Below are 60948 nucleotides of genomic sequence, written 5' to 3' on the forward strand. Positions count from 1 at the left end.
GTATAGTGCTTAGTGATTCATTAGGTGATTAGCGTAGGTGCTTTGCAAAGTGCTTAGGTTGATTAGACTACCGCTTATGCGCTTGCTCTAGATTTAGGCCTAGTGTTTAGTGAGGTTTGCACACCTCTTATCACTTGGTGCTTGCGTGCACTATTGTTGTACATCAGAGGGGCTTGTAGTCTTATGAGATCACACCAACCACGTTTGTGGTGTGACCGCCACCATGTACCGAAGGAAATAAGGCCCGCGATGGTTCGGCCGGAAGCTTGATAGTGAAGACGGTGGGGAGCATCCGGGAGAGCCTTGCCGGAAGGCACGTCGGAGACCCACTTGCGCATGAGAAAGGTCCGAGGCTATCCATGGAGTTACCCGACCAGGAGCTTGGCCCTTGCGAGGGGCTCCAATGAGGACTAGGGGGAAGCTTGTGCGCTTCTCGATACCTCGGTAAAAATTTCTCGTCGACGGGAGTTTGCATATCTCTACCATACTCTTTAGCTTCCGCATTTACATTACAATCTTGGTGTGTGCTTTACTTTCCTAGCTTAGTGATAGGCTAGTTGATAGGTTTGGAACCTAGGTTGCATAACTCCTTTTGCAGTAGAGATAGCAACATACTAGCAAAACTGTAGTTGCACATTTAGATAGTTTATCTTTTGCATAGGTTTTGCTAATGGTAGAAAAAGAGGGCAAAGTTTAGAGTTAGAGTTTTAGGTTGCCTAATTCACCCCCCCTCTTAGGCGTCATGGTCCCTAACAAAACCCACTGGCTATGTATCTCAATATGCAAACTGTTTACCTCAACAACCCACTATCAAACGCAACCCCACTAGCTATGTATCTCAACATGTAAACTGTTCGTCTCTTATAATTTTAAATCACACTAGCTATATATCTCAACATACAAATTGTCCACCTTAGTAATGCACTATCAAACACAACCCACTAGCTATGTATCAACATGCAACTGTCCACCTCAGCAATGCACTATCATACGCAATTAAAATCTACTAGCACATGCAATTGTAATGTGCATATCAGGAAAGACACAAACGTACGTCAACATGCCACACAATCCGCTAGTTCACAATTCCCAAACCGATGTGCGGGATATGCTTCTAGTTTCTTTCGTTTTCTTGCTAGGCCGCTATGGAGGGACACACCTAGCTCGATCCATTCCTCCAAAATAGTAGAGCAACGGTCATCATAAATTCATACCACTGATTTAAATGCAAATCACGCATGACCCGGCCCGTTACTTGTTACTCCTACCGGCAAGAACAATTCAGACCTTTGGATCAGTTTCGGATTCTTAAAAATCAGTTTTGCCTTTAGTTTCTAAAATCTGGATTCTAAGCAAAAACTAGTGAAGGTGTTTGGATCCTTGCTCTATGGGTCACAAGAAATCGGCAAAAGTTGGGTATCAACAACTGACAACAAAAACTGGTCTATTTGGATCCTACCCGATTTCCAAAAGCCAGATTCTTAAAAACCAGAAAAAAACTGAAGGATCCAAACAGAACCTCAATGTAGAATGTAGGTTTGACAAAAAAAAACAAGTGAGGCGGCTTTGGCCCCTGCCCGTCACTACTGGATCCTCCTCGAGCTCGAAGTAGTAAAAGAAAGCTCAGAAGTGACATGGTCACACACACACAAGAATTTTGAAGGAACATGTGTGTCGGTGCGAAAAGTGACCAACTAGTAAATATTTGTCGTTCTGACATACGTTGTGATCGGATGTGGTCTAGCACTCAATGACACATGATTTATATTGGTTCAGGCAACGTGCCCTACGTCTAGTTTGAGTCGGTCGGTGACTTTATTCCTGAGCCTAGGTGCTCGAAGTTTGTTGTGGGGTTACAAACGAGAGGGAGTAAGATGGGGGTATTAGAGGTCCGGTCAGACTCCGGACCGAAGGGCCAAGAGTGACGGGAGCTCCGACGTGCGCTAAGTGTTCGAACATATGCTCTATCTGGCTTTAGAGTTCTAGAGCCAAGCAGAAAGAATCGAAATCAACTGTCTGAATCATCAGTCATCCGAATCGATCGTCCTCCGTTCGGAGAGAGCACCTCCCCTTTTATAGATGAAGGGGACGGCTTTACAAGAGAGTGTGTGAGAGAAAGAGAGTGTGTATGCTACCTAGTCTTGTTGCCCACGCCGTCGGGTACAAGACGGTTTGTCGGCGCCCACAACACTGTTGACGCTCAGCTGCATGTGGTAGGCTCCATCGTCTTCTTCTGGTACGGCAAATATCGGTGCCTACCATACTGTAGGATAAATATCGGCGCCCACAACACTGTTCATGTTCTGACATGTCTGGAAGGTTGCGGTGCATCCTTCTGACATGGCCTGACAATACTGTCACACAGGTGTGTAGGGTACGGTCCTCGGTATCGTGGTTTGACTTGAGAGCCCTGCCTTACTTGCTCCATCTGATTCTTTGGGTCCTTACCGAGCGGGCGTCCCCGTTCGGTTGTTTTCTAGTTGGCTCCGACCGCGTCGGTCGGAGAGGAGCTGTAAGCAGGGGTTTGGTGTACTTCCGGTCGGAGAGGTGGGCCAGAGTCGGAAGCGAGTGTCGTTACTCCTTGACCAGGACTTCCGGTCGGAGAGGCGGGCTGGAGTCGGAAGTGAGCGTCGTTCCTCTTTGGTCAGGCCTTCCGGTCGGAGAGGCGGGCTAGACTGGATCGCCCTTCTGGCCTGTCGTTTAGGTATTTAGGCCGGCCCAGGAGCTACGTGTTGTTCGCAACGTCGTCTGTTGGGCCAAGCTTTTTTTGCTGGAAAGCAAGTCCATTAGGGACCCCGTATTTATGAACCCAACAGTGTATGTTTTCTTTTTCTTTTTCTTTTTTTGAAGTAATGTGTGTGTTTTCAAAATGAATATTGACGCGAATTTTGTGGTGTTAAAAATGGAGTTTTGGCAATGAACTAGTAGGAGTAAAAAAGTACGTACAAAATATGGAACTCGTTCCATCTCTTCCTGCGTCGCACGAGGCTGGCGCGACCGCGCGAGGCCCGAGACGTGCCGGCGTGCTACACTACACAAAGCCTCCAGAGTCTCAACTCCAAGCATAAGAAAAGCTGTACGCCTGCACGACAAGAAGAGCGAAGAGGTTTGACCTTGGACACACACTTGACACTTGGACCATCAAGTAGCACTTACTCCAGCAATCACCAATGATAACGGACACGGCTTACCAGATATTGTGAGCCATAGTTGAGATTCTTCCCACAAAGCCCGAACAAACTAGGACATCATCGGAGGACGAGCTTTTTGGAATTCAGCATTCAGGATATTCGTTTGTTGGTTTTAGTCATGGCTTATCAGTAAACCAATAGTGTTTTTTTTACACAACAAACCAGCACCAGCTGGGCTTATCAGCCCAAAAACCAACCAGCGAACAGATCCATTATGGGAAGTGGGCTTCGCCACAATACTATCCCGTAACTGGGCTTCACCGAATCACCATTATGAAACATGACCAACACGCCAAAATACCATCCGAGGGCTTTGGGACTCTTTTATTCCTCATTTGCCCCTGCCCTTCTTTTTTTTCTTTCACGAGCTGCTCCTCACACTACGGAACGAAGGGAGTGAAATGGATCGAGCGGGCGCCACTCTTCTCCATGCTGCAGCCGAGCCCCATGGCAGCAGCGCCGCCCACCACGTCAGTGCCCCCATAGCAACATCGCTCGCTCGCTCTCGCTGCGCCCCATGGCAGCGCCTCCTGCTCGCCTTCGCCGCCCCCACGATAGCCACGACTGCAGCGCTTCCCCACCCTCCCCCACCCACGACGACCATAGATTATAGCATGACAGCGACGTGCCCAAGACCAGCCATGGTGTACAGCAGCTCCTCAACAGGGCGAAGCCGAAGGATTTCATCCAATGAACTCCCTCTTGTTCATCCATGGAGGCAGGGGCAGGCACGCTAGAGAGGACGACGTGTCGAACGGCGCTTAGAGGAGAGGGAGCGTGCGGGGAGAGGCGGGCCACCGTGAGGGAGCTGGTCGTGGGGACAGGGGCCACCGTGGGGGGAGCTCGCCGTGGGAGAGCTCGCCCGCTCTCGCTCCTCCTCGACAGAGGACAAGGGAAGCATGTGCTCGCTCGATCCATTTGCTCCCTCCGTTTCATCGTTGTGAGGAGCAGAAGGAAAGGGTAGGGGCAAACGAGGAAGAAAAGAGTCCCAAAGTCCTCAGATAACATTTTGACGTATTGGCCATGTTTCATGATGGCAATCCGACGAAGCCCCGTTGTGGGATGCTATTCTGGCAAAGCCCACTTCCCATAAATGGCTGAATTCTAAAAAGCTCCCAGAGGACATGGGCTTACCAGAGGACGACATCCGCCTCCTCCTCCCTCACCTCTGGGCACACGGATCCCTCTCCTCCTCTCTTTCTCCTCCCTCTCCTCCTCGTGGTGGGCTCGCACCTGGTCGGGGGGCTCGCACCGAGGCGCCTCGCGGTGGCAGGCCGCGTGCCCTTGGCCGGTGGCGGCGTGTGCGCCTCCTCACGGTGGGCTTGCACTTGGCCGGGGTGCTCGCACCTGGGCGCCTCGCGGTGGTGGGCCGTGTGCCCCTGGCCAGCGGCAGCGTGTGCGGTGGGGTGGAGGCGGTGGAGGCCCGGCAGCGGCGGCAGCAGCAGCGGGGAGGCGGAGGCGGAGGCGGAGGTCGGCCGGATCTAGGCGAAGGTTGGTCAGATCCAGGTCAAGATCAGCCTGCTATGCCTCCTTCTTTTCTCCCATGGCGGTGGCTCCCTCTCTTGCGGCGTTCTGCACCACGGCGACGGCTCCCTCCCTTCCTCTCCCACGGTGGTTGCGCGGGGACGTGCCCAGATCCGGCCGGCAACACCTAGATCCGACGGGGAGAAGACCGGCCACCCCCCAGATCCGGCGGAGAGGAGGCCGGCCGCGCCTAGATCCGGTGAGGAGGAGACACGCCTAGATCTGGTGGATGCGACGGCAGTGGGCTCGATTGGGCTCACTAGGATTTTTTATTTTCTTTAAATTGATTAACCAAGGTGGGCAAGACAACTGCCTCAAAAAAAAATATTAGATTAATCATGATCTTTGATCGAAGACTATTGCAATGCCCGCATCCACTAATAAAAATTGTCCGTCTCCGTTAAATTTTGTGTCCTAGCGTAAAGGACGTCCTCAACGGTCCGAGCTAGCTGGTAGCTATTTGACGTCCACGTCAGTTAAAAATAGATAGCAATCAAATTTACCCGCAACGAGTTAGCGTTTCTCAAGAATGGTGGGTCCCTTCATCGCAGCAAGAAGCAGGAAGAATTAATGGCCAAAGATTCACGTGATGGGCCAGGCTACCTTGGGATGGACAAATAGGACTAAGGTCTTGTTTAGATCATCTTTAAATTCTAAGTTTTTTTACTTTCTCTTTATTATATCAATTTTTAGCCACTTGTATAGAGTATTAAATATAGGTAAAAAATAACTAATTATATAGTTTAGTTGAAAATCACGAGATGAATTTTTTGAGCCTAGTTGATCTATGATTAGACAATATTTACTAAATAAGATAAAAGTGGTACTATTCATTAGGAACTTTCAATCTAAACAAGCCTAGCGACTCTTTGGTTGCTAGCGATGATGTTTTCTGCCTTCCTCTCTCTTCCACGTCGAACAGAATACAGGTCAGCTAGCTCCGAGCCATCCCGTTGCGGCCACCCTAGGAGCTACTGTAGCTTTGTGCTGACTGTTTCTGCAGTTCTGGAGTAGACTTTCCATCGGAGAGCGTGTCAAGGACCCAAGGATAATATCTGATTTTGTTCCCAAAAATTTTCACCCTAAACTATCACATCGAATTTTGCGGCATATGCATAGAGTATTAAATATAGACGAAAAAAACTAATTGCACAGTTTAGTTGGAAATCGCGAGACGGATGTTTTAAGACTAATTAGTCCATAATTAGTCATAAGTGCTACAATAACTAACATGCGCTAATGATGGATTAATTAGGCTTAATAAATTCGTCTCGCAGTTTTCAGGTGTAATTAGTTTTTTTATTAGTATCCGAAAACCTCTTCCGATATTCCCGAAACATCCGATGTGACATCCAAAAATTTTCATTTTGCGAACTAAAGGTGTGTTTAGTTCGCGAAATGAAAATTTTTGGATGTCACGTCGGATGTTTCGGGGATATCAGAAGAGATTTTTGGATACTAATAAAAAAACTAATTGCATAGCTCGCCTGAAAACTGCGAGACGAATTTATTAAGCCTAATTAATCCATCATTAGCGCATGTTAGTTACTGTAGCACTTATGGCTAATCAGGGACTAATTAGTCTTAAAACATTCGTCTCGCGATTTCTAATCAAACTGTGGAATTAGTTTTTTTTGTCTATATTTAATACTTCATACATGTGCCGTAAGATTCGATGTAATAGTTTAAGATGAAAATTTTTGGGAACTAAACCAGGCCTAAACACACCCAGGTTTTCGCTATGAGTGGCTTCCCAACGGCCCCGAGCACTCACTCTCTCCTCTGGTGGCGCCGCAGCAGGCTCCCGCGGCCAGATCTGTGGAGGACAGGTGTCCTGTTCATTTACTGCTGATTAATTTAATATAAAAAAATATTATTTATTAACTGAAAAAATATAATTTATAGGTTAAGCGAACGGGGAGGAAGTCCTTCCCTTCCATGGTCGGCTCCCCTCCTCTCACGCTGGACAGGCACTTGCCTGTGGGGCGGGGCCCTGAAGTGGACAGATGCATGCACCGCTTGCTTGCTCCCTTCGTCTTGTTTTTTTAATGATCTTATTTAGTTTTAAAATTTGATAGGTGCAATATAGTTCCGTATTAATACCATAATACTTAGTGTTTATTATAGTCTCGTATTACATAATACTTAGTATTTACTATCATAAATGTTAACATTTTATGTGTAAATTTAATTGAATTTGAAATGGAAAAAGTCTACTTAACCCCTACCTTTCATACTTGGTCTATTTCACCCCCAACTATGAAACCGTCTGTTTTACCCTCTGAACTTTCTAAAACCGTCTATTTTACCCCCTGGACAGTTTTCAGCGGCGGTTCGCTACAGTAACAGCGGTCTGCTACAGTAGCGTTGGGTTGCTACAGACCCCCTGTTACTGTAGCACCCTTCGCTGAAAACCGCCCAGGGGGTAAAATAGACGGTTTTAGAAAGTTCAGGGGGTAAAACAGACGGTTTCATAGTTGGGGGTGAAGTAGACCAAGTATGAAAGGTGGGGGGTTAAGTAGACTTTTTCTAATTTAAAATAGTTTGATTCACTACTAGACAAAGCATTTTTAGGGACGGCTGGTAACCCTTTGTAGGAGCGGTTTGACCAGCCGCTCCTATCGAACCGTCTCTACAATTATGCATTTGTAGGAGCGGTTCTCAGGCCGACCCTACAAATCGATTTGTAGGGGCGGTTGGTGATTGAGCCGCCCCTATAAATCGATTTGTAGGGACGGCTGGTATTACGAACCGCCCCTACAAATGGAGGAAGTATCTGTTAGTATATCTATTTAGTTATTATAAATTTAGGATTAGTTGGTTCTTTGAAGAACGAAATGATATGTGATTGTCGTTTGGAAGGAGCGAGCAACGGAGTAGGCGATGCACCTAGGACGTGATCGAGAGATGCGGAGACAGAGCGTGCTCGATCTGGTGGCCGTCGGATCCTACGCTGTCAATGGAGCGCAGCAAACGGTCGCGGGGCGGCCGGGTGATCGTGATCCTACACTAATTTGCGAGACGAATCTTTTAAACCTAATTAGTCCATGATTTGACAATGTTTTGCTACAGTAACATATGCTAATGCTGGATTACTTAAGGCTTAAAAAATTCGTCTCGTGAAGTACTGATGGATTATGTAATTTATTTTTTTATTAGTATCCGAACACTTCATGCAACATCCTCCCGACACACCTTCTAATTTTTAGTAGGCGGGTCCAAACACCGCCTAATATAGCCCGCTGCTGGCTGGAAACTTAGATCCAATCTATCAGCTTACTCGTATAATAATTAGTGGGCTTATAGCTCATTTCTCCGTCTCACAGAACTTCTTGGTTCTAATACATAAGCTGGCTAAGTTTACAACCCGTTTCTCTTCTCTCTCCTCCACATCAGCATACAGCTCACTTACAACCCCTTATTATACTTGCTCTAAGGCTCCAAACAGCCTAGCTAGTTCTCAATTGATTCATTCCTTGATTAGTAGTTGCAGATTATATCTCATTGGACCATATATTACTATTCGTATTTGGGTGTAATTTCTGTGTTCAATTCGTGTAAATTAATTGTTCATAAATGACAATGGTCAGAATTACTCGAACAGTTATCTGATTTTATTTTTTGTTTTTCTTAATTTTCTATGTGTTCTATTTGGTTCCCCTTTGAAATATTCTAATTTGGCTTCTATAGAAATAATCTGCCAAATTTTTGTATTTTTTATTTATTATTTTGTGTTATTTTGATAAATTTTATTTGGTTCATATGATCTAAATCCTCTAGTTATGAGAATCGAGTGTTTCGTAGATCAGAAACACTCGATGCTCCTAAAACACTCAGGTGCTAAGTACACAGACTCATATATAATCCCCTCACCCAAAATTAATAACTTTTACTAGTGTTCAAAATTTGTCCCACAAGAAATAATATTTTATAAAAAACTTAGGACTTGTCTCATGTGCGGAAGCTAATCACCGGTGCATGACTACCAAATTCAGGTTCTCTAAAAAGAAAAGGAGATAAGATATATGCGTTTTATTTACGAAGACGGTCATCAAATAACCGCCTCCGAAAATAGATTTATGGCCCAAAAATAATCTATTTTCGAAGGCGATTGTCTGAAGGCAACCGTCTCGTAAATCCATTTTTGGAGACGGACACATTGTAAGGCCTACCTCAAAAAATGCTGGCCCAACTTCGACCCAGGCAAAGCCCATATCTTTTCTTGTACCAGGCTCATATATAAGCCAAACACTTTGGGTTTCTCAGTCATTTCTCTCCCTCCCTCCCGAGCCCCTTCCCACAGCGGCCGAGGCCCCTTCTACCACCCTCGAGCCCACCCCTCTCCCTCCCAACTCCTTCCCTCTCCCATAGCATGCGCCCCTCTCCCTCCCTCCCAAGTCCGCCTCTCTCCCTCCTACGTCGAGCTCCTCCCCTGGCGGCAGCGGCGCTTGCTCCCCTCCCCCGCTGAGCTACTCCACCGATAGAGGTGCTCCCCCGGCGGCAAGAGCGCCCTCCTCCCCCAACCTGCTCCACCGGTGGTGGCTCTCCCATGGCGGCCGGGGTGCCCTCGGCCCTCATCCCTCATCCGACGACCGTGGTGGCCGGATCCACACCTGTCGTGGCCCGATCCGCCGCTAGTGGCCGGATCCACGACCGCGCTGGCCGAATCCTATGAAGGTGCATTCGGATTGAGCAATGACGGCGGCAGATCGAGCAACCACAGCGGCGGCGCATCCGGATCGAGCTGCCACGGTGGCGACGCGTAGCCCAAATCCAGGTCCAGGCCCGGTTTGGGCTACGAGCTTTTTTGTTTTTTAATTTATTTTTGGAGGCGGGTAAAGCAACCGCCTCCATTAATCTGCATTAACCGTGACTTTTCATTAGAGGCGGTTGCAATGCCCGCCTCCATTAATTAAAAGTGCTCGCCTCCAATAAGCTTACTGTAGAGGTACAAATCCTGGCTACGCCACTAGTTCGAATGCATTCCTAAATCCTACATATTAGTTGTATAATAACTTACCCTCTAAGTTGACACCTTATTGTGGGGGTACGACCTCAGATACCCACGGTAGATCACATGGGCTGCGCCCCTAGGGGCGGGCTAGCCCACAAGACGAAGCCTTGTGGGGCACGACTATGCTCGGCGCCTCCCGTAAGACACCGGGAAGATATCCTAAAGATACTACGAGATCTGTTAGGATATGTATGATCCTAAGATTCCTGTAATCAGTTATTACTTTCCAGTTATCTCTTAGATCTAACCAACTTGTAACCCTGCTCCCCGGACTATATAAGGCGGGCAAGAACCCCCTCCAAACTCACGCAATATCATACGATAGCTAATACAAACCAACATACCATAGGAGTAGGGTATTACGTCATACTGACGGTCTGAACCTATCTAACTCGTGTGTCTCTGTTGCCTTCTTGTTCTTGATCACACGCTTCTTTGTCGATCAATCTACCTTCGTGGGATACCCCTCGGAGGACTACCAACGATATTCTGTCGACAGTTGGCGCGGCAGGTAGGGGATTGTGTGTTGTTTTCTTGTCGAACAAGATGGCTTTTTTCGTAGGCTCTTTGTCCCTCCCGTAGCCCGGCCAGATCTTCACGGTCAGATCAATCTCGTGGATCATCAACACTGACGAAGTCGGAGAGCTCCTCGAGCCGGTGCAGATTGATTCTACACCGATCACCCCCGCACCTGCGATTGCAGATCCAATCTCGAAACCACCTCCAAGGTCGCCTTCATCAACAACTCGCCGTCCGCTTCCTCGCTACTAGAGGAGGCAGATCAACAACGACGATCTGATCGCATCAATCGATCACGTTGGTCAGAAGCTCGCCGATTGCCTCTCCATCGCCGAATCGGCTCTGAACACTTTGGTCCAGCGTCGACCACCCTCCGATCCAGATCTGCCGGAGGCTACTTGGAAAACTCTAGGAGTTGCAGCTCTGCCCTTCGGGCTCACTAACGTCGCCGCCACCTTCCAAGACGCCCTAAGGGGCAAATTTGCTGACCAGGTGGGAGACATCCATCCTCTCATTGACCAGATCATCGACCAGCCTTCGATGGCTGTCAACATGCTCCACATCGGCCGACGCTCCGGAGCGTCCCTCTAGACCATCCCGGAGGAGAATCCGGACTCCGAGTCCCAGGGCTCTACGGAGACCCTCACTGAAACCTTCATCGAGCAACTTCCTCTCCCTCCGTTCCGTGGCGGCACAATCTTCAACGTCAGCGTCGACAGCCCCCCTCGAAACGGTGAAACCGAAGAGGAACGCGCTGCTCGCGAGAACTGGAACGTCAACCGCGCAAAACACCGAGCAAACGAGATTACCCTTGCGATGGCCGAGCAGCAGCTTGACTCGCAAGGAAGGCCACTCCAGCACAGCCTCGACGATGAGTTTCTCCGCGTTGATGGCCGTGACGTCTACAAGACTCCAAGTGCCAACCTGGCCGTGGCGCCAATGAGCTCGCCTGGCTCCCACAGACACCAGAGGTCACCAAGGTCGTCGTAATGCTTAAAGCGGCGCATTACCAGGTCAATGAGATCCGCCAGGATTAGAGACCTTCTTACTCCACAACCTTGATTCGTCGATTAGTCGCCACAAGATCTGATCGCCACCCAAGTTGCTTCACCAACCAGCACCGTGATGACAGGCAACCCCTCCAGGGCGAAGCTAGGGGCAACCGCATTGAACATCACCACCAACCCGACCAGGAGGTCGACCAGGACGTCTGAGTGCACCTCAACAATCTCTGAGATGCACGACAACGTATGGACGAACGCCGCTTTGGTCGCCATGAAGACAAAGTACGCCGTTGCTAGGAGTACGAGCAAGAGTACGGTAACTCGAACTCAGCTCTCGAGCCGCTCGCCAATGGCAACGCTACAGACGACGGTGCCGACAACCCCGAGGGCCCCCCAGCATTCACAAGGGCACTCTAAACACTTCAGTGGTCTCGTGGTTTCAAAATCACTAGGGTCGAGCCTTACGAGGGAAGGATGAACCTGGCATAGTGGCTATAGGTTTACGCCATTGTTGTCCGTGCTACCGGAGGAGACACCAGTGTCATGGCGAATTATCTTCCCATCATGCTCACGCTAGCTGCCATGAGCTGGTTTACAAGCCTTGCCCCGGACTCCATCGGATCCTGGGAAGAGCTAAAAAAAGTCTTCACCGACAATTACATGGCTACGTGTACTCAGGCGGGCACCAAGCATGATCTGAACCGCATCAACCAGAAGCCGTCCGAGCTCCTCCGTAGCTACATCTGATGCTTTTTTGAGATGAGGAATTCTATTCCCAATATCACGGAAGCTGAGGTCATCACCGCCTTCATCCGAGGACTCCACCACCGCGAGCTTCGCTCCAAGTTCAACCGCAAGCCACCTATCGGGATTGGCGAGATGATCACGACCGCCAACCAGTACATCGACGCTGAGGAAGCCGAGGTGTGCTTCAACGAGGATGCGGGTACTCATCGCCCAACACGCTGCTATGACAATAGCCCCGACGACAGACGCCACAACGACCGCCGCTATGACGATCGCAGTTACCATCGTGACAGCGGCCGTGATCGGCCTGAAGGACCCAAGTCTGGCCAAAATCGCCGCCGCCAGCCAGACCACATCATCGCCGTCGTTAATGAACCTCGGGCCAAGCGCAACTACGATGAGCAATACAAGAAGATCCTCGATGGCCCGTGCCCTCTCCACAAGAACGCCAAACATAAGATGAAAAACTGCCTCGGCTTGGCTAAGGAGTTCCAGGACAAAAAGCTGGACGATGACACCAACGATGGAGCCGAAGGCCGCCGACCACCTAGGGCAATAACAATGCCTTCTAGGACCACGACAAGGTGGTCGCCACCATCTTCGGGGGCCTCGCCTCCACCGAGAGCAGAAGAGAACGGAAGCTCGCCGCACGGTGGGTGCTCGCCGTCACTATGGAAGACGTCGCCGCCAACCCCAGCATCGTCCATGGTTCGAGGTCCCCATCACCTTCAGCAGGGCTGACTAGTGGGCGGACATCCCCTACATAGGGCGTTTCCCCCTCGTCCTTGACGCAACCGTCTAGAAGGTGCTTTTCAGAAAAGTGCTCGTTAACGGTGGGAGCGCTCTGAATCTCCTCTTTGTCGGAGCCCTAAAGGAGTTGGGCCTCAGGATGCAAGATCTCACACCCTCAGACTCCTCCTTCTGGGGTGTGGTACCTGGCAGGGCATCCAAACCACTTGGAGAGATCACCCTACCAGTACAGTTCGGCACGACAAGCAACTACCGTGTCGAGCACATCAACTTCTACGTCGCCGACTTCAACACCGCCTACCACGTCATACTTGGCCGGCCAGCTCTGGCCAAGTTCATGGCTGTACCGCACTACGCGTATCTAGTGCTGAAGATGCCTTCGCCTGCAGGAGTCCTAGCCCTGCGGGCCAACCTCTCCATCGTCTACGCCTGTGAGACAGAGAGTCTCGTCCTCGTCGAAGCCACTGACCTCTCCATCCAGATGACCAGTGTGGTCACCGAAGCCAAGACGGTGCCCGCCGACGACATGGAGATCCCAGAGCTGGAGCTTCCTCGCGCCTCCGCCAAGTCCAAGAAAATAAATGAGATCGGCCTCGGCCTCGACAATCCCTCCAAGACCGTGAAGATTGGGGCTCACCTTGACCCCAAATAGCAATGCTTCTTCTAATAATTTGCCCCTCGGGATGGAGCTTGTCTTATTTTTGGGTCGCTACTCGTGCCTTTTTAATAAATGCCCCTCCAATTGTCAGCTAGTCTCCCGGCTCATATAGTGGGTTATATAATAATTTGCTCCTTTAGTTGGCAGCTTATGCAATTCTTGTTCTAATAATTTGCTCCTAGGTTGTAGCTTGTCTTGTTTTACGTCGCTACCCTCATTTTTTAATAAATGCCCCCAGTTGGCAGCAAGTCATGTTTCCTGGATTTTTGTAATTTGTTGTATAATAACTTACCCCCTAATTGACAGCTCATTGAATATTTATTTTAATAATTTGCCCCTCTAGGTTGCAACTTGTCTTATTTTGGTCCGCTACTCTCTTTAGGGGTTAGTACATTTATGTGAATAATATATAACAAATTTATTATATTCTCATGGTAACAATCGGTGTGCATGCCATGTAAAAAAATTTATTATATTTTTAGAGCTGCAAGTTTAATATTACATAGTAGCAACTCCTTTTATAAATCTCCTAGCATATTTTTACACCTAAATTGCTACTGGAATGAAATTCTCTGAAATATAGGTAAGTGGGGTCTAGTTTTGTTCACCGTTGCAGATAGAATTAAAAATGGATGCAACATTCAAAAATTATAACAGTTTAAAGAAAATGTTGTGTTTTTTTGTTGTTTGCGTGAGATGGCGTCATGGTAGATGGGCTTGTCGGCGCGTATACTGGCTGCATGCAGAATTGAGTTGCGTGGGGGGGGGGGGGGGGGGTGGGGGTGGGGGGGGGGGGGGGGTTCTGGCCTGGGGGTCGTGCGCTCCACGATTTGCGTGACCTGTCGTGCTTTAACCCCGTCCAAAATTTATAGGAAAAGTGTGAATTAATACAATCCTTCCTCTTTCCGTTATTTTCCTCTCTGCTTTTCTGCCGTGTTCTTCTTCTCCCCCCCTGCTGTTGCTAACACAAATTCCATTCCAAACTCCACGATCCCCGGCCCTCTGTTGGTATCTTTGCTTCCCCGTGTGCTGGAAGCCAGCAAGGAGGTGCACCTCCTGCCTACAGCGACCACCCCCGCTGGGATGGTCAAAACAGGGCAGGATAAGAATGCATGCTCCTAGTAGAGATCAAGACGGCTGAGCTTTTGCTAGCCGGAGAGCAGCACTGACCACTCTGTGTCTCTAATCACTTATTATGACAGATAACGGTAGGGAGAGGATACTAAGGTAGTCCCAATGAAAAAAACTGATACGGTTTTCATAGCATAAGAAATCATCTATATAAACTATCTTCCACAGTGGAGGTGTCTTTGTGTAATAATTATTTTCTCTTTCTCTCTCCCAACTCTATCTTCTTCCTCTAATGGGAGTGTGGCACGAGCCCCTGGAAACTGGTGGTTTCTCTCCAATGGTGATTTCATGGTTTCTGGGTGCATTGGGTCAAGAGAAGACCTGATTTCTTCATGAGGAAACCATTTCTAGGATTTTTGCTCTCTTTCTTCATTAATTACGTTGCCATGTCAGCATTTTATCTACATAGTAAGTCATTTAATAAGGATAGAAACCATCGTCAACACACCATTGGGACTGCCCTTATAAACCAAAACTTTCAACAAACGCACTGACCATATACTAGCGTAGAACCTCATAATTAATCTCTCTCGACGCGCACGGCCATCTTTGAACGTCGGAATTCTCAATTTTTTTTTTGTGTGGCTTTCATCTATGATGAACAGGCAATTGGCTGCAGCTGCGGCTGTGCAGCCATAAAACAGTTGTGGCACGTACGACATCCAATCAGCAGCTGGCACATCGTGAAACAAGAGGAGCAGTAGCCTGAAAAGCTGCTTGAACACCCAGCGAACAGGCAGGAAGGACAGCGCTGCCCGCCTGCGGCGGTTCCTCTCACATCTTACGGCGTGGGGCGGACCTACTCACGCGAGCACCACTTGGCCTCCCTGCAGCGTGGTCACGGTATCCAGACCAGGGACGTCCGCTCCTTGCCGGCTTCTAGGATGAAAATGGATAGGATACGAATGGATATTATCGATATTATATTTATTTTTATATTTTTGTCTGGATTTGGATTCGAATACGGATAGTGTCAATTATGTCGGATAGGATACGATTGGATATCGACATCATAAATATGCGATTTAAGTATTTGGATACGGATACGGTATCGGATGTTGGATATCCGGACTCGGATACGGACATATCTCAACCCCTCTAAACGGATTCGGTTTCGAATACGGTCGGAAAATATCCGTACCGTTTTCATCGCTACTTCCAGCAAACTAAGATCTGAATCCGAGCAAAGAGGATCAAGGGAGGTGGAGATTGGATTGGCTTTTGCTTTGACGCAGCTCCTGCGGCGAGGACGTCTCTGGAGCACGGCACGGCTGCGGGGCGCGGGGCGCTGAGGATGTTGCCCCCCGCCCCCACCCCCCACCCCCCACCCCCGCCTAATCCTTACTTGACGCGCGTGCATCGGGATGGTTATCAGCGCGCAATGTCTTTCTGTGTCTGAGCTTTTCTGGGAACCCGCGCTTCGGCCTGGTTAGCTGGTGCTGTTTAGCCGGCTTTAATTTATATAAATCAGTTGAGGAATAATATTTTTCTCTCACAACAAATCAGCCGTAGCAGCAATAAATCCCGCCGACCATTTCCATAGCTTTTTCGTACGTTTTCTTTTCTGTCCCGATGTGAGAAATCCACTTTTTCGTGTAACCGCAGATGAAAAGTGCACCCCTTTTTTAAAGTTATTCATCTATTTAAAATGTAATAACTTTTTTTTTATAAAGCATTTACTTTTAATTCCGTTTGTATTGCGTTCATTATGATGAGATCTACAAAAGTAGACCCATATTGCGTATGTTTTGACGTTTAATGTGTGATTATAAAGTTTTGTGTCTAATAATACAAAGTTTGAAATGTGGTAGTACAAAATTCCAAAACATAGAGTGCAAAATTTCGAATGTTTCGTGAGTCGGGGCCGTGCTCGTCGGCGTCGTCACCCTCTCCGTTGGGGTGTGGGTGAGCACGGTGGGACGCGGCCGCCGGGCACGGTGGCTTCATCAACCTGTGCTTCTCCTTCCTCACCCTCGTCGTAGCTGTTGCTCGGGGGGGGGGGGGGGGGGGGTGGGGGGGGCGGCGGGGGGGGGGGGGGGGGGGGGGGTGTTGACTTCGACCCCGATCTCCTCCTGAAGATCTACAACGCTTTAGCCGATTGATTGAGGTACGTCTAGCAAGCTAGGTCCTTCCTCTGCTTTCTCCATTCCTCGCCTCGGTCGCGCAGCTCTAGTCACACCTCTCTCTCATTCACGATTCACCCAGTCGACAAGTGGACAACCCGGGACCGGGAAGATCCACTCTAGCTTCCCCTCCTATCCTTCCTTCTTCTCCGAGACCAAAATGGCAGCTTGTGGCCATTGGTTAACCCCTCTCTGCCCAACAAGGTCCTGGGCTTCAAAACTGGAACGAAACTTAGGAGTCCAGTGATCTTTTCTCTTTTGCTTTTTTTTAGAGAAATTCTGTTTTGCTTTGCAGAAAGATAATTTCGATCCCGACAGATTTAATGCCCAATTCGATTGTTTAGACCATCTTCGGGGTTCAGGGAATATCAGCAAGTTTCAGTACCTAGGTTTGAATATTCTGCTATCTCTGCTGTATATATAATCCGCTGCTGTTTTATTTTACTAATTTGCAGGAGTGGAGGAGGAGGATATATCCATCGACTTGTTTCATCGCGGGGAGAGGGACTTGCTTCTGCTTCTCTGTGTGTCCGGACTCCGGAGCTCGTCATGCATGTGCTCGCTGCATATGTACTCTTCGTACAATACGTATTATTAATTGAGTCGTAGTAGTAAATTTCATTTCTACTACAATACAATGCATATATATAGGCTATATATATAGGCAACAATCGTGGGCTGCAGGCCACCTCTGAGATCCCCGTGCTGTGCACTCCTATCCTATGTCTGTGCTCCTCCAGGTTGTTACAGTACTTGTTAGTTGTGTTCAGAGACGGGCAGAGTTCCATGTTTCGTGAGGCGGCGGCTTTCAGTTTCAGGATGGAGACCGGTGATCTTCCCCTTCCTGCTCTGATTTTTCAGAAAATTCCTTGGGTGCGGACCCGGACGCACGGGTTGGGGCCGGGCTGGGCGCCCCGCGCGCTGCACAGGGACATGGGGCGTGCCGCGCGGTGTGGACGCGCCCGTTGACAGATAGAGTATGGGCGGGCAGCTGGTTTCTAGACAGGGCACCAAAAATGATGGCGACGAAGTTCAATTTTTTTTTTTTTGATGGCGATGGCATGTTATTAAGGGAACAAAAAAAATAAGATTCAGCGGTAACGAAGGGAAGTCATAATTTCCAGTGAGTGATTATAATTTTCAATATGGCGTTTAAGTAATTTGCTCTTGATTTTTCCTCAATCGTAGGCCCCGTTCGCTTGGCTTAAAAATAGCTTGTTCGGCTTTTTTTTCAGCCGGAACAGTGTTTTTCTCTCACAACAATTCAGCCGGAACAGTGTTTTTCAGCCAGTTTCAACCAAGTTTCAGACCAGCGAACGGGGCCGTAGTCTCCTCTTTCCTTCTCGATGTACTAACCGGGAAGTGGGAGCCCGTCAGCCTGATCCTTTGAGGTGTCCTCCGCTGCCCGCGGGCTTAACTTTTTCTTCTTGCTAGGATTCGTTCAAGTTGTTTCCCGTAGACTCTGTTTGCCTATTGAATCACAAAAAAAAAGAGACTTTGTTTGCCTATTTCTGGTGTTGCCATCCATTTCGCCGGTGAAGGTAAGATGGCTACAATATATACAGTATTCTAAATCTACCTCTACCGTTTTTCTCGACCCCTCTTGGCTTCGGGTTAGTAATTTCCTTTAATCTAAAAAAAGATTATTGTAATTTTGTCGCGTCATGCCGTGCTAATTTTGATCTAGATACATATTCTGATTCACCTCCTGCTATCCATGATACCCAGCGAATCTAGTGGTGTCTTGACCGCATATGCGAGGAGTCAAAGATCAGGTGCTGGAATTGGAATTGGAATTGGGTTTGGCAGCGCCTGCATGCACGGAGCCACCTGTGGAGGCGATTAGGCGAAGGGCTAGGCTGGTACGAAACACTTTACAGCACCGCTGCAGCTATATTGCCGCCGACTGCATGTTCTTATCTCCCATCATCTTTTGAGGAAGTTCTTATCTCCCATCATCGATTAATCGGATCTGTGTTCAGCTCCCTATGGTTACCCTTTTCCTTTGTTGCATGGAATGATCCTGCAGACTGATATAGTCCAGAAATATCCGGCTTCACTCTTTTAAAGTTTGCAACATTACATCCGGCTAATAAAACCAGTCCCACGCACTTATTACAACACACGGCCCACACTGCTCAATTGCTCAATCCAGATTTAAAGTTTGCTTACAATACATCTACCCTAGAATGCAAGTCTAAAAATATAAGGCCAGCCGAAATACGCCAAGAACTGCGTTAGTTGCGCATACTAGGAAGATGCGCATTTTCTTTTCCTCGCACCATTGAACCCAATAAATATAGCGTAAACAGTGTGTTCTGTAAAATAAAACCCGCAAAAAAGTTTTAGTTCGATGTTCTCCCCCTTGCTTATGCGGTTATGCCACCCGCCCAAAAAGGTCTAAAGCAACTTTACTAATTGTAGAGAATTAGAGATTCATCTGGAAAGATATTCCGATCATCTGTACTATGTGTTGTAACATGGACTCGAACGCCTTGTTCTTCTAACATGAGACACTTTTTGAACTGCTGTGCGTTTGGGCAGTCAACCATGTACAAGCGTCTCAGTGAGCTTTAATCTCTGCCTGATCTACTTCAGGACAGTCCTGGTCCTGCAGCCTGTTAAGCTTGAAGATGGTTTGTGCTTCAAAAGAAAATGGAGGTCTGGGTGTCTTGAATCTTCAAACTTAGAATGAAAGTCTTCTACTCAAGAATCTGCATAAATTTTTAGCAAAGTTGATTTGTATTGGGTGCATTTGGTCTGGAATTGTCATTATGCCAATGGTAAGCTACCTTTTAATAATAGGAAAGGTTCTTTTTGGTGGAAGGATGTCTGCTAGCTGTTGACAACCTACAAACGGCCTGTTCGCTGGTTAGTTTCTGGACTGGTTTGGGCTGGTTGGTGCTGGTTTATTGTGAGAAGAAAACACTGTTGGCTGGCTGGTTTTGGCTGGCTGAAACCAACAAGCGAACATGGTGAAAGGGATGGCTACTGCTACTGTCAGAGATGGCTCATCCTGTTCGTTTTGGTTTGACACCTGGTTTGACATGCCCCTGTTTCAAAGGTTTCCAGAGCTTTTTTTTCCTGTGTTAGAGAGCAACTTTTGTTAGTTCAAAATGTCTATCAGTCTTTAGACTTCTTTGATCTCTTCCACTTGCCTTTATCTGATGAAGTTTGCTCAGTCCCATGAGCTCTCAGATATTATTGAAGTTATTGATCTTCAAGCTGGAAATGACCTCTGGAGTTTTATTTGGGGTTCCATTCAGTTTGCTTCCAACAGAGCATATTCCCATATGTCAGGTGTAAGGCAAGTGCACCTAGTGTATTCCTGGATATGAAAATAATCTTCGGCTTATTCGCTGGTTGGTTTCTCGGCTGGATTAGGCTGGCTGGTGCTGGTTTGTTGTGAGAGGAAAATACTGTTAGCTGGCTGGTTTGGGCTGGCTGAAACCAACAAGCGAACAGGGTGCTTGTCAGCCTAAGCCTAAGGTGTTTTTTTGGTTGCTCCTGAAGGACAGATTAAATACCAGGGAATTGTTAAAAAGAAAGAATATGGCTTTAGAGGATTATAATTGTGTTCTCTACCATCATGCACCTGTGGAGTCCTTGTGTTCTGGACTGCAGGTTTCTTTTCCTCAAGGAGTTGTCGTTGCTCTCTTTTAGGCTCCGTTTAGTTGTGGACCAACCTGGCCTGGATTCAATCCTGGCATGCCGTTTCTTCAGGCCTCGTTCGGTTAGGCCGGATTGGCTCGGAATCTGGCCTGTTCCACCCGGGATCGAATAGGCCGGTTTCAATTCAGGCCAGACCAAGAATAGTCATTCGGCTAGATTCGGCCCGGAATAAAACTCGGTCAATCTGGACCATTTTGCCCCCTCCTCCACCCGGAACGAAAACGGACCCGAACGAAACCTATTCGACGCGATGAGAGGCGACGGCGCGGCACCACCGAGGGGAGGCGACGGCGCGGCACCACCGAGCGGAGGCGACGGCGCGGCACGAGGCTACGGCGACCGCTACCCATCGAACATCTACGATCTCCGCCACCTTCTCGCCTGTAAGCCCTCTTCTTGCCCTCTTCTCTCCCTGTCCCTGGCGCTAGGGTTCTTGATAGGGTTCTGGCTGATTCGTCCTGTCCGTCGAGGGGCCGGCCGGTCCCAGGTCTCCAGCTTCGGCCTCGTGACCAACTTTCACTTCGGTCATCTGTTGCCTTCGCTGCCCACTGGATCTGAAGTCTGATCCCCTGTTCGCTGAAGGTTTGTGTGCTTGCGGCAAATAATACAGACACTCAATTACACCTCTCTGTTTACTCTGCAGTAGCTAGGCAAACGAGATCATTTTGTGTATTTGTTTGTTTCATGGTAGTGATGAGAGGCGCATCACTTTGTTTTGGATCTTCTGGAATCAGTTCAGCTTTTTGGGCGACCCATGACAGAAATTATTGCTTGTTTGTGCTGGTTAGAGTGCGCCTTGCGCATCTGCAAGGCAAGAGATACACAATGTTGAGTGCCGAGAGTTCTCCTTTTGTATACACGCTGATTTGAACAATTGCTCCTTGTATTGGTTTTGGCGAACTAAAGAGAACTACAGTTCTGACATGCCATATTCTAGGAGATGCATTTATGTACTAATGGATCTCAAATTTACAATCAAAATGGGAAATCGAGTGACTTGATTATCATACAATGCTAATGGTGTTTCTGTAGATTTTGGTTGGGAGTGAATATATGTACTATGTAGTTTTTTTTTTAAAGGTGGTAGTTTTGTATAGCCCATGTCATCTTGATTCTTGACACGCTCTCTAGTCTAAAAAAAATTGTTTCATCTGAAAAATCAATTAGTATAGCTAAGCTCGCTGGACTGCATCAGTTAGCGATAGCACCATGTGTTATAGCATAGCCCTCTTGCCACAAAATGCTTTCTGGAGAAATTCACACTGCAAGTTCAAAGTACTAAATTTTTAATGTTCTCTTGCTTAATATTTTTATTTTCCTTCTATCGGCTAGTATCAATTTATAACTGGAATTGGATGCCATGTCCTCAACTTGAATTAAATGATTATTATGATAAAAAACTTGTTGAATGTTACCAAATCATGGCCATGCTTTGATACTGGTGCTGGAATCTAGCTGAAGATGATGACCTACAGATTTTTTGGAGCAGTAGGCATGCTTTTCCAATTTTTTATGGTTCTTGCAGTGCATGTGAAGTGACACTGAAAATGGAGAGTCAATAATTCGTAAAGTGTCAATGTCTTGATTCGCCAAATAATTATGTATTATTAACTGAAAAAACTGAAACTTGTTGCAATTTAGTGTTGTAGTTGATTGTTGCAGCATGTAGTGATTAGCTTATATGTTAACTGTAGGGGCTCAATTTTCACTGCACTATTAGTTTAGGATTTGCTTGTTTACTTATGAATCTTGTTGTCTACTTATCAGTACACTTGCTTAACATCAAGTAGGGAATCGGAACCTGCTCAAGTGGATTTGTGACTTTATCCCTTTGTCCCTCAAGTGAAATTGGAATCTACAATATTTTTCCTTGGCTGCAGTCATTTCCATTTCTATATGTTAGGAAGTTAGCAAAGTTGCGGGAAATGAAATTCACTAATCATTTGAGCTCGCTGGTTAGCATTTTTGCAGCGATGTTCTGATGCTCAAATTTCTGATGCACCTTGTATATTTTGTATACTTCATTGCTGAAAACTTGATGCTTTTTTCTATTTGACTACAAGAGTCTTTTAATCACTGCAAAACTTTGAGCTCTCTAGGCTTGGTCAGTCACATAACTATTGTGCTCTTTCTATGCCACTAATTTCCTTGATCAAGTGTGTTTTTTTCTTAACACAGACATTTTCTTATTACTTGTAGATCTCACCAGCACCGCTTAGAGTAGGGGAAGGTGAATCTCCGCCCTCTTGGGATCTGGTAGCAACTCTAGAAGGTACTCACGGCGGCCGAACCTGGATAAAATCTCGTGTCTGTCTTGCGTCACCATCTCGTTCGTAGCTTGCGCACCTGTCTGGCGATAAACTACTACCTTGGTCATACCCCTAGGTAGACTGCCGATCATATTTCGTCGACATTATGTTTTCAAACTGGTTACACAATTATGCTTTGGACATCCTTTGGTGCACATTTTGTCACTTTTGGCACTAGCTAGCATGTTTCTTTATCTGTGGCTGCACATCTGTGGTACTCTGCTATTATTGCTGCTCATTATCTCTACACGTATGAGAGCATGATGAGAGACTTGCAAATCAAGAACCCCAAAACATGAGAGATTTATTTATGACAAGCACTTACATTTGATTATCAGGTTGTGAAATTTCTTTTGGATTTGCTTTGCATGGCCAACAGTAGTACAAGGCAATATGATCTGCAAGTATAATTTGTTGTGTTATTATGTCATCAGTAGCAAGATTTTTTTACAAGTGTTTGCACACGGAGGAGTATGGCTGAATGTGTGACTTTGCGTGCCTCAAGTACTAGACAGTTCAGTTTGTGTTGCACGTTCCTGGTATAGTCCTGGTTTGAAGCCTGTATTGCCGAACAATAATTTCTTTATGTGTGGGAATTAAATCGGATGGAATGGCACCCAGGCCTGGTTTGAGTGACACGCACGGAACCACTCAAACCATGCCAGGTTCCGATCCTGGTCTGGAAGCATTCCGAGGTTACCGAACGAGGCCTCAGTATTTTCAATAACGCCGGAACCATTCCTGGCCGTTCGTGGCCGGGAATGGCCTAAACGAAACGGAGCCTTAGAGTAAAGTCAAGGCTCAGGCTCTTAGCAACCTTTGATCAATGGATACAAAATCATGTGTAATCTGCTATCTGGTTCCTTTTTTTTTTGTTTCTTTCTTTGTATCTTGAACTACTGTACTTTGGTGGTTTCTTTTAAATTTTTAATATAAGCTGTAGGGGCTTTCCACCCCTGTAGATTCCTTAAAAAATTTTGCTCGATGGCACCTTACGTGGAAAATTCTTGGTCTGACACCAGGAGGCAGGGGCAGAGCTAGAGATTGGTCTCCAGCTGGCGTGTCTGGCGGTGAACGAAGGAGAAGATGAGAGGATTCGGTCGTTTTCTGAGGTCAGCGGTCAACAAACCCAATTTTGGGGCACTATGTGATGGCTCTAGCGCATTGGTCCTCAGAGCTGAGTCAAATTGAACAGCCGAGCCTAGTGGAAGAGCGCTGTGTGATGCTAGCAGGCTGGTTGGGCAGGAGTAGCCGAGCAGGGATGCAAGATCACGGTCATCAGTCATCACATCGTCCAGTCTATTGGCCTTGGCTGTAGAATAGGTTATTCTATTACCGCTATAGAGAAATTGTTATAAACACCTTGCATCCCTCTAAAATGGCACGATTCAAGGAAGAAATAAATTGTAATGGTAGATTTCCAAAGTGTGGCATTTGTAATGGCATGATTCGAATTAACCCTTCTTCGTCTTTTCCACTCTAAATGCTATCATTGCTGCTTATTTGGTTTGTGTTCCCTTTTTTTTCTATTTTATTACTCCGTTATGCTTAAAGATGCTTGAATGTACATGTCCGCACGATTGCCATTTCTTCACAATGAGATGATCCCTTCAAGTTCCAGGATGCCAAACTGTAGTACAGCTGAACCTGTTAAGCATCAGGTGCATGCAGGAATTTTGTTTAAACGTAATGAACAGAAAAAAAAATCATGTCTAGTGATACTCGACAGCGTTGTATATCATGGCCAGTTTATCCAAAACAATGCTGTGTACAGGAGCTAATTTTGTAGTTTCTGATTACCACAACATTTCAACAAATTTGTGGAACTGCTAATTCTATATTAAACATATTCCGTATCACAGATTCTTCCATGTCTGGGAGGCTGAAACAAGATTATTTGCTGGCTTAAAATAAGACCATAACATGCCTGAGATAATCACAAACATTAACTAAACTTATGTAGCACAGTACCCCCTTTGTTCCTATAGCATACAAAATTCTTATACAAAATGTAAACATTGAACAACAATTTTTTTGCCTTGACCTGTGAGAACATCTTCCTGCTGCTTTATTTTAAAATACAATGACGTCATCCTATGACACAAGAGCTTGGTCCTGCAAAGCGTCTGATTGATGAAGGTTTTGAGTATAACACTCATATCCTACATCAGCTCTGCTCTGATGCTGTAAGAAGAGTAGCACGTAAGGATAGGTAGGTTGGCTGTTGTTAAACACAGACAGTATATAAATAAAAAGAGCAATCCTAACATTTTTAAAAAGAAACATAAACGTATTAAGCAAAGTTGCATGATATCAGGGAGCTACAAAGAAAGAGATGTTGGAGCGATTCTTGTATCCTGTGGTTATCTATGGGCCACAAAAGAACTTAGAGTTAGAAAAGGGAGAATCCAAAAATAACTATATATGATTCGTATCACAGAACAGCATGCAAACTCTGAAAAGGAATAAAGAGATTGCACAATGACCAGAGACTGGCAAAGCCCAAATATTGAGAACATCATATTATAAAAGAACTTTACTTAGCTGGTTAGCTGACCTGTCTAATTGTAGAGAGATTCATCTGGAAAGATATCCCGGCCATCCGCACCATGTGTTGCAACATGGACTAGAACTTCTTGTTCTTCTCTCAGTAGACACTGTCCGAACTGCTCCGTGCTTGGGCAGTCAACCATGTACAGATGTTTCAGTGAGCTTAGGCTCTCTGCCTGATCTAGTTCAGGACAGTCCTGCGCAAACAGGTCCTGCAGCTTGTTGAGGTTGGAGATCCTCCTCAAACATCTGTTATTCTTCACCTTGAGCCACATAACAGCAGGAAGGTTTGTTAGTTGATCTCCACCAATAGGCCCGGGCCCTTATCTCTGCTCCCTGATCGGGGGAGCCCAACCCTAATCCGGTTGGTGGGCCCCTGTCGCACAGCACACATAAAAGGAAGGTGGGGATGAGGGCTCGGACTACGAGGTTCAACGGAGCCGCCACCCACCTACAGAGAAACGCTAATCCGATCCTAAAGAGTGCTGCCAGCGACGGGATGAGTCCGCCACCACCGCCGTCGTTCCTCTGCCAGCCCCTCTGGACCACCACTGTACCTCGCCACCGAGCCAGAGCTGCCTCGACACCGGTGTCCACGAGGTCACGACGCTATTGTCCAGGGCGGATCTACGGGTTACACACAGAGGTACCAATCCTACGATTCTAACAATGGTACCAGAGCTAGGTTGCCTCTGTGTAACTCTAACCCTAACCGAGTAAAAGCAAAAGGGAAAAGGATCTTAAGAATCCCGACCCTAACCCTAATCGGGTGAAACAACAGTGAACAGAAAGGGGAAAGGATCTCAAGAACCTAACCCTAACCCACGCAAACAGCTCGGGGAAGAAGAAATAGAAGGGCCCTCGGCACTGGAACCCTAATCCTAATTGGGTTAAAGAAAGGAGGAAAAGAAAAGGTTTCGGCCTTTGATGAACAGAGCCGAACCCTAAATCCGAAAAGAAAATAAATCAAAGAAAAGAAATCAATTGAAAACCCGAACCCTAACCCTAGATCTCGATTTCGGATGAACAATGAAACGGAAAGAGAGAAGATCAATCCAAATCGAAAAGAACAAGAGGAAGAAGGGAAGGGCTGCTGCCTCACCGGCGTATGAAGATGAACAGTGAAACCCCATCCCGAACCCTAACCCTAAATCATGACCCCATCCCCAAATCGGGTTAATCCCAGAAGGAAGAAAGGGAAAGGGAAAAGAGAAAGAGCTGATTTGGCTTACCTCGCCGTCAAAGAACCAACGGCGCGCGGGGAAAAGAAGGCCGAACTTCGGGGGTGCTGCTCGCTGGACTCAGGCCACACGGGTGCCGTGGCCAGGCCGCTCGACGGCGGCGCGCTCACCCGCTGGGGAGCGCGCACGCCGGCGAGGGGGCCGGCGACGGCGACGGGGCTCTCGGCTCCACTGTTTCGCCTGCTCGTCGCTCGGTTGCGGCTGCGCTGCGCTGAGGAGAAAAGAGAGAGAGGCGATGAGAGAGAGAGCACCAGGAAGAATGAACTAGGGTTTTCTGAGGAACCCGACGTCGGCGGGTTTTTATTCGCCCGATCTCACCGCTCGGCCGTAGGATACAGACGGACGGCGCAGATTCATTGGACCTGATTTGGCCTAGGCGGGATAGAGCTCGAGGCCGAATTCCCGGCCCAGGCCCAGGTTGCGGCCTGGGCACGGGGGAGAGCGCGGGCAGCGCGCGGTAAAGGAACTGGGCCGAGCCGACAAGCCAGTTTTGGGCCGGTCTGAGAGTAAAGCTGGGCTGAACTGTTGCCGGGGTTTTGAGCCCAAAACGAAGGAGTCTTTTTCCTTTTTTATTTCCCAGAAAAGTTTTTACTTCCTGGAAAATTGAAAATGCAAATTGGCTCAAAAGAAAATATAGAAAAGATAATTTTTCCCTGTGCGTAAACTTCAAGAAATTAAGTATATGTTTTCCGCTGCTAAAGAAAAGGTATATTCTCCAGTGATTTTGAACCGACGTGATATTTAACTGGAGAAAAAGAAAAAAAAATTCCAGTAAATGTTTATTTCCTGGAAATTGATTAATGGATTAAAGAAAATAGAAAAAGCAATTTTCCCTGTGGGTAAAATTTAAGAAAAAGAGATTTTTTCCACTGCTAAAGAAAATGTTGATTCTCCAGTTATTTTGAATCAATATGGTATTTAATTGGAGAAAAAGAGTTCAAATATGATTATGATGTTGTTTTCTGACCAACGTTGTTAATAACAATATCGTAATGTTAATGATTTATGCATTAATTCTACATCTGCCCAACGGTGATGTAGAATTAATGTATAAGAACAGATGTTAATTTTAATGATTTATGCATTAATTCTACTTCTGCCCAACGGTAATATAGAATTAGTGTGTAAGAACAGTTGTGAAAGTTAAAGATTTATGCATTAATTCGATTTCTGCCCAACGGTGATGTAGAATTAGTGTATAAGAATAATTGTATGAATTGATTTTGACCAACGTTGGAATCAAGGCATGCAAATGGTGTTATTTTTATGTTAAGAAAAATTTTGACCTGGTTTTTATCTTGTCTAAGGTGGACTAGGTAGTCACCTCACCATGTTCCACTGAGATTGTGGCACCGGTGAGGGAGACAAAAAAGAATAATACCACTTGGACAACTAAAGAAAGAGATTTTGAATCCCAAAAGATATCATATGGCTTTTGAGCATAGGAAGTGGGTCACTGCAAACAAGAAATGTTTGGCTGTGATAAAGAACATGATTGAACCTGCAATTATGGGCTCAATCCCAGAATGTGACACGATCACCGAGTACCTCGATAGAATAAAGAGTCAGTTCACTGGCTCTTCAAAGACATATGCCACTTAGCTGATAAAGCAGCTGGTCACAGAGTGTTAATCTGGAAAAGGTGGCATAAGAGAGCTCACGATGTGTTGTCGAAATTATGGCACTGTCGTTTAGGCCATATTTCGAGGGGAAGAATAGAAAGACAAGTTAAGAATGATATTCTTCCTCCATTAGAGTTCTCAGATTAAGTTCAATGCAGGGAATGCATAAAAGAAAAGTATGTAAAGAAGATTAAGAAAGATGACAAACGAAGCGTAGAAATTTTACAGATTATTCACACAGACATCTGTGATCAGCTTTCCTGTAAAGAGTGTGGATGGTTATGATTCGTTCATAACATTCACATATGAGTACTCCCATTATGGCTATATTTATCCAATCAAAGAAAGAAAAGATGTACTGGATAAATTCAAGATATTAAAGATTAAGATAGTCAGGTCTGATCATGGGGGAGTACTGCGGTCGGCATACCCTAAAAGAATGGCATAGTAGCCCAGTATTCTATATCGGGTGAACCTCAGCAGAATAAAGTAGCTAAAAGAATCAATAGCACCCTGATGGATATGGTGGACAGTATGATAAGTTACTCCACCTTACAGTTGAGCCTGTGGATGGAGGCGTTGAAAACGGCCATTCATATTCTCAATAAAGTATCAAGAAAGTCGGTGCCCAAAACACCGTATAAGTTGTGGACAGAAAGAGTACCCTCACTAAACACTTGAGTGTGTGGGGGAGCCCTGCTGAGGCTAAAGTATTTAACCCAAACATTGGGAAACTAGATCCCAAAATAGTAAGTTGTCATTTCATTGGCTACAAAGAAAAGTCAAAAGGTATTCGTTTCTACTGTCCAGAGTGACATATAAAGTTTGTGGAAACGAGACACGCTGTTTTTCTAGAGGATGAAAAGACGAGGGGGAGCATGGTACCTCGAGAAATTGACCTTGAAGTGAAACGGATGTATGCGCCCACTCTAATAATTCATGAGCCAATTTTCTCACTATATGCTGTCGCTGCACCGACAGTACAAGATACTATGGTGTCAGCACCTGTTGTTATTCCACCTGTGGCAACAGTGAATGAAAATGAGGAACTTAGTTCTTCAGAATCATATAGAACCTATTGCCACACATGAGGGAGAGCAACAACAGCCTCAAACAGAAGATGTGCCAAATGTGGAGGCCCCTAGAAGGTCTCAAAGAGTTAGTCAATCAGCTATTCCTGCTGATTATAAAGTGTACAACAGTAAGGAATTTCAAATGGAGGATGATCCCACCTCATTTGAAGAAGCCATGAGAAATGATTATTCATCGAAGTGGCTTGAGGCCATGAAAGATGAAATGAAATCAATGAATGCTAATAAAGTTTGGGACCTGGAAATAATTTCTAAAAGAGCCAAAACAGTAGGCTGTAAATGGGTCTACAGAACAAAACTTGACTCTCAAGGAAATATAGAGACATATAAAGCGTGACTTGTGGCAAAAGGCTTTATGCAAAGAGAAATGATTGATTACAATGAGACATTTTTTCAGTCTCATATAAAATTTCCTTCAGAATCATAATACCATTAGTAGCACATTACGATTCAGAATTACATCAGATGAATGTAAAGACGGCATTTCTCAATGGAGACTTGGAGGAAAATGTTTACATGGCACAACCGAAAGGTTTTGTCATGGAAGGAAAAGAACGAATGGGATGCCGCCTAAAGAAATTCATTTATGGATTAAAACAAGCTTCAAGACAGTGGTACTTAAAGTTTGATTAGACAATAAAGAATTTTAGGTTTTAAAGAGAATGTAGAGGACAATTGTGTCTATACAAAGTTTAAGAATGGGAAGTTTATCTTCCTTGTCCTGTATGTAGATGATATCTTACTTGCTAGTAGTGATGTCAGTTTACTATAGGAGACAAAGAAGTTTTATCCTCAAAACTTGATATGAAAGATCTTGACGAAGCCTCGTTCGTTCTAGGGATCGAGATTCACCGAGATAGAAGAAAAATGGTATAATGACTGTCACAAAAGGCATACATGAAAAAGATCTTAAAGAAATTCAGTATGCACAAATGTTGTCCCTCACTACTCCTATAGTCAAAGGCGACAGATATGGAGATTTTAAATGCCCCTGGAACCAATATGAGCTCAATCGATAAAGTAAAAATGGTTCTATATGCTTCAGCTGTCGGAAGCTTGCAACATGCTCAAGTATGTACGCGCCCTGACTTGGCATTTGTTATCGGGTTTTATTTGACAGATTCCAAAGCAATTCAGGAATAGAACACTGAAATTAGTAAAGAAAGTCTTACATTATTTGCAAGGAACGAAAGGCCTCATGATGATATATAGAAGATCTGATTCACTCCACATGGTGGGATATTCAGATTCTGATTATACGAGAGTGAATGCATATCAAGACGTTGATTTTCTATCATCTCACATAGGGGAGCTATTTCATGGAAAAGCTCAAAGCAAATTGTCACTACATCGTCCACAATGTATGACAGTTTGTAGCATGTTATGAGGCAACGGGCAGGTGAACTAACTAACGAAGTTCATACCCGGTTTGAAGGTGGTTGACGACATCTATAGACCACTAAAGTAATACTGCGATTATAATCTGACAGTACAGGATGCTCACAACATAAGTCAAGTGGTGCTGCCAAACACATTGACATAGAGTATTATGTTGTGAAAGATAAAGTCCGGAATCAAGTCATAAGTCTTGAGCATATAAGTACAGAAAGGATGCTCGTGGATCCGCTTACAAAAGGCTTACCACCCAACATGTTCAGAGAACATGGTGTTCAAAGAACATGTAGCTAGCATGGGTTTAAGGGAATGCCTAAAATTCCTGGATAAAAGAAGGTCCAAAGATAAGTATCTATTTCAGAACAGAGTAGTGAATTGTAGCTGTTAAGTCTATCGGCAATGGACCGTAACGATGAGACATGCTCTATGAGCTAATCTGTAATGAAATGAACGAAAATAAATGATATGAAAGTGAAAGATGGAATGAGATTAAGGGGGAGAATGTTAGTTGATCTCCACCAATAGGCCCAGGCCCTTATCTCTGCTCCCTGATCGGGGGAGCCCAACCCTAATCCGGTTGGTGGGCCCCTGTCGCACAGCACACATAAAAGGAAGGTGGGGATGAAGGCTCGGACTACGAGGTTCAACGGAGCCGCCACCCACCTACAGATAAACCCTAATCCGATCCTAAAGAGTGCTGCCAGCGACGGGATGAGTCCGCCACCACCGCCGTCGTTCCTCTGCCGGCCCCTCTAGACCACCACTGTACCTCGCCACCGAGCCGGAGCTACCTCGACACCGGTGTCCGCGAGGTCACGACGCTATTGTCCAGGGCGGATCTACGGGTTACACACAGAGGTACCAATCCTATGATTCTAACAAGGTTAACAACTTCTTGCAGCTTGTGAGCGCCTTCAATGTGAATCCTTTTTAAATTAACAGCTCTATGCAAATCTTCAGGGAGAGCTCGTAGTTTCGGGCAATCAAGAAGCAACAAATGCTCAAGGCGCGGCATCAGCATGAACTGTTGGCACAAGTTTCCTGTGCTGAGGGACCAACTTTCGAAGTTGCACATGTCAATGATGTGAAGTAATTCAAGCTTTGGGAAAAAAGCTGCTGCACTTATCACACCTTTCCCCAGGAGTTCCCCACCGATACTCACCACTGCCTCTGCACCTCTGATCTGAAGAACTAGTAGTTCTGGCATCTGGCCTGCACCGATACTCATTGAGGTGCACGTGAGCCAAATTTGGCAGCTTAAGCTCCGGTTTTATGCATAGCCATTCTGGGAAATTAAGACCAGGGAACCCAACGAAGAAAATATATACTAGGCTTGGTGATGGAATAAGCATCTCATAGACTCCCTGAATTCTCTGAATGTCATCGGTTTTGTATTGAGTTCTATCATGAGTATACATACCCACTGTGCAGCACAGCCCCAGTTCTCTGAGATAACGACTCTTCCAGAGTACAAGTGCACGCCTTTGTGTAGCCTTTTCTAGTTTCTCAACCCAGAGACGTTGGATATCTGGGGGACGTTGTAGTTCATCTAATCTGAACCTAGTCCCAGTCTCAAAAACTCCTTTCAGATAGTAGAGCTTCTGGAAATTTGCAATTCCTTGTGGAACTTGAGCAATGACGGTCTGTTGTAGCTGAAGAAAACTTATGTTGGATAGTCTCATCAGACTAGCTGGCAGACTTTTCAACTTATGGCAACCAAACAACGAGAGGTATTCAAGACTGATAAGGCTTCCCATGGACTCAGGAAGTTCATTAATTTTTGTAAAGCTTAGGTCTAGCAACCTCAACAGCACCAAGTTTCCCACTGATGCTGGTACGCTTTGGATGCCTGTTCCTCTTAAAACCAAGATACGGATATGCTGAAGCTTTCTGAAAATTCCCTTGTTAAGTGACTTGAAGTTTTTGTTACCAAATACAAGGAGGCTCCTCAAGCGCTCCTGCTCTTCTATGGCAAGTATTTCTTCTACAGCACTGCTGATACCTAAGCGGCGCAAATTTGGTAGTGCTCCTCAAGCGCTCCTGCTCTGAATTTACGAATAAGGAATGATCCCTGGTCAAATATTGTCCAAGTGATCTCAATAAATCATGCATCGTTGAGACACATTTATCCACAAGTCCTGGTTTTGGTTGCAGAAGATTCCTCCTGATTAGCTCATGGTAGTACTCTTCAGTAATTTCATGAATTGAGTACTTCTGTACTTGTGTTCTATCCTCACAAAACCTTCGGCAACCCACCAGTGAGCAACGGCATCACGCTTAATGTCAAAATTCGGAGGCAACAAAGCACACCAAAGAAAGCACTGCTTCAGTTGAGGGGGTAAGCTGCTGTAACTTAAAAACAAGGGGCCTCCTAGTTCTTTGGGAAGCCCATGAATAGACCATTGGCTGTCTCGTATGCTCTCCCACTCAACCCTTGTTCTTTTAGTTGACAGGACACCCGCAACAACCTTAATGGCTAGAGGAAGTCCATCACATTTTTTACTATTTGATACCCGACATCACTAAATTCACTTCCCTGCTCATACTGTCTGAAGGACTTCTTCATAAGCAGTTGCAGACCATCATAATCATTCATTTTGTTTACTTGGTGAGTATATATTACATGCATTTCTTTCATAACATCCGAGTCTCTTGAGGTGACAAGGATGCAGGTATTCAAGCATCTCTCCAAGGGAGACCCGAGAAGATCAATCCAGACATCAGATTTCCACACATCGTCCAAAACAAGAAATGCAGTCTTTCCTCGGATGGTATCCATGAGATGTGGAAGAAGTTCTGTCTTGGTCTCAAGTTGATCAGATGCTGCTCCTGCCATTCGTATTGCTTGCTTTAGCAAACCATTCTCTGTGTAGCTCTGAGAAATGCATAACCACACATGAATTTGGAATGTTTCCCTTATCCTCTGCTCATTATATATCTTCTGAGCTAATGTCGTCTTACCAATGCCTCCCATCCCTTGAATACCGAAAACAGTTGATCCATTCTCACGGCAGTTAATGATCATTTTGACCATGCTATCTACCGCCTGTTTGATATCTCTTCCAACAACCTCTAGTTCATCTATTGGTGATGTCTGACTTCTGTTCACAACTGTTATTTGAATCTGTTGGTGACTGATTCTCTCCAAGCTGAACATCTCTCTGTTCATTTTAAATTCATCAAGCTTTTCAATTATATCCTTAATCCTTTAAGCAGCCCTGTGCTCCATTGATAGCTTAGCAAAATATGATAGAAGGGATCGATTGCAACATACCAATCTTGGTGGCAGCAAAAGCTTCTGCGAGTGAACCGTGAAATGATCTATGACATCATCTACGTCGAACATGACGCCAGTCATGTTCTTCCACCATGACTCTATCCCTCTATCTTGCATGGCCAGAGCTTCGACATCCTCACGAACAGCACTAAAGTGTTCCAGATTGTTCTTGAGCCTCTTGATGTCCTTTTTCACGTGCAATGTCATCACGATCTCATCCTGGATAATCTCACCAAGCTTTGTCAGGAATCTCGCAGTGAGAGCATCCAAAAATGTCCCCATGCTGCAACAACAACAACAACAACAAAAAAGAGTGTTCACTGGATTTCCTGTGTGGGAAGAAATATCTCAAATAACTGCAGCTCCCTCGATCATGGAAGGGGATAGGAGATGTGAAGCAGTGGGGTGAAGGTTGATGAAATTGGAGACGTCTGTGAAGAAATCAGCTTTTGTAAATTCACATCGCTGTCAAAGCCAACTAGGCAAGCACGCCTAATTTCTTGGGCGTTCCCATGTGGTTCCCATCTTTTCAACGCAAGGATCAACAATATCAAGGGAAAAAGACTATTGTCGCATACTGAAAGAAAATGCAGGTCCACACGCCTCTTTCTGACTGTATTGTTATTTTTTTAACGTGCTAGTCTCATTAGCAATCTTATTTTATTCTGATATGAAGACCATTCCTGGTGTTACAATGCTTTCATTCAGTGGGCTGGTTGCCTATATATCAAGGAAATGCTAGGTGGACTCCTGCTCTACTTGAACTAAGAAGCAGGTAGACTACTGCAGTTTGATGTTATCAATCACACTAGTGTGCTTTGATGTTGTGAACTTGGTCGCGGCAGGTTCAGATGACATTACTTAGTCCCGATGAGAGGCACACAGCAAAATAAACGCGTCCGATTCCAATCCTTTATCGCCATAAACCAAGTTTGGAGTCTATAATAAGAAATAAAATCCGACAGATGCACTATCATTGTCTACTCGCACAGAGGAAATCATCGAAACAAGGTATTTACTGACATCACAGGAACAAATCAGCCAGTGAAAGGAAGAAGCTTGTTCCTCAAATTTGTTTTGTCGTTAGAAAGAGGGCTTGTGCTACTTGCTAATTTAGTAGTAGTGGACTAGTGGTCAACAAATCTTCACGGGGAAAAAATCAAGATGGCCAATAATGTAGCGGCGGAAAGTAACACTACCATTCTACGAATTAAATCACGAAGCAAGCAGAAATTGCAGTGGGGTAAGCAGGCTCCGTAGGTGTAGCCTGTTGTAGCTGTAGGTACCTGCTCTGTTGGCTTGTGTAACCAGGAGAAGCGCTGGACTGGCAGCCTGGCAGGCCATGGCCAGCGCAGAAGAAGCTGGAGGCTGCCTATGCCTGGCCGGAGTAGCGGCGACCATTGCAGTCGCAGCAGACCTCGGAGGAGCGCCGCCGCCGCCGGCGACAAGACGGGGAAGGCGGAGTCAAGGGGAACTGGCAGGGCCCAAATTTTTTGGGCCGGAGTATTTATTGGGCTATATCGAGGCCATGTCTCACTATGGATCTGACTGGTGAGTCGACCCCAAGGCCCCTTTTCTGTGGGGAAGTTTTTAGCCCAAGCATGGCCCAATTAAGTTCGAATGTTAAATGCCGCGGCCATGGCCCATCAGGCGGTACGCTGAGGTTGCAGATAATGCGGGCCGTAACTCGCTCGTTCCCGTCTGCACAAGCTTTTTTTTTTGGCAGAATCTCTAGGGATTTCTAGAGAATGGTGTAGCGCTATACTCGGATGCAGGCATCTCGCTCACACATTCACATTGACATCAAGGGTACACACATTCGCCAAAAAGGAAAAAGGTGTACACAGTTCACAAAGATGGGATATAGATATATAGATGGATGGTGACACAGCACAAACAAAGTCGCACGCGACGTGCAAACAGAGCATGGGCACGGCATGCTGCTGTGGTGCACCCAGACAACACAACACTGACTGCTAGATGAGCCCCAGGGCCAGGGGAGGAAGGACAGGACACGACGCCAACATCTTGGTACAATTATTGGTTCCCATCAGTGCCACCACTCGCGGCATGCGCACAAGAGCGAGCAACTGCGTATGCCATGGCACTCGACTGACTGACTGACTGACTCAAACACGACGACGACGTACGACACTGCTATAGCTAGAGAGTCCTTCCGATCTCCTTCCTCATCACGGCAGTCACTTGCAGGTGCAGGGGTTGCAGCTGCAGTTGGGGCCGCACTTGCAGCCGTCGTTCTCAGCTCCGGCGGCCGCCGCCTCGAGCCCGCCCTCGGCGTGCCTGCACCCACCACCATCACGTACCAGGCAAACAAAGTCAGTGCCTGCTCTCACAGGAGTATCATACATACATAAATACAATACAACGTGGTTGGGGAGCAGACGAGTGAGCCAGCAGAGATCGATCTTTGTCATGTTCCCTACCAGAAAGGCAGCACCTATACCACCTTTTTACGGTTGCTGAAACTTTCACTAAAGTGCTACAAAATCGATCAGCCACGCACGCAAGGCAAAAGGACAAAAATAGTAGAGTACAGATCACCACATATACTCCATATGTTGCTGGCTATTACTAGGAGCCGATGGAGCCAATAAACCAAAAAAAGAATAATCTCTGCGCAGAAACGGGGAAAAGAAAAGAAGAAAAAGAAATAGCTACGGAATGCGAGAGAGAGAGAGATCGACGAGCATGAGCATGCATACCCCTTGGATGGTGCAACACCCATGATGAGAGTCTGGGTGGTGGTGGTCACCTGCTCAGCCATGTCCGGGTACATCTTGCACCTGCATACAGACAGACAGATCGATGAGCACGACGAGTTGAACAAACCGAAAAATCAAATCAAAGCACCTTCAAAACAAGAACAAGAACAGCATGCGTGCGTGCGCATCGTTTCCGGAGACGAACGAACTTTTTACATGCAGCAGCAGGACCATGGGAGAGGAGAAAAACCAATCTCCCAGCTCCGCACATCCTTCCTCCAAAATCAAAGATGCATAGACACGTACAGGTTCATAAATCATGCCATACTCTTATCTATCCTTCTACTTTTTGTACATGTAGAAAATATAACAAACATTTCTACGGAAGCACGTGCCGGCAGCTTAGCACAGGTCCGACGGAAACAGTGCGAACCCATATGCACGCAAGTTCATCATCAGATCTGATCTGACTCCGAGAGGGAGGAACGGGACGGAAGGGAAGGGGCAGGCTAGGCTTACCCTCCGCAGCCGCTGCCGCACTTGCAGCCGGAGCCGCACCCGCAGTTGCCTCCGCAGCACGACATCCTCCTCTTCCTCTCCTCGCAAAGAAAGAAGAACACGAAGGAACTGAAGCTCTCAACAAATGCGATCTGGAACGAGATAGATGCGACCTGCCCTGCTCTGAGGCTGAGGGCATCCATTTATAGGCCCAGGGGGGCCATCTGGCCGTCCACGCGGCGCGGGGCCTGGATTCGCCCTCGTGACGTGGGGCCGCCTCGGCCTGCGGGTCGCCGTGCGGAGTTACGCTTCTGCCCCTGCGGTCGAGTGCACGGCAGTCTGGGCTCTGGCCGTAGCCGGACATCCATGAGACGCGGTCGGTTCAGAGAGATCGGGGCGGTGTGATCCGGGATTTCGGTGCGGCGGCGTCCACGGCTTGCGTTTGCATGCCGGTTACTGCCCGGCAGTAAAAGTCAATTCCTCCTCATCCTACAACTACCAGCCATTTCTGATTTGGTTTTTTTGTTTGTTTGTTTTTGAATTATTAAGCATTCGTGAATTGTAGCACACCAATGCAAAAACAAAATGGATTTGCGATAACCTATTATTGTATCTCACACGCTGTTTTGGATTTAATTTTCTAAGGCCTTCTTCCTTTGTGCGCTCACGTTTCGATTTCATGAACTGAAGATGTCGTGACGCGCATAGGGGGTGTTTGGTTCGAAAATTTTAGTCCCTGTCCTATCGGATGTTTGACACATACATGAAGTATTAAATATAGACGAAAAAAATAACTAATTGCACAGATTGTGGCTAATTTGCGAGACGAATTTTTTAAGCCTAATTAGTCCATGATTTGACAATGTTGTGCTACAGTAAATATGTGCTAATGGCGAATTAATTAGGCTTAATAAATTCGTCTCGTAAATTAGTCTCCATCTGTATAATTAGTTTTATAATTAACTCATATTTAGTTCTTCTAAATAACATCCGAACATCCGATATGACATAGACTAAAATTTAGTCCAGGAAACCAAACACCCCCTTAGAAAACTTACGAAGAGAAGGGACACAAAGGCACAAGGGGATGAATGGATTTCGTCTACATATGCAGGTATGTTTACTCATGCATTGAAAACATGATGAAACCCACCGTGACCAAACCATTTGATGCTGCACCTTGAAAACCGAAATGAAACACCCCCATTCCCTTTGATCAAATACTTAGAGCATCTCTATTTCTCTACCCGATTTTTTACATCACATCATTCATAAGTTATATCGGTGCGAAAAGTGACTAACAAGTAAATATTTATAGTTTTACCATGCGTTGCGATCGGATGTGGCCTAGCACTCAATGACACAGGATTTATACTAGTTCAGACAACGTACCCTACGTCCAGTTATCGGTCGGTGACTTTATTCCTGAGCCCAGGTGCTCAAAGTTTGTTGTGGGGTTACAAACGAGTAGGAATAAAAAAAAAGGGGGTGTTAAAGGCCCGGTCGGACTCTGACCGAAGGGCAGAGAATGACAGGTGCTCTAACGGGCGCTAAGTATTGGAGCGTATAAGCTATGTAGCTTTAGAGTTCTAGAGCTATTGAGCTGTTCGAGTCCTCATGTCGTCGAGTCCTCGAATCGTCTAGCTTCTCTTTTCGAGGGAGAGCCAGAGCAAGCTAGAGTCAAAATAGCCGGCCCATTTTTAGGAGAGAGCTCATCCCCTTTTATAGTTGAAGAGGATGGACTCTTACAAGTCAGAGAAAGAGAGAGAATGTATACGTGTGCTACCTAGTCTTGTTGCCCATGCTATCGGATACGAGACGAATGTCGACACCCACAATATTGTTGATGTCTAGATGCATGTGGCAGACTCTACCGTGTTCGCCTGACATGAAAAATGTCGGCGCCTACAATACTGTTGGGGTTCTGACACACCTGAAAGGTTGCATAGTGCCTATCTAGCATGGCCTGGTGGCACCGTCCTGCAGGTGCGCAGGGTATGGTATGGTACGATCTTTGGTATTACGGTTTGACTTGACCGTCTTACCTTATCTGCTCCACCTGATCCCCGAGCCCTCACCGAGCAGGCGTCCCTAGCCGGTTGTTCCCAATCGGCCCCGACCGTGTCGGTCATGGAAGAGCTACAAGCAGAGGTCTGGCGTATCACCGGTTGGAAAAAGGAGGTCAGAGTTGGACTATGTCCCCACCTTGACCCGGCCTTCCGGTTGGAGACCGGATCGTTCTCCCGGCCTATCATTAGGCATCTAGGCCGGCCCAGGAGGCACGCGTTGTCACTACGCCATCTCCTGGGCTGAGTGCTGGGAAGCGGACCCATTGAGGACCCCAGGTTTATGAACCCGACAGGAGCCCTCAGACCCTTTTAGGACTTCTGTGAAGTCGTGAAGGGGTTGTTTACACTCGTTTTGCGAGCACACCCGGTGGGTGTAAGATTGTGGGTCGCTGTCGGACGAGATGGAGCGTGGACCTAAGGGGTTGGGTGAGACAGAGCACCAACCAGAGTGTCAGACGCGGGTGAGGGGTCGAGCGAGACGGAGCGCCAACCCAAGTGTTGGGCGCGATCGAGGGGTCAGGCGAGACGAAGCACCAACCCAAGTGTCAGGCGCGGCTGAGGGGTCGAGCGAGACGGAGCGCCAACCTAAGTGTCGAGCATGGCCGAGGGGTCGATCGAGATAGAGCGCCAACCCAAGTGTCGGGCACGGCCGAGGGGTCGGGCACGATGGAGCGCCAACCCGAGTGTCGGGCATGGTCGAGGGGTCAGATGCGACGGAGTGGCAACTCAAGTGTCAGGCGCGGCCGAGGGGTCGAGCTAGAGAGAGCACCAACCCAAGTGTCGAGCGCGGCCGAGGGGTTGAGCGAGACGGAGCGCCAACCCAAGTGCCGGGCACGGCCGAGGCATCAGGCTCGATGGAGCGCCAACCCAAGTGTCGGGCATGGCCGAGGGGTCGAGCGAGACGGAGCACTGACCCGAGTGTTGGGCGTGGCTGAGGGGTCGGGCGAGATGGAGCACCAACCCAAGTGTCAGGCACGGCTGAGGGATCGGTCTAGTTTTGTGCGTTACCCCATCCGTAGTTTCACAACCGGAGGGGTTGAGCTAACGTCGCTTGTCTCGATGGCTCGAGTGATGCGCTCAGTGAGCTTAACAATAGGTACGTTCGAGTGGAATCCGGGTCCATCGTTCATAATAGGGTTGACATAGCCCTCATGTAGCATTCCACTGCTCCTTAACCCACCTCTCGGCAGATGCCCGAGCCATTTCGAAGACTGACTCAGGTGGCCCGCTGGCCTCCTCTTGATGGAGATTCTATGGGCATGGCTCGAGGTCAGGATTGAACGAGAAGGTCGAGATGACCCTATCCGCTTCTGAGCGGATCGGACGAGGGCCGCTGGGGCTCATTTGCGTTTTCTCCCCTAGCTCTGTTTAACGTGAGGCGGCCTCGAGCCCTTTGTGGGCCAACCTTCGAACACTGGTTGGTCATCGCTCATATCGAATGAGGCGACTACCGCTTTGTGACGCAACGTGAAGCGTTGTGATGCATCAATTGCATATGCAATGCTTGGATGTATGGGATGAATGTATGAATGCATGCATGAGAAAGGATGAATGAATGATCATGCACTAGAAAATAAATAAAAAGGGGTTTGGTAAAGTTACCTCAATGACTTGAGTGATAGGTCTGGGGAGCTCCTATCGGATATGTCCGAATGGGATCCGTATCTGTCATCCATGATGGAGTTAGCATAGTTCGCATGGGGCATCCCACTGCTCCTTACCTATCTCTTGACAGCCACCCGGGCCGTACGATCGACCTGGGTGACCCATTGGTCTCTCCTCAATGGAGATCCTATTGGTGGGCCCCTCTATACCCTTCCTAGGAAGGTGGAGGGGTGTTTGCGTGTGGTTGTGCCTTGTTTCCTGTGCCCGCACTACGGTAGTGGTGGGCCCTGCCTAGGCCACATCCCATTAACCAAGCGATGTTTCGTTGGGCAGGGCATGTCCCATCAGCCAGGGCATGTCCCACCGCATGCCTCTTTGCCTTAAATAGGGGGAAGGGAGAGGGTTTTCCTCCCATTCTTTCACCTTTCTTGAACTGCTGCCTCTTCTCCTTCCTCCTTTTTGCCAAGCCCGTTCATGTGCCATGGTGGTTTCTAGGAGAGAGGGTAAAGTGAGGGAGAGAAATAAAACTCACATATTTGTCCATAAATCCAAGGTGCGATGTCAAATAGGAGGCCTTCCAATGTGGATGAAGAGGTGCTGGCTGCCTTCGCCGAGAAGGAGCTGCTCCTATCAAAGGAGGTGGCGTATTGGAGGGCTCTTGCATCGAGGGACATTGTTCCACAACCCTGTGCCGATGAGGTCATAACCTTCCTCGCCTTCCACGAGCACGAGCTCGGGTATCTCGCGCACTGGTTCCTATGCGGGCTCCGCAACGAGTGGGGTCTAGAGTTGCAGTACCTCAACCTGACTAGGGTGCTACACATCATCGACTTTGTCACCATCTGTGAGGCCTTCCTCAGGATGGAGCCACCCATGGACCTCTTCTGGTGGATCTTCAGTGGGCAAGCCCTATCCGAGGGGAAGCCACCAAGAATCGCACCGGTTGGGGGATTCGCTTTGTAGAAGAAGCCAAACCCGTCAGCCCCCTACCCTATGTACTCCCCCTATGATTCCAATCAAGGGTGACACGGTGAGTGGTTCTACATTAGGAACGTGGTGGAGGCACTATTCTAGATGTTTACTGGAAGAAGGTCGGAGAGGAGGGAGAGCTGGTCGTGGGGTCCCACTGGTCAGCAGAAGAAATTGGAGGTTATCGAGATAGAGCTTTAGAGGCTTGTGCAGCATGGCCTCGATGGGTTGCGGGTCTTCCATACCTTCTTGGAGAGAAGGCGACTGATGTGGGAGTACTCCAGCCCGATGGATCCCGACCGCACGTCACTAGAGGAGTTGCCAAAGGACAAAGTCTGGAGTCCACTCGATCAGGTGCTGCAACTGAGGGATAAAGACTCCCTCGAAAGGACGCCTAGACCTCTTTACATCGTGAAGCTATCCAATCTAGTATGCCTCCTTTTCTCATGGCCTTATCCTCCTTGTTTTCATGTTTTGATTGATTTTGAGTTGCTTGTTTTGAAGAGACTCTCGGGCTATAAATCCCGGCTGCATCTCCCGAGGGGGCCAGAGGGCGTGGCTTGGCAAGCTACCTAGAGAGAGATGGCACTTGCCAAGAAGAAGAAGAAAGCTGAGAAGGCCTAATGGAGGTTCAAAAGGGGAAGGAGATCAGTCGGTGGGTCTAGAGGGGTGAGAGCCAGAGCGACATGGAGGCAGAACTCGAGTCAGAGGAGCCCACGGAGATAGGTGGCGATGCGAGTGCCTCTGAGGATGAAGGAGACAGAGGCGTTGTTGTGACCTCGGTGGAGCACCGTGAGCTTGTGGTCATATCCATTGGCGGCGGGTGTGATACGAAGACGTGTGGCGATGTTCCTAAGTCAAGGAAGCGCACCACGAGCGAAGACGGCACCATTGAATGAGAGGCAAAGCTGGCATGGTCGTTGCTCCCTTTTGAGGCATCATTGGCTCCGCGCCCCCCTACTCTGAGTGTGGTGGAGCATGCTGGTCGGTCGAGGGACATGATCATTCCCCTAGATCTTCAGAGTCAGCACGTGTGCACGACCCCCAATGGAGAGACGCTCTATCAGTTACTCCAGTGGTTTCACCACAAGCTGGCAGTCGTGGTTGTTCATAGGCCAATTAGGGACTAGCCAGGTTAGCTCCTCCCTCAGCCGATATGAGGGGGTGTATGTCATGACCTGTGAGCGGTCCTCGTCCGATCAGCTTGTCGTCAGTCGGTCGGGGCTTTAGGACTCTGCTATTTTTGTCTATGTATGCATTCATGCTCCCTCCTGTTCTCATAGTTGAGTTTTTGAGTGTGACTAACCCGCGCTTGTTTGACAGCAGCCAGGGGCTAGAGGGACTAGGAATCTCCCCACCTCCCATGTGAAAAGAGTATAGACCCAGCCTACAACGGGTCTCGATGAGTAGTGGAGGAAGCAGGCTAGTGGTGGCGTGACCTTCCCTACCAGGGGTTGTGTCTTCTCGGCCGATCGCGAGTACGGCAAGAGCGGTGGTGGTGATGGTGGCGATCTCCATGGTAATGGTGGGGGTCGAGTCGGAGGTGACTCTCATGGTCCCTCCTCCAACAGTTGCGGAGGAGGAAAGGAGGGAAACCAGGCTCCCTGCCTCGCCCGATGGAGGAGCGCACGGTTTGCCCACTTGGTCAGAGCTGGAGGGGTCTAGAGGAGCCACGACCAGGGTGAAGGTCATGCATCCACAGGTAGGCCATGGAGTCCTAACGGTGGATATCCCCTTCTCTGACAAGAAGGACACCGGGGTGGAGCCATCGGCCATCCTATCATCCCAGGAGCTGGTGATGATTCGGTCATCGCATGATATTGTGATGGCATGATCTTCTAGCTGGTGTGGCCTTGCCCCTAAGGAGCTAGGAAAGACCCAGTTCATCTTTTGTGATGTGGAGGAGGTGAAGCTCTAGCACTTGCTCAGGGGGAGAGGACTAAGTCTAATCTCGCCCTTACTAAGGCGAGGCTCAAGAAGGCCTTGGAGAGGGTTGAGCTCGTCTATCAGGCCATGACAGTCGACCTTCCACATGTCGCAAACATAAGTTCTCTATGTTTTTGGTGTTGTCTTTGACTCCTTGGCCTTTCAATGGTTGTCTTAGCATGTCTGCTTCTTGCCTCATAGGATTTAGAGATGATGTCGATCTATAAGTCCTGATTTCTTTGGGAGGAGCATGGTCAGATAGATCAGGAAGCAATGGCATCGTGGCAGGTCGACGAGCTTAGGCACCAGCAGGAGTCCACCCACCATGAGTCTCAATACCGAGTGGCCAAGGTGATGGGAGTACGGGCGACAGAACTGCGTGCGGTCAAGTAGGCAACTACTGCCGAGCGGGAACTCGACGCGGTGAAGGTCCACTTGGTAGAGACCAAGGTGGTGCTTCAGAAGTCCTTGGGGGCTCTAGAGGCAGAGTGGAAGGCCCAGTTGGACACTGAACAAGAAGTGGTTGCGCTCCAGGGGTAGATGGTCGAGGCAGAGGAGTCGAACGCTCGACTGGTCGAGAAGGTGACCTGGCAAGAGGAAGGACTCTCCATTCTCGAAAGCGCCTTCCTGGTACGCATTTGTTCTGCCCTCAGTTGATGCCTTGATTTCTCCTTTCCTATGTGTCTAAATTTGTCGTCTTTTTCTAGAACTAGGTGGAAAGATCGTCTCTCTGGAGCAAGAGTTAGATATGGTCAAAGCAGCGGATGGTTAGGGTTCGAAGGCACTAGCCTAGTCCATTGACACATGACGTGCTCTTGAGGAGGAGCTTGACCAAATCCTCAACATTGCGCAGGTGGTCATCTCCAAGGTGTTTGGGTTGGGACCTAGCACCAGTACGCCCGCTGTCCAGCTGGCGGAGGTCCCGAATAAAGTTTGGGCACTTATCTCCGACGACATGTTCTATAGGATGTCAGGGGTGCTAACCTCGGTGGTGACCCATCACCCCAATCTAGACTTCATGGCCATCTGTAGTGGGTACGCCGATGGGTGGAGCGTAGACAAAATTCATGCACTAGGGGAAAGTTTGGTGCCATATGCACAGATGGTCACCGAGCAGGTCACCGCATAGTGGGTGATGGAGGCTCATTGTTTGAGCGTTGCTGAAGACATGCACTAGGAGAGGGAGTGGAGACCGGGTCGAAGGCAAGCGTTGTCCTGACTAAAAGCGAGATGCCTTTGTCCTCGTTGACCGTACCGTCAGTCGATGCTGCCAGGGGGCCATAGTAGAGTTTAGAGTAGAAATAGTCAGTTCATGTAAAAAGGTGAGTTCGGGGGGAGCCCCTATGTGAACAATTTTACATTCATGAATATTTTGAGTTTGTTTTGTGATAAAATCACTCGTGAGGGGAAGCTTGTCCCATCCACCCTTGTTTTACCCTTGCGTAGCTTTTTTTGTCCTTTCTTTTTTGTACCTCCCGTTGACCCATAGGCTGCAAACTTAAGAACCCATGTGTGGCCCACGAGGCTCAGCTGCTCATAATCATAGGTCGTGGCGGGCTGTGATCGGTCAGGAGGTTAAAACGTAAGTTGCATAGGGTAATCAAAGGAATGAAATGCCCTTTCATTTGGACGATGCCCTTTTGTTTGGGTGAAAAGTATTACTATATGATAGTAAAAAGGGAGGGTGGTACCGCACCCTCATGGAGCCCCCACGCAACCTAGGGCAAGAGTGCTCAGGCTGGGGTGCTATAAGAGCAAACGTTGAATGGAAAGAAAAGGTAAGACCGAGCTTTTGGGAAAGAAATGACATAACTATTCGATGTTCCATGTGTTCATAAGAACGTTGTCGTTGTCGTCCTTCAGCCGGTAGGTGCCTGGTTAGATCACTTTAGTCACTGTGTAGGGTCCTTGTAACACCTTGGGTGTTTAAATACTAAAACATGACATGTCATCATATGCATTGCAAAGCATTTGGTATTTGGTGAAAACTTTGAGATGCATACACTAAAACAAGTTTATATTTATGTGGTATGTATTGAATTGTATTGTTTGACTCAAGTTCAAAGTTTGTTTGGATTTTGAATTTTCTAGAAAACCCTGATTTTCAGCATTTAAATCCTACCCTGAAAACTCATTTCAAAATCTAAGCATATTTTGGGGTTGAGCCCAAAAGCAAAAGTGTAGAGCTTATCAAGTTATACAAAGTTTGTTTTTGGAGTTTTCAAAGTTGTTATGAAAAATTTGGAGTAATTCAAAAAGGTGTAATTCGTTAAATTTCCCCTATTTGAATTCAAAAGTTCATTTCAAAATGTATATCGAATTAGGGGTTGGTTATAAAAGCAAAGTTGTAGAACTTTGAATTTTGAACAACTTTTATTTTTAGAGATTTTTGAGTTGTTATACAAATTTGGGAGTAATTTGAATTTGAAAATGAATGGCAATTCTGTAATATTGATAAATAGTGTTCACCACCGAAGCTACATTGCCGACGATCCTTCGGCTTGCTTTCAGTCGCGCGCGTGGCTGTCTGGGCATTGCGCTGGCAAGGGAAATGGAGTCATCGTGGCTTCCTTGTGCTTCTGAGCTGCTCTATTTAGCCTTGGCCGTCGCCGTTTGCCCCGCTCTCTTCCTCTGTTTTCTTCCGTCGCCACCGTCCATCTCCGGTGAGCTTGTGCCGTCGTCTCAGCGTGTTCTAGTCACTGCAAAAGCTTGCTACAGCTCCGTTGTATCCTTACGCGCCCAGCCAACCCACCAATTTAGCTTGATTTCGCTGGGAAACTACTCTACGCGCTCTTCTTCCTCGCGGCCGACAGCGTCGCCGTCGCGTTCGCCTCACCGTGGCTAGTGCTCCACGGTGCGCCTCTGCCCCTGCTGAGTCTTGTTTTAGCTTCGCCACGATGCTATGGTACTCTATGACCCATTGCTTTCTCATTTTGATCACCACAGCTACCGGAGCATCACCACCGACGACGGTTTGCTCCGCCGTGCCTGCTCGGGAAGTCGACCCACCTCTCCGTTGCTCCTCCAGTCTCGGTCTTTGCTCCAACTCGTTCGAGGTGAGCTGCTGGTGCTTCCTAGGCAATTTGTTTAAGCTTTATAGGTCTCACGTCGCCAGTGTAGCGCCGCAGCACCGTCGTGGCTGCCATGATCGGTGAAGTGCTCAGTCCAGGCAGTAATCGGTCGCGTTGGTGCCACAAATCGTTACACCGTGATGTAGTGGTCATGTTAGTACCTTCGCCGTCGTTGTTGGACTCGCCGTCGGCGAGTTATCACCGGTCAGCGCGCGTGTCATCGGAGTCAAAGCCAGAGGTAGACGATGACGGGTGGGGTCGGGATGTCAGTGATTGTGTAGTTCAAAAATGGATTTTCTATTTTCAGGAATGATGAATGAATAGTGTCTGTTTTTGTTATTTTTGTGTAGATTTATTTAGAGCTCCAAAAATTATGAAAATTTTTGTGTGACTTCTCTGTGATGTATAGTATTTAAAAATATGAAATAATGTTTTTTAGTACTTTTTGAATGTGATAAAATTTCTCAATTTATTAATAAATGGATTTCCATGATTTTTCTAGGCTTATTTAATTGTCCAAAAATTATGAAATTTGTTTTTGCCACTTACTTATCATGTGATAAACATTTACAAAAAATTTTAGGTCAATTGGAACAAGTTGAGTTATTTCATAATTATTAATTAAATAATTAATTCATAAAAGCAAATAGTAACCCTTAGTGATTTTGGTTTTATTTGAATTTTTGATTGAGTGATGTCCTTGGGTCATTAGTTGGTAATGATCTTTGGCAATTGATGTTAGTATTCCGAAAAGGTTTAATTAGTTTGACTTGTAACTGTACCACGAAGGAAAGTTGTATTCCAGTTATTAACTTTTGCATCCATCATCAAGCATCATGTTTCATATTCTGCATCATGTTAAACATGGCATTGTTACTACATGTAGTGAATGAAGGTGAACATGTGATAGTTAATCAAGTTACTGAGGAGGTTAGTCCGTCTGTTGAGGTCGGATCGAATACTTATGAAACATCGCAGGAACCAGACTTTTCCGTCAACAAAGACAAGCCTCGGATGCATACAGCACTACCTTGTGTTTTACAAATTAATTTCGCTTTTGCTTTTCTATACTGCATTAAGTGAGTAGGAGTCAAGTGGAAACCTAATTGGTGCATTACCAACCTTGTTTTTCCATATCTACCTTGATTACCTGTTTTATTCGTAAATGTCTAGTTATGCTTAGTCATGCTTAGTCGGGTGATTATCTATCACCTGTGAGTTTTAAATGGATCTTTGGTTACTTATGTTATCATGAAATATGAGCATGTGAAGTAATAAATCTAGACCAGGCGGACTCGGTGTATGTGAGCCACAAGACATAGAGGTCTTGTGAGCGGGTTCTATCCGTCTGTGTCGGTTAAGGTCTGTACCGTTGTTGAACTGTGTGCGGTGAGACTTTGTAGTACTAACCACATACTCTAGTAAGCCTTAACTCGGCTATTCTATTATGAGAATGGCTACTCGCGCACTGGGAGTGGAGAGATGGCGGGAATAGCGTGTACCCATGTGGTAATGGGCTGGATTGGTGGAGTACTGTATTCTCGGGTGGTGCGGACCCATTCTTGTTTAGAGGATCCAAGGGTAGATTGGTATATGTAGGTCGGGGACCTGCATATGTCGTGTGGTCTGGAATCCCCAGCTGGGTTATAATCGGTTCAAATCGTCGTTGCTCCTTGGTTATGGAGACTCACTTCTCTGTTCATCATCGTAGTTTAATAACTAGAACTCGAATAAGGCTTGTGAAGGTGTTGGATATGAAGTTTCATGATCTCAACACGGATCGTGTCAGCTTTGTATATGATTTTTATGAAGTTTTCTATATAAAGAATGTTGTTAAAGAGCTTTTACACAAAAGAACCTTGATTATTGTTAAAGCTATACCTTGAATCCCTGAGCCTGCATTCCTGAGTTTATCAGTTCATATTTCGGTTAAGTCTTGTTGAGTACTTTTGTACTCATGGTTCGTTGACCCTTGTTGCAGGTGAGCCTCATGAGCAGATCTATTTTGGATCATGCTGCATGACTATTGTTTGATCTGACGATGAGAAGTAAATGTGTGATCCTTGGGCAGGATGTTTATTTTGTGTGTTATGTTTATGTTAATTATGCCACTCCACTACTACTATGGTTTGTAATAATTATCGAACTTAGTTTGTAAGGTTTGAAACAACTGGTTTGTAAACTATGTTATCATAAGACTTCTGCTGTTTTTACTCTGGTGTAGATATTTGAATAAATGTTGTAATACTGCAATGACTCTGTAATATGATCCTACTTAGAAATCATGAATGATTTGGGGTTCCCCGAGGACACCCGACAGACTTCTTAAATTACCAGGAACATATGCATAGTTGTCAAAGGTCATTGAACAGTGACAAATGCATGTGGGTCCTATAACTTAGGAGGTTCTGCCACAGTCCTTCCCATGGTGAAGAGAGTTTATGTTTCTCTTTGGTTGACTGGGTACTTTGGAGTACAAGATCACCGACCTCGAGGATCCTCCCCCTGATTTTTCTTTCATGGTACCTGCGGAGAGTTTGCTAGTAACGAGCAGAGTAGATAACGGTCATCTCACGAGCCTCCTCGAGAAGGTCAATCGTGTCTCGCTGAGCCTCCATGGCTCAGTCTTGGTCGAAGGCCTTTACTCCCGGAGCACCATGATCGAGGTCAAAGGGCAACACTGCTTTTGCTCCATATGCGAGGAAGAAAGGGGTGAACCCTGTGGACCGGTTTGGGGTCATTCTTAGGCTCTAGAGAATCGTTGGGACCTCTTCAACCCATCGCCTGTCATACTTTTTGAGTTAGTCGAAGATGCAGGGCTTGAGTCCTTGGAGGACCATGCCATTGGCCCGCTTGACCTGACCATTGGTATGCGGGTGTTCGACCGAGGCCCAATCGATCCTGATGCCATATCCATTATAGAAGTCTAGGAACTTCTTCCCAGTGAAGTTTGTTCCTTGGTCGGTGATGATGCAGTTTGGAACAACAAACAGATAGATGATATCGAGGAAGAACTTGACCGCCTCTTCCGAATGGATGTTGGTGATGGGCTTTGCCTCTATCCACTTGGTGAATTTATCCACCACTACGAGTAGGTGAGTGAAGCCGCCCGGGGCCTTTTTGAGGGGTCCGACCATGTCAAGGCCCTAGACCATGAATGGTCAGGTGATGGAGATGGTCTGAAGCTCCTATACCAGCAAATGAGTTTGCCGAGCATAGAACTGACATCCTTCACACTTGCGGACAACCTCCTCTGCATCTCATAGCACGGTGGCCCAATAAAAACCTTGGTAAAAGGCTTTCCCGACCAGCAACCTTAGGGCCACGTGATGTCCGTAGATTCCGGCATGCACCTCATGAGTGCTCTTGATGGGCTCTGCTTGTAAAGTTCATCACCAATGGTGATGAATGTCTTGGTGCGTCGAGCGATTTGTCGCACTTTAGTCCTTTCTAGTGGGAGAACCTCCTCGAGGAGGTAGGTAAGCAGTGGTGCTCTCCAGTCGATTGGATCGAGCGCCATTATGGCAATGTCAGCGGGCAATGTTGCCCTAAAGGCGCCCGGGTCAAAGCCACCGAGCACTTGGTCGGGGTCGGGGCATGTTGGGAGGTCAGAGCCCCCGCATGCCAGATTAGTGTTCAAGTGCGTCTAGATGGCTCATGGAGATCATTGATGAAGACCCCATCTGGAGACGGCACCCGCCTAGTAGCCAATTTTGTGAGGAAATCGATAGCATCGTTGTCCTTTCAGGAGACATGATGCAGTTCAATCCCTTAGAATTTGTCCTTGAGCTTGCGCACCTCCTGGCAATATGATGCCATGAGAGTGCTCTTGTAGGAGGACTCCTTCATGACTTGGTCGATGTCCAACTCCAAGTCGCCACGGACGTATAGCCGTGTAGCACCGAGCTCGACGGTGATGCGTAGTCCATTGATGATGGCCTCGTACTTCCGTGGCATTGTTTGAGGCTGAAAATGGAGATGGATCGCATAGCAGAGCCTGCTCCCATCTGAGCAGATTAGAACAACTCCAACCCCCGAGCCAAGCACCATAACTGACCCATCAAAGTACATTGTCTAGTACTCATGGGCGATGTCCGGGGTCTGGAGCTGGACTTTTGTCCAATCGCCGATGAAGTCGGTGAGAGCCTAAGACTTGGTAGCGGTGCAAGGGACATACCTAATGTCATAACCCATGAGCTCGAGAGCCCACTTGGAGATTTGTCATGCGACATCACAGTTGCGGATGATGTCTCCTAGTGGGTACGAGATGATGACCATGACCTTGTGGTCGGTGAAGTAGTGCAGGAGCTTCCGAGTCACCATCAGCATGGTGTACAGAAGCTTCTGCACCTAGGGGTACCAAGCCTTGGTGTCGGTGAGTACCTCACCGATGATGTACACTAGTCATTGAACCTACGATGGGCGTCTCAGCTCCTCCCTTTCGACTACGAGGGTGGCGCTCACAACATGGTTATTTGCCGTGATGTAAAGGAGGAGGGGTTCTCCCTATTCAGGAGCGACGAGGACTAGGGTTAACGTCAATGTTGTTTTGAGGCTTTCCAAGGCCTGTTGTGTCTCTTCTGTCCAGACAAATGCATCTATCTTCTTGAGAAGTTTATAGAGACGCATCTCCCACTTGCCTAGTCAGGAGATGAACCGGCTCAAGGTAGCTAAACAGCCAGTGAGCCTCTATATGCCCTTAACATTGCGTATAGGGCCCATGTTGGAGATGTCCATGATTTTTTCAGGGTTGGCTTCGATGTCGCGTTCGGACACAATGTATCCAAGCAACTTCCCCTTCGGAACCCCAAAAACACATTTTTTGGGATTCAATTTGACGCTGAACCTTCAGAGATTTGTGAATGTTGTGGCCAAGTTTGTGATCAGGTCGCTAGCTTGAGCCGTTTTCACCACTATGTCATCTACATAGACAGCGATTGTTGGCTTTGGCCGCTCGACTTGGCCAGGCTGGTTGGGCAGGTCGATTTGGTTGGCGAAGCATCACTACATGCACCATTGATAGGTGGCATCATCGTTCTTTAGACCGAAAGGCATGATTACATAGCAGTACAAACCATATGGGGTGATGAATGAAGTCACGAGCTGGTCGGACTCTTTCATCATGATCTGGTGATAGCCTGAGTAGGCATCTAGAAAGGAGAGGATGTTGCATCCTAGGGTGGAGTCGACTATCTAGTCTATGCATGGCAAAGGAAAATGGTCCTTTGGCATGCCTTGTTGAGGCCAGTATAATCAACACACATTCTCCATTTCCTAGTCTTCTTTTTCACAAGAACATGATTAGCTAGCCAGTCAGAGTGGTATACCTCTTTGATAAATCTGGCTACTAGGAGTTTGGCAATCTCCTCACCTATGGCCCTACGCCTCTCATCGTCAAAGCGATGTAGGTGTTGCTTGGCAGGCTTTCAGCCTAGGACAAGGCGTAATGCATGCTCAACAACTTCCCTTGGTATGATCGGCATGTCAGAAGGTTTCCATGTGAAGACATTGTGATTAGCATTTAGGAAGTCGATGAGCTCACTCTCCTATTTGGCTGGGAGCTTGGTCTCGATCTGCACCATCTTGGTTGGGTTGGTGGGGTCGATCCCCACTGCCTTGGTTTCCTCGATCGGGTGGAAGGCACTCGATGGGGCCAGCTCTTTGTAGTCTGGGACTACTAGAGTCAGCGAATTCCCAAGCTCTAGGAGCTTAGCGGTGCTAATGATGGCAGTGGTGAGCTCATAATACTCATGGTTGCATGTGTAGGCGTGCAAAAAGATGCTACCCACGGTGATGACATCATTCGGTCCCAACATCTTCAACTTGACATAGGTGTAGTTGGGAATCGTCATGAACTTGGCGTACCATGGCCACCCCAAGATGGCATGGTAGGACCCTAGAAAGTCCACCACCTCGAAGGTGAGGACCTCCGAGCAGAAGTTGGCTCGGTCACCAAACGTGACGAGCAGGTCAATCTGCCCAAGTGGGTACGCCTACGTCCCCGAGATCATGCTATGGAAGGGAGAGCTCACTAGGCAGAGCTCCGACCAGGGGATGTGCGAGGCATCGAGGGTGTCAATGTAGAGAATGTTGAGGCCACTGCCTCCATCCATTAGCACCTTGGTGAGACACTTCTTACAGACGATGGGGTCGACGATAAGCAGGTAGCGACCTAGTCCAACAACATGGGAAGGATGGTCTCTCCGATCAAAAGTGATCGGGGAGTCCGACCAGCTAAGGAAAGAGGGGATGGCCAACTTGGCGGTGCATGCCTCTCTATAGCGTACCTTGTGCTGGCCCTTGGAGTGGATGGCATTGGATCCCCCAAAGATCATGAGGCATTCCTCAGGGTCAGGGAGGCTTGAAAGATCCTAATGGCTAGAGGGGGGTGAATAGCCTAATAAAATTTCATCGTGTAGATGAAAGAACCAATCAATCACAAGGATGAATAACAATGAAGACCAATCACCTTGGAATCAATGATGAACATAATGATTTTTATTGAGGTTCACTTGCTTACCAGTAAGCAAGTCCTCATTGTGGCGATTCACTCACTTGGAGGTTCACACGCTAATTGGCTTCACACGCCAAACCCTCAATAGGGTGCCAGCACAACCAACACAAGATGAGGATTACACTAAGCCATGAGCAATCCACTAGAGTACCTTTTGGCTCTCCGCCTAGAAAAGGTCAAGAATCCCTCACAATCATCCATGATTAGAGCCGGAAGACAATCACCACCCTCCTGCTCAACAATCCTCGCTACTCCAAGCCATCTAGGTGGTGGCAACCTATCAAGAGTAACAAGCAAAATCCACAGTGAAACACGAACACCAAGTGCCTCTAGATGCAAACACTCAAGCAATGCACTTGTATTCACTCCCAATCTCACAAAGATGATGAATCAATGATGGAGATGAGTGGGAGGGCTTTGGCTAAGCTCACAATGTTGCTATGTCAATGAAATTGGCCAAGAGAGTGAGCTTGAACCAGGTCATAGGGCTTAAATAGAAGCCTCCACTAAATAGAGTTCGTTGTACCCCTTCACTGGGTACAGCGCGGGGGTGATCGGACGCTCCTGGTCCTGATCAATCGGATGCTGGCCCTCAGCGTTCAGTCACGTGATTCACGCCACGTGTCCCCTACTTCAAATACCATTCGTTAGATTTCAACAGTCATCAGTTGACCAGACGCATCAGTTAGAAAGTGACCAGACGCTGGATCTCAGCGTCTGGTCATTTCCAGTAAGGTTCCAAATGCAGATTTTCATGACCGGACACGTCCGGACACGTCCGGTCATGCCTGACCAGACTCACCCAATGTCTGGTCACTCATCATCTCCTCTGTGCACCTCACGTCAGCGTACGTCAACACTAACCGGACGTACCCTGCCAGTGTCTGATCATAGAGTGACCTAGCATCCGGTCGTTTGACCGACACCAGCATCTTTGCTGATACATCAGACCGGACATGCTGGTCCAACCATGGCCAGCGTTCGATCACTCCTAGTGATCTCCGTCTTTTCTGTCTAGGGGCGCTGATGGCACCGTTGGACTGTCCGTACTCTACGGGCAGACACTCTATCGGTGGAGTTTCTTACCCTTGCTCCCAAAATTCACCACCCTTGATCAAATGTGCCAACCACCAAGTGTATCACCTTGTGCACATGTGTTAGCATATTTTCACAAACATTTTCAAGGGTGTTAGCACTTCACTAGATCATAAATGCATATGCAATGAGTTAGAGCATCTAGTGGTACTTTGATAACCATATTCCGATACTGAGTTTCACCCCTCTTAATAGTACTGGCTATCAAACCCTAAATGTGATCACACTCTCTAAGTGTCTTGATCACTAAAACAAAATGGCTCCTATAATTTATACCTTTGCCTTGAGTCCTTTTGTTTTTCTCTTTCTTCTTTCCAAGTCCAAGCACTTGATCATCACCATGGTATCATCATCATCATGCTATGATCTTCATTTGCTTCACCACTTGGAGTGTGCTACCTATCTCATGATCACTTGATAAACTAGGTTAGCACTTAGGGTTTCATCAATTCACCAAAACCAAACTAGAGCTTTCAATCTCCCCCTTTTTGGTAATTGATGACAACCCTTATACAAAGATATGAAATAAAATTCATTTGAATCCATGTTGCTTGCCCAAGTATATTTACCATGTGTAAAAGGATATGGACAAGTTTCATGAACCCCAAATGGTAGCAATTGCTCCCCCTACATATGTGCTAAGAGTTTGGATTGTAGCTTGCACATATGCTTAGACAGGAAATATAGGAGTCAATATCTACCACATAATGCTAAGGTATAAAAGATGGACCTTTGAAGCATGATACCAATTGGAGTGCACCAATATACTATCCTTAGCACCATGGTTAACTCAATACCACTTAGAAATATTTGAAAATGGAATCACTAGATATCCTATGCATGCTAGTTTTCATTTCATCATTCAAACCTGACAACTAGCATACACCACACAAGCATAGATATTGAATTTTAAAACTTGTGCCATGCAAGCAAACATATGAAATGTACATTCAAATGCACCATACAAGTTTATGAGCTTGCTCCCCCTACTTGTGTGCTCAAAATTTTTAGTTGATCCCTTTCCTTTGTCATATCTCTCCCTTTATGATATTTCTCCCCCTTTTTTACTATCTTTACTACTATATTTTTTCTCTCCCCCTTTGTCATCAATGACCACAAAGGTTCAAAATATAGATAGTATTACTTGTAGGGTCAAGATTATCAATGTCAATCAATGGGATGAGAATCAAAGTTCCGAATTTGGTTCAAACTAGAATATATGCCAAAGATATTTAACTCGGTTTGATCCAAGGACAAGCTTCTTCACACCTCCAAATGAGGGATTATCTTGTACCATGTTGAGTTAAACACTTAGAGTTCATTTTCTAGATTTAAACACTAGGTTTACTAAGCCCACAAACATGGCATATGCTATCACTAGATCAAGTCAAACATAGAAGCAATAGTGATACCATATAAACATTAAATTCATTTGATTTTCATGAATGAGCCTAATAAAATGGAGAGATGTCGTGATGCACTAAACATGTCCTTAGCAAGGATGTATACCATGCCAATCAACTTTTACCTTGGATTGCTCAAAGGAGAGGCATGTCATATAAGTGGGGGGGTGCATCAACACATATTTGAGAAATCCAATATGTTCAACTCATTTCTTAGCTTGCAAAACCTTTTCTCATCCAATGGCTTGGTGAATATATCGGCAAGTTGATCTTTGGTGCCTACACTCTCAATGCAAATATCCCCTTTTTGTTGGTGATCTCTTATGAAATGGTGGCGGACATCAATGTGCTTTGTTCTTGCATATTGAACCGGATTGTTGGTTAACTTGATTGCACTCTCATTGTCACATAGCAATGGCACTTTCTTGAACTTGATTCCAAAGTCACATAAAGTGGCCTTCATCCAAAGTATTTGTGCACAACAACTACCGGCGGATATGTATTCAGCTTCGGCGGTTGATAATGCAACACTATTTTGCTTCTTTGATGACCATGAAACAAGTAATCTTCCCAACAATTGACATGTGCCCTGAGGTGCTCTTCCTTTCAACCTTGTATCCCTGCATAGTCCGAGTCAAAGTAACCAACTAGCTCAAACTTTGCTCCTTTGGGATACCACAAACCAACATTTGGTGTATGCTTCAAGTACCTCAATATCCTCTTTGTAGCCTTCAAATGACTTTCTCTTGGTGAGGCTTGAAATCTTGCACACATGCATACACTAAACATGACATCTGGCCTTGATGCGGTCACATAGAGTAGGCTTCCAATCGTAGACCGATACAATTTTTGATCCACTATATTGCCGCTTGCATCACTATCCAAGTTGCCATTTGTTCCCATTGGTGTGCTAATGACTTTGCAATCAATCATGCCAAACTTCTTGATCATGTCCTTGATGTACTTGCCTTGACTCATAAATGTACCATTCTTTAATTGCTTGATTTGAAGATCAAAGAAGTAACTCAATTCTCCAATCATAGACATCTCAAACTCATTAGCCATCATCTTTCCAAACTCATCACAAAATTCTTGATTTGTTGATCCAAATATGATGTCATCAACATAGATTTGCAATATAAATAGATCTTTTCCAATCTTCTTGATGAAAAGAGTGGTGTCAACTTTGCCCATTGTGAACCCTTTAGAGAGTAGGAAAATCCCTCAATCTCTCATACCATGCTCTAGGTGCTTGCTTTAAGCCATACAATGTCCTTCTTCAACTTGTACACATGGTTGGGCTTCTTATCATCTTCAAAACCGGGAGGTTGCTCAACATATATTTCTTCATTGATGTAGCCATTGAGAAATGCACTCTTAACATCCATTTGATAGAGCTTTATGTTGTGGGAACTAAGCATAGGCTAGTAAGATTCTAATTGCTTCTAATCTAGAAATCGGGGCATATGTTTCTCCAAAGTCAAGACCTTCAACTTGTGTATAGCCTTGTGCTACCAATCTTGCTTTGTTCCTTACAACTATCCCATCTTGATCTTGCTTGTTCCTAAAGACCCATTTGGTTCCAATCACATTGTGTCCCTTTGGTCTTTCTCTCAACTCCCATACTTGATTTCTTGTGAAGTTATTCAATTCTTCATGCATAGCATTCACCCAATCAACATCCTTCAATGCTTCATCTATCTTCTTTGGTTCAATAGATGATGCAAATGAGAAGTGCTTACAAAATGATGCCAATCTTGATCTTGTTTGTACACCTCTAGAAATATCACTAATGATAGTGTCTAATGGATGATCTCTTGCAACATTAGTTGGTTGGAGGATTGGAACCTGATTACTTGCACTTGCTTGATCATTGGGTTGAGATGATGTACTAACCACTTGATCTTGTTCATTGTCATGAGATCCACTTGCACTAACTTGATTTATATCATCTTGCACATTTGAGTTAGAGAGCACTTGCATTTGATCATCTTCATCATCATTCACTTGCCTAGGCCTCAATTCACCAACATCCATGTTCTTCATGGCATTTGAAAGTTGAATAGCCTCTAACATCTTCTAAGTTCTCATTCTCTACTTGTGAACCCTTGGTTTTATTAAATTCAACATCATGAACTTCCTCAAGAGTACCATTATCCAAATTCCAAACTCTATATGCTTTTGCTTGTGGTGGAATAGCCAAGTAGGAATCCTTCATCACATTTCTTGTCAAACTTGCCCAATCTTGTGCCTTTCTTCAAGATATAACATTTGCAACCAAAGATCCAAAAATATGCAATAGTTGGGCTTTCTACCATTCAAAAGCTCATATGGTGTATTTTCTTTCAATCGGTGACAATAGAGGCGGTTGCTACAATAGCAAGCCGTGTTGATAGCTTTGGCCCAAAAGGATTGACTCACATTGTACTCACTAAGCATAGACCTTGCCATATCAATGAGTGTTCTATTTTTCCTCTCAATAAGGCCATTTGATTGAGGTGTGTACTTGGGTGAGAATTAATGTCTAATTTCAAATTCATCACACAACTCTTCAATTCTAGTGTTCTTGAACTCACTACCATTGTCACTTCTAACTCTCTTGATGGTTGTTTTAAATTCATTGTGAATGCCTTTGATAAATGATTTGAATGTTGCAAATACATCACTTTTGTCCACTAGAAAGAATACCCATGTGTATCTAGTGTAGTCATCCACTATCACAAAGCCATATTTGTTACCACCGATACTAGTGTATTAGTGTTGGCCCAAACAAATCCATGTGCAATAACTTCAAATGCTTTACTAGTGCTCATCATGCTTTTCTTAGGATGGGTGTTTCCAACTTGTTTGCTGGCTTGACAAGAGCTACAAAGCTTATCCTTTTCAAACACAACATCTTTCAAGCCTCTAACCAAGTCATGCTTAACCAATCTATTCAATTGTTTCATTCCAATATGACCAAGCCTTCTATGCCATAACCAACCCATGCTAGACTTAGTGAACAAGCATGTAGATAATTTAGCTTCACTAGCATTGAAATCAACCAAGTATAGATTTTATATCTAAAACCTTTGAAGATCAAGTTAGCGCCATCGACACTTATGATCTCTACATCATCTACTCCAAATATGCATTTGAATCCAAGATCACACAATTGAGCTACGGATAGCAAATTGAAGTTCAAGCTTTCTACTAGCAACACATTTGATATGCTCATGTCATTGGATATTGCAACCTTACCAAGCCATTTGACCTTACCTTTGCCATTGTCACCAAATGTGATACTATCATAACCATCATTGCCATCGGTGTTGATTGAGTTGAACATTCTTGCATCACCGGTCATGTGTTGAGTGCACCCACTATCAAGAACCCAATACCTTCCTCCAGCTTTGCAATTGACCTACAAAAGAAGATTAATTCTTTTTAGGTACCCAAACTTGCTTGGGTCCTTGAAGGTTAGTCACTAAGCTCTTTGGTACCCAAATGGCTTTCTTCTTTGAGCCCATCCATAGTTTACCAATAAACTTAGCCTTCACACCATTTGTACCCTTAGTAAGCACATAGAAAGAATTAATCTTAATTGAGGATACATTAGCTTATGATTTCTTATTCATGCATTTTTGCTCTACATGACCAACTTGCTTGCAACTAGTGCAAAATCGACCATTGTTCTTCACAAAACTAGTCTTGTGAGGAGCAAAGGCCGCCTTGCCTTTCTTGGTGGTGTAGCCCAATCCCTCTTTATAGAGAGAAGCTCTTTGGCTACCTAAGCACATAAGCAAGCGGTCCTCACCACCATAAAGCCTTAGCTAAGGTGTGAGTGAGCTTGTTGACCTCCTTCTTTAGGTTCTCATTCTCAACCACTAGTGAGGCATCACAAGTGAGACCATCACTACTAGATGAGGTGGAGGTGGAAGTACTACAAGAAGGGTTAGTAGGAGCAACAATGATAGGCATAGATAGTGATTTATCAATTATATCACAAGTTAAACCTACATTGCAAGTTTCAACATGCTTCTTTTTATTTTGCTCATCAAGCAAAGATGAATGAGCCCTTTCAAGCTTTTTGTGAGCTTTGCCAAGCTTCTCATTGGCTTCCTCTAGCCTCTTATGAGATACATTGAGCTCATCAAAGGCTTGCTTAAGGTCCTTTAGTTCCTTACGCAAGCTTTTGCATTCCCTTCTCTTGATGTCAAAGTGTTCTCTAGCATCTTCTAGCATGTCAAATAATTCATCTTTAGTAGATTCATCATTATCACTATCACTATCATTTTCATGTTCATTTTCATCATTATGTTCTTCATCACTTTCATCATCATAAGATTGTACCTTAGTGGCCTTAGCCATGAAGCATGATGAAGATTCGAAGAGAGAAGGCTTCTCATTTATAGCAATGCTTGCAAGAACCTTCTTCTTGGTGGTCTTGTTATCATCACTATTATCATCATCATCACTTGAGGAAGCATCACTATCCCAAGTGACTACATATGAATCACCCTTCTTCTTCTTGAATGCCATCTTGTCCTTCTTCTCTTTCTTTTCCTTCTTGTCCTTCTTCTTGTTCTTCTTGTTGTCATCATCATTAGTCGCTATTGTATGAGCATTGAGCAACAAGATGATCTTTGCTTCCACACTTGAAGCACCTTCTTGACTCTTCTTTGTTCTTGGATGAAGACTTCTTTCTTCTAGCATGGTAGCCCTTCTTCACCATGAACTTGCCAAATCTCTTGACAAAGAGAGCCATCTTCTCATCATCATCATCATCCCAAGATTCATCTTCTTCACTTGATGTCTCTTGCTTAGCTTTGCCCTTTGATGTTGTGGCTTTGAATGCCATGCTCTTCTTCTTGTCATCTTTCTTCTCCTTCTTTTCTTCCTTCTCATCATCATCTCTATAAGTATCATCGGTCATTATATCTCCTAATACTTGGTTTGGTGTCATGGTGTCCAAACTGCTTCTTACTAGAATGGTGACCAATGTGCCAAATCTTAAAGGTAAGCACCTCAAGAACTTATGGGAGAAGTCCTTGTCCTTCACCTCTTCTCTAAGTGCTTTGAGATCATTGACAAGCACTTGAAGCCTATGGAACATCTCCGACACACTCTCATCCTCCTTCATCTTGAAGCTTGCAAACTTCTCTTTGAGGATGTATGCCTTAGCACCCTTTATGGCTTGAGTGCCCTCAAATGATTCTTCCAACTTCTTCCAAGCTTCATGTGCCATCTCAATATTCTTGATTTGCTCAAATGTTCT

General features: G+C 46.2%; 1 protein-coding gene, 1 long non-coding RNA gene and 1 pseudogene across 3 annotated transcripts; 1 reads left to right on the top strand and 2 right to left on the bottom strand.

Annotated features, from left to right (window-relative positions):
• Positions 1–20488: 20488 nt before the first annotated feature.
• On the top strand, positions 20489–24159 carry LOC136451617 (uncharacterized). 2 transcript variants are annotated; one of them, XR_010758617.1, is made up of 3 exons: positions 20489–20716; positions 22533–22718; positions 23665–24159. It is a non-coding gene; the product is annotated as an uncharacterized lncRNA (long non-coding RNA). The 2 variants fall into 2 exon arrangements; XR_010758616.1 differs by having other exon boundaries at positions 20498–20716; positions 22533–22605; positions 23665–24157.
• A 161-nt stretch (positions 24160–24320) lies between these two features.
• LOC136451618 (putative disease resistance protein RGA3) lies at positions 24321–34203 on the bottom strand (annotated as a pseudogene).
• A 1462-nt stretch (positions 34204–35665) lies between these two features.
• On the bottom strand, positions 35666–37257 carry LOC136451619 (metallothionein-like protein 2A). The gene is made up of 3 exons (XM_066452307.1): positions 37061–37257; positions 36542–36622; positions 35666–36119 (listed from the first exon to the last, which is right to left on the bottom strand). Exons 1-3 carry the CDS (start codon positions 37240–37242, stop codon positions 36020–36022), a joined length of 363 nt encoding a protein of 120 aa, XP_066308404.1. The 5' UTR covers positions 37243–37257; the 3' UTR covers positions 35666–36019.
• Between the last annotated feature and the right edge of the window lie 23691 nt (positions 37258–60948).

This window comes from Miscanthus floridulus, chromosome 5 (assembly GCF_019320115.1).
Source record: "Miscanthus floridulus cultivar M001 chromosome 5, ASM1932011v1, whole genome shotgun sequence".
NCBI lineage: Eukaryota > Viridiplantae > Streptophyta > Magnoliopsida > Poales > Poaceae > Miscanthus > Miscanthus floridulus.

Bases quoted from the DNA above. Each gene is read 5' to 3' on its own strand.
- LOC136451619 (XM_066452307.1), bottom strand. From the start codon at position 37,242: ATGGATGCCCTCAGCCTCAGAGCAGGGCAGGTCGCATCTATCTCGTTC. The intron at 36,623-37,060 runs GTAAGCCTAGCC...GTCTGTATGCAG, and splicing joins TGCGGCAGCGGCTGCGGAGG to GTGCAAGATGTACCCGGACA. The intron at 36,120-36,541 runs GTATGCATGCTC...TGGTGGGTGCAG, and splicing joins GGTGTTGCACCATCCAAGGG to GCACGCCGAGGGCGGGCTCG.